This window comes from Rosa rugosa, chromosome 7 (genome assembly GCF_958449725.1).
Source record: "Rosa rugosa chromosome 7, drRosRugo1.1, whole genome shotgun sequence".
Classification (NCBI taxonomy): Eukaryota; Viridiplantae; Streptophyta; class Magnoliopsida; order Rosales; family Rosaceae; genus Rosa; species Rosa rugosa.
In genome coordinates this window covers 35,124,073-35,185,020 of record NC_084826.1, presented here as the reverse complement: position 1 = coordinate 35,185,020, position 60,948 = coordinate 35,124,073, and the positions used below count along the sequence as shown (strand labels likewise).

General features: G+C 37.2%; 3 protein-coding genes, 2 long non-coding RNA genes and 1 pseudogene across 9 annotated transcripts; 1 reads left to right on the top strand and 5 right to left on the bottom strand.

Moving 5' to 3' along the window:
- Positions 1 to 2,499: 2,499 nt before the first annotated feature.
- On the bottom strand, positions 2,500 to 11,263 carry LOC133721410 (uncharacterized). Of its 3 annotated transcripts, none has more exons than XM_062148014.1 (14): positions 11,101 to 11,262; positions 10,964 to 10,998; positions 10,809 to 10,890; positions 10,634 to 10,718; positions 9,620 to 9,703; positions 9,373 to 9,530; positions 8,410 to 8,466; positions 7,645 to 7,804; positions 6,163 to 6,382; positions 4,620 to 4,733; positions 3,929 to 4,054; positions 3,795 to 3,846; positions 2,898 to 3,090; positions 2,500 to 2,787 (listed from the first exon to the last, which is right to left on the bottom strand). In XM_062148014.1, exons 1-13 carry the CDS (start codon positions 11,197 to 11,199, stop codon positions 2,941 to 2,943), a joined length of 1,422 nt encoding a protein of 473 aa, XP_062003998.1. In that variant the 5' UTR covers positions 11,200 to 11,262; the 3' UTR covers positions 2,500 to 2,787; positions 2,898 to 2,940. The 3 variants fall into 3 exon arrangements, with proteins under 3 accessions (XP_062003998.1, XP_062003997.1, XP_062003999.1); XM_062148013.1 differs by having other exon boundaries at positions 2,500 to 2,797; positions 11,101 to 11,261; XM_062148015.1 differs by lacking the exon at positions 2,500 to 2,787 and having other exon boundaries at positions 2,994 to 3,090; positions 3,929 to 4,044; positions 11,101 to 11,263.
- Positions 11,264 to 13,812: 2,549 nt separating this feature from the next.
- Positions 13,813 to 14,627, bottom strand: LOC133720057 (uncharacterized). Its single transcript, XR_009851652.1, has 2 exons — positions 14,037 to 14,627; positions 13,813 to 13,948 (listed from the first exon to the last, which is right to left on the bottom strand). It is a non-coding gene; the product is annotated as an uncharacterized LOC133720057 (long non-coding RNA).
- Positions 14,628 to 16,931: 2,304 nt separating this feature from the next.
- LOC133720347 (protein STABILIZED1-like) lies at positions 16,932 to 19,876 on the bottom strand (annotated as a pseudogene).
- Positions 19,877 to 22,448: 2,572 nt separating this feature from the next.
- Positions 22,449 to 23,477, top strand: LOC133723219 (uncharacterized). Its single transcript, XM_062150037.1, has one exon. The coding sequence runs from the start codon at positions 22,449 to 22,451 to the stop codon at positions 23,475 to 23,477; it is 1,029 nt and encodes a 342-aa protein (XP_062006021.1).
- Positions 23,478 to 26,898: 3,421 nt separating this feature from the next.
- On the bottom strand, positions 26,899 to 38,591 carry LOC133721319 (DNA mismatch repair protein MLH1-like). 3 transcript variants are annotated; one of them, XM_062147896.1, is made up of 17 exons: positions 38,452 to 38,591; positions 37,725 to 38,044; positions 37,455 to 37,627; positions 37,244 to 37,316; positions 36,915 to 37,049; positions 36,575 to 36,788; positions 35,088 to 35,236; positions 34,317 to 34,415; positions 33,764 to 33,833; positions 33,487 to 33,622; positions 32,301 to 32,395; positions 32,063 to 32,171; positions 30,736 to 30,901; positions 30,104 to 30,265; positions 29,162 to 29,330; positions 27,784 to 27,950; positions 26,899 to 27,302 (listed from the first exon to the last, which is right to left on the bottom strand). In XM_062147896.1, the coding sequence occupies exons 2-17, from the start codon at positions 37,956 to 37,958 to the stop codon at positions 27,258 to 27,260; spliced, it is 2,196 nt and encodes a 731-aa protein (XP_062003880.1). In that variant the 5' UTR covers positions 37,959 to 38,044; positions 38,452 to 38,591; the 3' UTR covers positions 26,899 to 27,257. The 3 variants fall into 3 exon arrangements, with proteins under 3 accessions (XP_062003880.1, XP_062003882.1, XP_062003881.1); XM_062147898.1 differs by having other exon boundaries at positions 37,455 to 37,600; XM_062147897.1 differs by lacking the exon at positions 38,452 to 38,591 and having other exon boundaries at positions 37,725 to 38,379.
- A 15,056-nt stretch (positions 38,592 to 53,647) lies between these two features.
- Positions 53,648 to 55,594, bottom strand: LOC133723740 (uncharacterized). Its single transcript, XR_009853233.1, has 2 exons — positions 55,192 to 55,594; positions 53,648 to 54,378 (listed from the first exon to the last, which is right to left on the bottom strand). It is a non-coding gene; the product is annotated as an uncharacterized LOC133723740 (long non-coding RNA).
- Positions 55,595 to 60,948: the final 5,354 nt, after the last annotated feature.

Here is a 60,948-nt window from a genome sequence, read left to right as displayed (position 1 = left end):
TGATTTAATTACATAAGGAATGCAATTAATGTCATGTCATAAATGCATTCCAAGTGAGGAGAATGTCAACACTATAAATACATCTTCTCAAATAGGAAAAATTACCCAAAGTTCAGAAGTCGTCAAACTTATGAAGAATCATCAAGCTGCCAAATAGCCTATTTCTTCACATGGGAAACTTTAGGAACATTGCATGATTCAAAATCAAGTATTCATCACCCTTGAGTAAAGCACCTATTCGGAATCCAGGCAAACTCTCTACAAGGTCAAACACCTAAATATCCAAGTTCTTCATCAAATTAGTGGAGAATCAACAAGCACCGACTATTCATCAACCACCAAAGTTGTAGAATGCCATATGACACCACTCGTGGTTTAAGTCTAATTAAGATCAAGCCTCTACGGCCCTTGATCAACCGTCAACTTCAAATCGTCAACAAAGTAAGAAGTTCAAACTATAATCGTCTGATTCAAAATCAAGTGCTCATCACCCTCCAACCTCAAAGATCAAATCAAAGGAACGTCTTGTAAAAAAACCTTAAATTTCTTTAATACAAATATATTATTTTGTAAACGTGTTTCTGCTTACACTAGTACTTGGAGAAGGATTGTCTTTGTTGCTAAGCTCTTCCATTAGGGTGTTAAATAAAGGATTGTGATGGGACTCAAGTTGATTTCTAAAAGGATATATAAAATGGTTGGATGATGGCATGGTTCTCTTATGTCTAATTTCGTTAACACTTTTGGTATTGATCTCAGCCTTATGTTTAGTGATTTTCTGAATGAGGATGGCTGGAATTTGGGAATAGTGAAAACTCGTTTGATAAAAGCATTGTTGCTAAAATCACTAATGTCCCTACTAGTTTGGTTGGGGGTGATAGTGATAGGATGATTTGTTGTGCCTCTTCAAATGGCAGATTTTTAGTGAAATCCGCTTACTTAGTCATTCTTAATGTACATGACAACCTTATTACAATGTGGAATTTTATTTGGAAGCTGCATATTCCCCCAAATCTTAAATCTTTGTTTGACTTCTATATATTGGTAAAAAAAATTACTAATATTGAGAGAGTTTGAAGGAGGATCCCTTATGATGCCAATTGTTCGATTTTCAGACAATACCAAGATTTCATTCTTCATCAATTAAGAGACTCCACAAGACTCTTCATATTTGAAAAATGGTTATATCCGGAGGGACTTGGCTCCTCTAAAGTTATGAGACTATGAAATTAGCGTATTTCGTAAACTCTCCATCCTTCATGTAATCTAATATAAGGAGCCACATCAATTAATTCTAATTTTTAGTGTTTTCCTTCTTAAACACCACAAACAGCTGTTATGTTTTACAATTATTAAAAAAAAAAAAAAATTACCTTCACCTTTCAAGGGGCTTTATAAACTTGTGAGTTTTTTCCTAAACAAATTAATAACAAAGAATTGGTATTCGTGATGCAAAGAACAAAAATAAACGAATGCTAAACTCTCTCTTTCTTTTTTCTTTTTCTTTTTTTTTTTTTTTTTTCTCTCTCTTAGAAACAAATTGAGGTTGTTTTCATATCTGAATCTTGAAGGCCATGAGAATTATACTTTGTTCTCCATAAAACTGATTCAGGTTATACCAACATGATCTGCTTGAATATTTTCCTTTTGTTTTAGAAAAATAGTTAGTCTTTCCATGATGTTGAATTAATGGAGAGTAGATTCATACACAATCGAGTTGGCCCATCTTTTCCACATTGAATTTAATGGGGAGTAGGCCCATTTTATAATCAATTGATAGTTATAATCGAGTTTTCCCATAGCAAGAGGGATTCGACTCCTCTAAAGATAGGAGACTGTGAAGTTAGCAAATTTCGTATAATCTCCATCCGTCGTATAATCTAACCGCTAATAGAGAGCCACATCCATTAATTCTAATTTTTTGTGTTTTTGTTCTTAAACACCACAAGCAGCCGTTATGATAAGCAATTAATTCAAAAATGTCTTCCCCTTTTAAATTACTTTATGTACTTGTGAGTTCTTTCATGAACAAAGAAACAGAGAAATGGTATTTGTGATGAAAAGAACAAAAATGAATGAATACTAAACTCTCATTCTTTTTATTTTTTCTCTCAGAAACAAATTGAGGTTATTTTCATATTTGAATCTTGAAGGCCATGTGAATTATATTCTGATCTCCATAAAATTGACTCTTACTGACCTGGTCTGCCTAAATATTTTCTTTTTGTTTTAGATAGATAAGCTGTCTTTTCCATGTTGACTTATTGGAGTAGATATATATGAAAGTAAAATCCAGTTGGCTCATTTTAAATCAATTGATAGCTATAATTGAGTTGGCCCTTTTTCATCAGGTTGTAATTACCTGAATCTTTTTTTTTTTTTTTTTGGTCAAAGTAATTGCCTGAACTACTTTAGCCTTCTTCGGAATTCTACACCCAAATGGCCAAATCCTATTTCATTTTGGAAGGCAAACGAGTCAGTGATAAGAAAAAAGACCAGTAAAAGAATTGTAGGTAATGAGGTAAATAATGGGATCAAAATTTTCCATCCGTATAAAGGTCATCATTATTTCATACAAACTACGATCACAAGTACTCCTGTATTAAATGTATAGAGGTAATGGTCTGGAACCCTGCTACATACTTCTAGAAAAAGGGAAAACTGTATCGGTTGCAATTAAGCTGCTTGCTTACCCCCACAATGCAATTTGCTTGTCTTGACACCAAAGATGGAATTTGTTTACCACTCATAGATCATAATTTGACCAACATGACATAATACTGGTACCTGCCAAGTGCTACATGAACAATTCGCCATCAATTGATTCAATCGGTACTGTTCATAGAAGTATATCATTAAGAAGATTAGCAAGCAAAATGAATACATGATATACGCACCCCTCTTCTTTGATAAGCATAAATACTAAAACTGATTAGCGTCTCAGTCAGCATCACCAAGTCCATCACTCCCGTCCCCTCTTTTGGATATAGGCGCTAAATGTGAGCTTGACTTGGTTTGTGAAGCAATTTCAGCATTCTTTCTCAAGACAGCACCTGGTGATGGGTATGGACGCTGTTGGAAGAGAGGACCCTGGAAATTTCATAATCACAAACATGAGAACGTCTCAAACACAATGAATTTTAAATCGTGAAAACAAGATATAACATTTGCTTTTGTATCACAATCGATGCAGCAACAGTCATTTTTTATGGGTGTGGATAACTGGAAATTATTCCAGCAAATGGAAAAGCATCCATAAATATTGTAATCCACGAATATTGTACTAGTGGCAAAATACCAAAATCAATAGGTATTTGTACCAGAGTTTTGGACAGGGTATACATGACTTTATCATGTGACCACCGAGTATATGATCACTTTGCCAGTTATACTGACTAGCAGGTATGAGGCTACTGAGTGGTTCCTGTGCATTTCAATTTCATTACCTACTTAGCTAGCCACCTAAAAATACATGAAGTTTTGTAGAAATTCTCTAACAAAATACATTTAACTTGAGAACGTCTACACCACCTCCCAGATTGTCCATTAAGCCTAGTAGTTTAAACATTGTTTTACTAAGATGCTTTCCAAATGGAAAAAGATAAAGAATATATATCCAGTAGATTGGACTAGACCCAAACATATATAAGAGTAACACCAAGTTGCTCCTTCCGAATTTTCTTCATTTTCCCTTTTCTCCCTTGAAAGACCATAAACCTAAGTTCAATTCACTAATGGTATATCAGCAGAAAATAGATGAGAAAAATTCGTTGAGGCAAAAGTAAATGGTTTACTGTAGCAGTGGTATCAGCTGCTCGTGGTTGCACTCCTTTGAGGCCTACCACCCTGCAACAAAATCAGCACAAGATGAATTTACAATTGACAAATGGAGAGATAAAATAATGCTTAATGAAGTTTTGGAACATACCAGCCACCACGGGGAGCATCTGAATAAGAGCTGGGGTCCATAGGATCCAATTCATCATCCTCAGAGTGTGCACGTTTCCTACTCTCTCTTCTATTCCCTTTTCCCATTGGAGGTTTCTGATTAGACCTAAAATTCAATTATCAGTATCAAAATTACCTCTCTCTAAGCTTTGTAGAAATCCTTTCTATATCTGTCTGATTAAACAAAGTAAATCACGTAAAATGTTCCAACGTCCAGCCCCAGGTTCATTGTGGCAGTGAAACATCAAGCATGACAATACAACAAGTCCATCAGAGACTCCATCCTAATTGGGCATTTGCTTAGTGGGTGGTCACGCCTTATTAAAAATTAAAAGCCTTAAAAAATCATGACAAACCTGAACAAATATTAACACTACAGAAATCTTTATTTCATTATTGTTTAAAAGTGAGAATAAGCCTCTAAAGACAGCTATAAAGCTGTGTTGTATGAACTTGTACCTTTCTACAGGTTTTGTTTTAATCAACAACCTTTCAGTCCTTAAACTATAAAAAAAATGTTTATTTCAAGAAAGTTTAAGGCTAGTATTATGGTTAGTGATGGAGAAACATAATGGCAGTTAATGACGGGTTGTCCGCATTTCAGGTTACAACTCCTCAGTTTAAGGCAAGGCAAGTATTGACGAAAATCTAGCTCAACGGAAGTTGCATACCTCTGCATGGTGGCCTTTTTGTCCAAATCACCTTTGGTATCTGCAGGACTTGTGGTCTGGTGATTAAAATTCAAGCTAGTTGTCATGTACTGGCTTTGTGGAAGACCAAGAATTCTGCACGTGATAAAATATTTCAGTATCACCATGATTCAAGGAAGATGAATCATACATGGGCACTGAAGGAGCTTTAAAAATTTGTACACATCAGAGGGGGGGGGGGAGAACAATGTATCTAGTAATTTATTACAAATCATGGAAACATATTGTGAAAAATGAAACACTAAGCACGAAACATGATATAATGCAATAGACAGCTGGACAAGAGTTAGTTTTGAACAGAGCAGGTTTTACTTCTTGTATGTTTCCCTTTACCAAGTTCAAGGGACCAAAGAGCGTAGATTATTTTGTGATTTAATCATTTCAGGAGAAACTTGCAGTCTTAACCTTTGGCCCTTTACGTGGGATAACATTAGTTAATAGTGAGGGATGCCAAATGGAGCTTTTTAATCCGGTTAGAATAAGCCCAAAGTTGAGGAGGTGCTGGTGAAATTAACTCTCTTTAATTATCATCTGTTATAGGTGGTATAACAATTGTTAAACATGAGGTATGCCGAATGGAACTGTTAGAATCCCATCGGAATAAGCCCAAACTAGAGGAGGTTCTGGTGAACTTAACTTTAGTTATTCCGTTTTCACATCTGACCTTCAGCGAGGTGTTTTCTTAAGATCGTCCATCCAATCCTATGTTTACCTCTTCATGTATGTGACAATGTGGCAATTGATAATATCTATATGACATGACAAACGAAGCTATGTTTGGAAAGCACCAGCTCCTTTTGGCCTGGATTGCAGCATGTGCAAAGCTTAATTTGCTCCAGAAAAAGAAACCAGATGTGTGTTAACCCAACCTGGTTCACTGTGTGTTGACAGGAGAGTGAGAGCATACACCATGCTCTAACTCATTGTGCTGTTGCTTAAAAGCTTTGCCATATCTGTTAAGGGAAGCAGAGAAGACTTGGGAAAATCCAAAGGGATGTTTTTCCTTGTTAGGTGGCTTAAAGGTTTTGCAGAACGTTAAGGACTAACCCCGTATGGAATTGCAGCGTCTTGGGAGTTATGTGGTTCAACGGAAAGGATCAAATATAGTTTTGGGGATCATCAAAGGATGGGGATGAAATATTGGGTCCTCTTTCTGGGGTACCAGATGCTTTTAGGGGTGTAATCATCTTGTGGGATTGGCATGTATCTGCTAGCTGGCTGTCTGTATGTCATAAATTGGTTATTCAATACTCCTAGTCTACTGTTTGTATTACTGAGTTGTGTCAAACAGTCTTTATTAAATAAAAGATAAAAAGGGAATGGGTTGTACTAATTTAATCCGCAAAAAGAAATTCGTACTATTAAAAGATCCCACCAAAGTCTATTTGCGCACCTGATTGAGCACTTATCCACACAAGTATTGATAAAGTATACAATTATGAAAAACATACAATAACCAACAGACCAGTCAATAGATAGCTAGTGAGCAAGGGAGTCATCCTACCTCGTGCAATGATTGCAGTAATCCCACGTCTGAACAAGGCCTACTCCCCATCCACCACAACCCATGCATCTTTTTTGTTTGGATAATTGATCCTTTTCTACTTGTAGCTCAGATGATTGTTCATCCCAATGAACAAAATGTCGAGATGCAGCTTGCTGTGATGAGTCAGGGTGTTTCCATTGTGAGACATGTGTCTTCATATTGTAGTAATACTTGTGACCTGTGTATGCACCGGGAGTTTTTACCTTAAAAACAAAACAAAACAAAAACAAAAACAAAAACAAAAACTTGAAGCAAAATATTATTTTCAAGCTTAATCTGGTTAAGTTAGAGTTCCACATGTTCATGAAGAAATCCCAAGCAGTGCCTAGCTCTCCCTTGAAATGATGCAGAATATAAACAAATAAGAAAAGTACTCTATTTAGAGATATTAGACTTTTAAATTAGCTTATTGTTATTAGGAATTACCTATCCTAGTTCCTCTTGTTTCTCCCTTCTCTAATTGTTCTGGCAGTCTCCCTAGTCTATCTATTTGTCACCCCTATTCGTCTATTTATCCTTCTGTAAACCCTAATCCTCCCCTTCTATCATCTACTGTCTAAAGATCTTATCTATTTTCCGATTGCTCCTACATCATGAAACTTTCTTAATGAAACATTACCATTGTTATGCCTAATAAGAGAAACCTGATATGTCCTCTGACATCAAATTCAATTACCATTCTTTTTTAAATGAAACACAAATTTTACCAATAAAGTGAATAATACAAGTGAGGTGAATGAGATATCCACTCTACCATATATGTAATAAACACTAATAGTCTCCCCACTCAACAGAGCCTAACACCAAAAGGATTCATCAAAATGTTTACATAAAGATGCCAAAAGAGAATGTAAACTTGACTATCGCAGAGCAACTCCACCTCCTTACCTTCCAAGGTCTTACTGATTTCCAGACACAAGATCAAAGACCACATACCCCACCAACACAATAACCGCCTTCCTGTTATACCCATGAAAGATGACTAATCCGAGGACAAATTTGAATTACGTCAAAAAACCGCTAAGAACAAAGGCCATATCTGTCCTTTGAATGCACAATGGTAAACATCAATTTCCTCTCCTCATCTATCATTCCCTCTCAATTCATTTTAGTCTATATCAATTTCTATTGCTCATTGACCTCTTACTAAGCTGGGGAGAAACATGAATTATCAGGAAGCTGAGGAGCTGGCTCAGTTATTGGTGTCTTAGAAAATATTGTGTTTGTCCTACCTAAGCAGGCTAGAAGAACTGAAAGTTGAAGCCATCAAGAGTCTTCTCTTTCAAATCTTTATCAAGAAAATTAAAGGATAGTCTTTCTCTCTCCTTTTGGTGCCCATCAAGTCTCGAGCAATATGAAGGCTAAAGTACCGTCAAAGGTATGGATGCTGGTTTACTTACTCTAAGAATAACATATGCTTATGTAACATTTTAGGCATACCTGTTGTTTCATCCAAAGCCTCCACCCAATCTTCCGGAAGGGATAAAGGTGATGGAAGTGGTGTATTAGAAGATGTTTCAGCAGGCTTTTCCCATTGACTCCTCCCTGTGGTCTCATTAAAATAATACAAAGCACCACTTGCAGGGTCTTTTGCCGCCACCTATGTAGTGATTCAAAAAGTTACAGGATAATGCCAGCCGAAACAAAAGCGCATGAAAAAATTAAAAAGAATACAATCTCTACTACTTGCATAAACATAAATTATACCCTCATTCTATTCACCCTTACAGCATTGGATTTGCAACATACTTTTACCGAACAAAGAAAACAAAAATGAGCTTGTATATGCTACTTGTTTATATGCTTTAGTCGAATGTGATGGCATGGGATGTCAAACACTGCAAACCCCACCTAATAAAACTCATAAGCTATATAATTGTCACTATGAAATTTAAACAGTTACATCTTATATCAACTTCTGACCAAAATAAGATTAACTTTCCATATTTGTTTAAGATTATCATTAAAGTTGCAATGTTCCCACTCTTTCTTATTTTACTAGTCGCAATGTTACTAGACACTAGTGCAAGGCTGTGGGTGTATCCAATTCTGAACATGTGATTCATGATCCACAAATCATTTCTCAATCAAAAGTTAAAAAGATAATGCAGTTACACACGTATCTCTACAGCAGCTTGCACTCCGAGAAAAATATACCTAATAAAAAATGCAAATCTTAAATTATATCTTACAACTTATACGCACCCATCCAGGAGGCAATTTCCCATATTCCATCTGTTGAGCTGAAGCACTTTTTATTTTCTGAAATATAAAATTACAGGTTAATCCAGGGATAAGAGAAATTAAATGTCAAAGTTCAGCAGCGCAAAAGAAAAAAATAATAACTATTATAAAATTTAAAAAAAAAACTAAAAGAATAAAATCAGAGCTATAACTTGCAAAATACATCTAAATTATAATAGGTTAAGAATTTTCAGAAGTCAAAAAAAACATTTGTTTTCAATATAGTAAATACTAATGGAGAAAAACGTAAGGGAGTGCAGTTTTGACTATAAAAACAAAAAATAAAAGATAAAGAGAGAAGTAATAAATTATGTAAAAGAAACTGAGGCGTCAATTCTAAGCATCCATGAATTACAAAGTGGAGCTGGAAGACATAAATTACAAGAGGATCATGATCTAGGGAATGAACTTGCCATATTGGTAAAATACTCAAAAGAATGAGTCGTCAATGAGGCACCCCTGTAATTGAGTTTATAGCCTACATTGACCTAATAAACAACCCGAGAGACTTGACCCAAATTTGCAGAATGCTAATAGAACTAGGATACCACAACTTGCCCATTAATAACCCATACATTATCCTCATCAGAGCTAAACTTCTAGTGGAGTACCACAATACCCACATATCATGGAAACACATTTATGATATGACAAACTATCCAACAATTGTTGTTACTACCTGTACTTCTTTTTACAACTTAGATCAACCTAGTAGACATGATATCTAGCCTGAACACATGCTTCACAACCTACAAATAAACAGAACAGGCATATCACATCAACCACCAAGATAAAAAAAAAAAAAAAAAAAAAAAAATTCAGAAACTCCATTTTAAACTTGCACAACAAGATTGAATTGTTTAGCTTCAGATCTAGATTTTTGTTTCTTAAAACAATGTAAATCAAGCTTGAAAAAAAACTTACAAGGTCGTCTTTGTTTGAGTCATCTTTAAGAATACCCCTATCTCGCAACTTTTTCTTAAGATACTCGGACAATTCTTTAGATGGAGGTTTCTGTTCAAAGTCCTTATCACGCTCAAAGTTCATCTGTCCCATTTCATTGATTCCAACTCCCAAATTCCCTAGGCATCATATGTACAAACAATGCTTTTTACACCAGATTTAAGAGATAAAATATTAGACATAGTCTGAGTGCTATAATCAGTCTTACTAGGCGGAGTACTATTGGACCTCGTCCCACCCTGATAAGCACCTCCGCCTGGTACACCATAGCCGTTTCCAATTTCTAAGTTACCTGTTATGACAGCAATACATGGAAGCATTATTCAGATGAATCCAGAATGAAGATTAACTACTTTGTTAAGTTATTTACATATTGAATCTGGTGAGCGACTTCAAAATATGATGCATAGACACTGCAGATGAGGCCTAAAAATTCTACTGAACTCAATTAAGCCAATTTTCACTTGGCAGTGCTTTTTCAGTCTTTCCAGTAAGAATTTAAATACATGTGGATTTGGAATCCAAGCCTTTGTCGATCACTGTGAGCTTACGAGACTGAAATGGCCTGAAATTTTTGTACACACATCAAATTCAATGCCAACCTATTAATTAACTTGAAGGCTTCCTAAATCATATGAAGCTTTCCAATGACGTATAACAATTTGTTTGTATGATATCTTTCAAAAAAATTGGATAACATGAATATCTTTTGGAAACATAAATTGGATTTCAAGAAACCTACGGAGATATTAATCGAGAGTAGATGAACTTCATTTCATGCCAAACCAAAAACTTTAATGTTTCTATGACTGAGTAATCCTTAAGCGTGCCTTGTTGCTATTTTATGAATTGACCATTCAGAATAGCAATACCAAAGGAATGTTTCTTTTCACAAAACTACACACCATTTCATGATAGCGGTACTAGGTCAATTACACCACAAAAGCTGAAGAATTTCTAAACACCTACAACCAAGTTACCACAAAAAAAGAACAAGACTATTCATCAAAATTGCCAACTCAGTCCAACCAACCTCCATTTGATTAGTCTAATGCAATCAATCAAAAAGAAAATGGTCTACACTTGTAACCTCACCCCAACACATATAATACACAAATAGAGGAAAAGGAAAGCACCAACCACCGCAACTGTATCCATGCTCTCTCTCTCTCTCTCGTAGAAGAAAATATGTAGTAGATGTTGATGGTAAAAAAATAGGAACCTTGTTGATCAAGGACAGTAGATGATTTGCCACGTTTTACAGCCATAAGAGCTCGATGTTCCGAGGTCATCCTCAATAGATGCTCCTGTAGCAGCAGCAGCAGCAGTAATAAGCAGAATAGGCGAGAAAAAACAAGAAAAGGAGGAGGATTGGTTGAGGCTAAGAGTAGAGAGACCTTGAGAGCGCTGGGATCAAGGCGTTCAGAGAAGATGTCCGAATCATCCTTAGGAGGAGAGCCACCCACAGCTCTTGCTTCTCTAAAAACCATGACATATCATATCATAAAGTTATAAACAGAATCGGAGATTCTAATAGTAAATGGATACAAACCTTTGAGTTCGTATGATATTCTGCGTAGAAATCTCCTATTATATATAAGAGCAAGTAATCACATGAGTTCTTCAGATGAATGATACAGCAAGAAAGAAAAATCAAAAATCAAGAAGAAAAGGAGCAAACTAGTGTACTTGTTCGTGCAACACCACATTTTGCGCAGCAATTTCAATTTGAGGCAGTGAGGAACGTGGAACGCCGGGAGGGGGTGGCTCTGCCTCATACTCCTCCATTCTCTCTATTCAATTATACAGTGGGCGCATAACAAACCCTAAACTCTAGAGTACGAGACACCTAAACCCAATCGCAAGCCCACTCACATAATCTCACACATGTAAGAAATTTTAACACCCAAGTTAATTCCAGAAAAAATTTTAACTTTTTTTTTAGAATTTACCCGTAATCGATAATGCTCATTGTTACACCCCAGTTTCTTACTGGTTTACGACAAGTTTTACTTTCTTCGGTTTCTGTTTTATCGTTTAAGGGATCTCAAGTAATTCTCTTTATGCATGCTTATTGTAATTTGGAGTTAAGGCACTATGTCCCCCCATGCCTGCTTAATCTTGTTTATGGGCTGAATGCGGACGGAGACCAATTAGTTGATTTTTTTTCTTCCTTATTTTAGCCATTATGCCGTTTGGTCAGCATTTCAGATGCGTCTTACAACCTTGGAACTTTATTATTACTTCTCTGATTTTTGCTTCGTATTTATGATTTATGGCAATGCGATGTATCACGGAAAACAATTGGTACATACATCACCAGTTCTGTTATCTAATTCTGTTTTATGGTTCTAATCAGCTGGTTTGGAAATACAAAACAAATTTCATGTAGTGAGTGAGTTATCTAATTCTGTCAACAATCTATGGATGTTTGCAGCTTCTCAGGCTTTGAAACAAATTCCCATAAGCATCCCATGATTTTCTCTCTCAATCAACTACATTTGATTTTTTTTTTATAAATCAGTTCTTTTCTTTAGCAGAACTTTTGCTAAATTTGTGTCGAGTCTTTTTTATATAATCACTACTCAGTTCTTGTTAAAAATCAAGAACATTGTTGCTGACGGCCAAGTTTTGAGCGTTTGTTTCAATGAGACATCTGGCTTACTTGTGGCTACTTCTGAATGGCTTAGAAGAACTCAAACTTGGTAAAATTGCTTTTAAATGAGAAATCACTTTTTATGCGAACTTGGTAATATTGAAAGTGTCATTGGGCATCAGTGTTACTCTATGACTTCTTGTCAAATGATAAATTTTTATTTTTGATTGTGGATTTTGTGTATTTGATTGAGGGGTTTTGTATTTCAGGGCCAAAAACTCAGAATATTGTATTTGACTGCAGTCTCTGGCGCTGTAGGCATTGTATGACAGGTCATTACTGCCATACAAAGCTTCAGATCTGCATTATGTCTATTACGTTGCAGTCTGCCTCAAAGAATTCACAAGCAATTTTCAGTCGTTGAATTAATTACAAGTTTTGTGATAGTAATCTTCCCCTACAATCTCTCTTTCTTCAGTAGTTGATGAAGTTTTCAACCAAAAAAATATGGTGTCCTCGAGTCCTTGGTAACAAAATAATACACACTGATTGATATAGACAAAAGCATGAGCCAAGCTGCTGCTGCAATTCAATCCCAGACGTGTTTCTTCATTAGAAAATGCCATGAAATAATAAGAAAAGAGAGTGCAGTCTCCCAACAGAGTTGGAATCTGATACTAAAACCATTAAGAATAATCATCAACAAAATCCTCGGCTGCTTCCTCTAGTGGTATACTTATTTACCATCAACATGTAAAGGACCAGATCCTCTACTTGGATTCTTTCCAATATGCAGCCCTTGAGGAATCAAAATAGTAGTCTTTCAATAAATTTGATGCCCAAGACTGGTTCCATTCCGTCGTAGAGAAATGTACCAAGATTCAGTTTTCAGAGGAATACGCCGCACCTCCTGATCTACTTCCACCCACAACTCCATAAATTCGCATCCTCTTAACCTACCAGTCAACCAAGCTTTAGGATAGACATCTTTTAACCCGAAGCCGAAAGAAAAAAAGTAACTTAGAAAAACTCCAAATTGTACATGAACTATTGCGATTTTTTTTTTTTTTTTTTGTAACTATAATTTTTTTTTTACCTTAAGTGATATCTCCACTATTACACCGTCACCAAATATAGTGCATCCATTAGGGCTGTCAATGAGTCGTGTCAGGTTGGGTTCGTGTCGGGTCAATGTATATGTCATGTCACAAGAGACAAACTCAAACCCAACCCATTTATTAATCGTGTTAAAAATTTAAACTCAAACACAACCTGTTTATTAAACGGGTTACCCGTTTCCAACCCGCTTAACCCATTTAATAAATAGGTCATGTAGTATTGGACTAAATGACCATATTTGGATCGGGTAAAAACTCTAAATGATACATGAACTATTGTGAAATATATTGTTTAATACCTTTTTTTTTTTTTACTCCAAATAGTACATCAAGTATTGTGCCGTTACTAAATATAGTACTTCCATTATAAATAGAAAAAGTAAAATAAAATTGGACTTTTTTATTATAAAAAAAATATATATTTATGGATTATAATGATAAAATGTTTATGAATTTTAGTACATCTTTGCTCATTTACATATCAGTATTAATTAAGCCAATAAGACTTAATGTTAAATTTTTAAAATCACAACCCTACCCCCAAAAAAGGACCTCTACAACTGCACTTTTCGATACATCTTAATTCTCCTTGGCATGAACTAAACCCTTTTTTTCTCCTTCTTTACCTAACTCTGCCATATGTGAGACTAAATCTTGAGGGACTGAACTTGGGTCAAAACATGCAAATGCAAAGCCTAAATACAGATTCTTAACTGACATTCAAACTTACTCGTCCATAGCAACTACAACCAGCTTCCATGACATGACGACATATTACCTCTTTCTGTACAGTTGCAGCGTTATAGCAAGATACACATTTCCCCTGCAGCACCACAGAACTATGTAAGTGAGCATTCCTCCTACATAAACCATAAACCTAATGACTCTTTTCCGGTCTGATAATACATAACCTGAAACTTTACTTAATCCCAAGCCCATATAGCTACCATTAACAACTCCGCCGTTCGCCTCTCTTAGCTAAACTTCAATCATCAAAGGAGAAAAGATATCCTATATATGTCTTGTATTATAAGTCTCTTGGGTCTAGAATTGAGAACACAATCGCTGCTTAAGAAGAAAGGATTTGCAACCAATACACGAACTAAAATTGATTCAAATGTAAAAGCAGACGAATTGAATTTGGAACACTATTTATCGAATCGAAGTGGTAAAGTAAAAAATTAGGGAAGAAAAACGAGAAATTGAAAGAGATTTGAGATTGAAAGAGAGAGGGAAAGTTTGGTAGACGGAGCAGAACCAGTGAGAGCAATTGGCTTGACAAGGAGTGTTGAAGACGCCATGCCCATGGCAGACGGAGCAGAGAGATACATTTTCCAACAGTACTTTGAATTGAATTCAAAATTAATGAAACTATAATATCAGAGAACCAGTGAGAAGAGCACCAAAGCAATGCATCTTAGAGGTCACATGGCCATCATGCCCAGAGAAGCAAAGAACTTCAATAAGAAGCTCATACCTTCCAAATAGCCGGCCATAATGAAGAATAATTGGTGATTGGTTAAAAGTTTAATGAGCTAGATGGTTCTAGGCCAGGGGAGGGAGAGAAAAGAATTAATAAGCATCATGCATGAATGTTTTCTTTTTCTATTCATACCAGTATCACATTACGACCTAATATACTTGATGTTCCACCAAAACTCATGTAAATGTAAACAAAACTCCTTCATATTGGCATAAATATCACATAGCTTATTTACAATGAATCACTAAACCCATCCAAAAGCCAAAATGGCCGTCGTCCTATATATTCAGTCAATTGTTCAATAGAACTAACTATATGTATATACCAAAATGTTCACTTGGTCAGTTATTAACCAAGAAAATAATGCTCAACCACCATTGGAATGGCAGAGAGAATTATTATTAAGTTGAGGTGTTTTGTTTTGTTTTCCACTCTTGGATGTAAATCTAAGGGTTATTGAACATAAATTCTTTTGTCAGCAATTGACCAGGTGAGCACCACTATATGTATATAAAAGGAGGTTGAGGTTGGAATCTAGCAGTAGAAGAAAATGCACGGATCCGTAAGTAGTTTTTGTTTTTATTTCTATTTACACCATTCTCAGTAAGTAGTTTACTTAGACATAACAAAAACATGATATAACATAATAGTTACTAGCATCGGAACACTGAAATCAATCAGTGCAAAATCAAAACTTAATTATTTATAGATTCAAAATTAAAGTTCAAACCCGAAGTTCTAGAGAATTGGAGTAATATTGACAAAAACCCGCAATATTTCACAGAACTTGAGTAAATTCTGTATACTGAAATTCTGTATACTGTTGTTCCCTATAAGGTAAAAACAGTAATGCATGTGGTGGAGAAACGGGGATTCACAAGTATGGAGGGAGGGAAAAAGAGAAGCATTAATGCAAGATTTAAAGAGATCTCATCAATCGTATTCTATACCACTTAGACCTCAAAAAAGTGCAAGATTAGTTTGTTACGCCTAAAGCTTTGTACTTCACTTGTGATGCATACTCTAGGTAGGCCTGTGGCTTTGTCTAAATTTTGCAAAACTAACCATTACTAAGACAATTAAATCCTAAGTTCTTGTCATGATATTGGCGGTACTTACTAATATAATTCAAATGTGCAAACTTTAAGGGTCCTATTTTAGTTGTTCACCTAGGGCCTTCCTCTGAGGACCTGACTGTGTTCCCTAAAATTGAAAGCAGAAGAAAAATCAATTAAAACAACAAACTCAAGGGACAGAGCAAAACCAATCAATTAGAACTGGAGCTGGTTTGGGCAATTTGTGGGTGATTATGTACCTAGGTAGATTGATCCAACTTCCCAAGGCAACAGCATATATAACGTCAAACATATGCTGGATATAATGTCAAACATCCAGTATTTTGGGAATTCTGCCAAGAAAAAAAGGTAAGGATAATTTTTTAAGCATACATATTTCTATGATACTGTTTCAAGCACAATAAAAACAACCCACTAAAAAACCACTGCAAGTGGTCTAGTGGTTCTTGTCTAGTTGGGTGTGCTCCCCAACCTAGGTTCGAACCCCGAAGCTGTCAAAGTGGCCAGGCACTGTGCTGCAATGCATAGTTGGAGCATTTCACATGCGCCGAAGGGTTTATCTTGGGCCTAGGAAGCCTTTGAGTTCCCCTTGACAAAGTCAAAAAAAAAACAACCCACTAAAATGAAGATGAAGATTTAAAAATAGAATACCTTGGCCACAAAACCAACTACACTAGATAAATTGTGGAATATGTTGGTAGATTTTAGAGTACATAGATAACAAACCTGTAGTTTGTCCATCAATCACTTCACAATAACAAAGCTCAGAATATCTCTATCTCTACAAAATGAATTATTTCAAATAATCAATCAATTAAACCATGCTATCATTCTGATTTTTGGAAGCCTTTGGGTTCCCCTTGACAAAGTCAAAAAAAAAAACAATCCACTAAAATGAAGATGAAGATTTAAAAATAGAATACCTTGGCCACAAAACCAACTACACTAGATAAAATGTGGAATATGTTGGTAGATTTTAGAGTACATAGATAACAAACTTGTAGTTTGTCCATCAATCACTTCACAATAACAAAGCTCAGAATATCTCTATCTCTACAAAATGAATTATTTCAAATAATCAATCAATTAAACCATGCTATCATTCTGATTTAAAATAAAAAAATAAAAACAAAAACAAAAAAGAAATAGGAAAAAAGAAAGCTCAACAAATGATAAGAAGTGAACAAAGATTTTCTGTATTGCGACCATCTTGTACGATATTACCTGAAAATGCAACCCAGCAGGAACTACTGTTGATTTTGAGCTGTGGCTGCATCTTCCTTCACAGCTTTCTTCAAGATAGTTTCAGTTGGTTGGTGCCAGTTCTCCACGGCCTTTGAAATAGTTTGCCATTTTTCACCATGCTTTGGTTGTGCAGCAACACACCATTCCAGTACGTCCTTCCGGGTCTCCTCAGTTCCATTCTGAAGTTCAAACTTGTAGTATAAAGTCCAGAAATCTCCAATATCTGGGGCATGTGTAACTGCCAGGTTGAGCTTAGTCCTAGCTCTATCTATCTTTCTTTCATGCCAAAATAACTTGGCCACAGCAGCATTAACATGGGGATCTTCCTTACCACAATATTTGTAGGCATCTAGACTTTTGGTCTTCCTTTGAGGACCAAGTACCATCCCAATAGATGCTGCCCACAAGATACCACTATTGGGACACTCCTGCTCCTGCAAAGCCTTTGCCATCAAAGTATCAGCTTCCCTCTTATTACCATGCCTTAGTTTAGCTCGAACAGCAGCAAGCCACAGTTCAGGATTACGAGAGTTCTTCTTCCTGGCTGTTGTGAGAACTGCACGAGCTTTACTCAGACCATTCCTCTTCTCTTCAAGATTTGCTAGAGAAAGCCAGAGCGATATACAATTGGAGTAGTGCTTGAGACCCGATTCATACGCAGCCTTGGCTTTTTGAAAATGATTGAGGCGTTCCTCTAGCTGTCCAAGCATCAACCACAATTTAAAGAATGAGGGGAAGCGCTTCAACCTTTCCTCAAGAAACTTCCTCTCCTCATCAGAGTTCCCTAATTCTCTCTGAAGAATTGTTGATTTCATCCATACTCTTCCACTAGACCCTTGCTCGAGTTTTGTCAAGAATCATTCTAGCTCTCTCTTGCTCATGATTTTCAAACTCTAACTTAAATGCAGCAAGCATAATTTCTTCAGAATTGGGAAGGGATTTAGAAGCTTCTTCAAGGATCATACGGGCAGCATTCACGTCCCCAGCAAGCCAGTTCTCCTTAGCAGCCATAAGCCAAAAGAATTCAACCTGTGGTAAGTACTTCACTGCTCTACAAAGCAAAGCATCAAGAGATTCCTTGGTCCCATGGCTCTTTTCAAGCATCGCTGCCTTGCGCCATACGCTCTTCTTGGTTAAGAAAACAGTGCATGTGCATAAATTGCTCTGGCTGTTTCAATGGAACCACTCTTCATGTACTCCTCTGCATCCGCAAGCCAAGTCATCTTCCTATCCTCTTCTTCAATGCCAACCCCAACACTGTTTTGAATGATTGCTTGGCAAACTGCCACATGCCCAGCACGCTCAACCTTTTCAGCTTCCTTCATCCATGTTTCTCTGAAATTCACCAACCCTTGTTCCTGCAAAAGCTTTATACCCCTTTCAATAATCTTCCCAACCTTAGACACATTCCCCCTTACTTCTTCCAACTTGGCTGCTTCAACCCAAATGGCGCGCTCTTTTGGAAGATGCACTCTAGCATTATTAAGAATCATCTTGGCAGCCTCATAACTTTCTGACCTCGCAAGAGCAATCCAAAATTGAACCTCCAACGGACAAACCTCCACGGCCCTATGAAGCAAAACTCTCATATCCTTGTCATCTTCATGACAGAGATCGATCACTGCCTTCCACAGCCTAACGCAACGAAGATTTTCATTACTTTAATCCAACGCTTTCCACAACACCTTCTTCTTATTCGACTTATCATGCTCCAAATCCATAGCCCTCATCCACAAGTCCACCGAATTCGGTATCTGCTTCACTCCCATAGCAACAACCACCTTCGCTTCGCTGGGGCTGACAAGCCTGCATGCCTCTAGCCACACATCCTCATTCTTCGGACACATATGACAGGCTTTCTTAATGATCTCCCTGGCTTCCTTCAACTTCCCCACCATCTCCTCCAACCTCGCAGCCGCAATCCAACCACACGGGTCCTTAGGCTTCGACTCTCTTACACTCCTATACAACTGTCTAGTCTTCTTTATATCCGAAACATCAAAACTAGTACTAACATTCATACTCAAAAGACCACTAAGATACCCCTTTGGATCCATACTGGTGAGCCCCGAAACCGAATCCGAAAGCCTTTTTAATTTCAGCTTCATCACTGTGCCCTTTCCCTCGCCCAATGCAGTCAAATCTGTACTCATTGGGTCTATAGACGCAACATGCTGCCTCTCCAGCCTGGCCTTCTCGAAAAGGGTATCCGGCACCGAAACAAAGCTTTCGAACTTCCTCCTCTTCCTGTTCTTCCACGAATAATCCCTCATTTCTGGTAAGCTCTCCCATTCCTTGACGGACACGTAACTCAGCTTCCTCTTCAACTCCTCCAGGATCTTCTTCGAATTCTCAGCATTCGACTTTTCCTCCATCTCTTTGTTCTTAGCTTCTCTCCTATCCTTCCTCCTCGAGTCCTCTCATCAACCGCCGCGTAAACGGCATCAGCCGCGTCGTCTTCCTCGTCGTACTCCGCGTCGGCGAAAAGTCCCATGTCGTTTCCTTCGAACTCGTCGAACTTTTGGTTCTCGTCGTAACCCTTGTCCTCGTCGTCCGGATTTTTCTGAACAGCTCCAATTGGAGGGGGAGTGGGGCGGGCGGGGCCGATGTCGGAGCGGGTGGTGAAGCCGGTGGCGCCGCGGCCGAGGCCGGCGAAGTAGTTGGGCGGGGGCTTGGCTGTGAGGAAGGCGTAGCGGTGGGGCTGAGTGCCTCCGAGGAAGGGGGTGTGGAGGGTTAGGGTGGAGAGGGGTCCGATGCCGAGGTCGGAGAGGAGTGCGGCGTCGTTTTGGGTGGATAAGTGGAGGCTTTGGGAGAGGAATAGGCGCTGGTGAGAGATGGGCATGAGGGAGGTTTGTTGGATTTGGTGCTTTAGGGTGAGGAGGGTGGTGGTCTTGGGGTTTAGATTTAGGGTTAGGGTTTTGTGGTTTGGGGTTGCAATGAAAACCATTGTGTTTTCTGGTGGGTGATTCGAGTCTAAGTAACAGAGAAAAAATATTGAATTGATAGAGACAAGTACTTGTATATAGCCATATAGGCATCGGGTGGCGCTGCTATAGAGCTTTCCCAGTCCAATGTGGAATAGGTTTCCCGTTTCCTTCATAATAAGTAAGCAATCCTTTTTCAGCGAGGAATCCTAATCCTTGAAAAATACATGTCCTCTGTTTCTTTGCTTAAGCCCAGCATGCTAAGTTAGTAAGTTCACGTTTTTTCGATGAAACATGCTAAGTTCATGTTAATTGTTAAAGCATACTGGGAAGCCGTCAAGTTTTCATTCTTTTATCTTTGCTTGTTTTGGATCTGTAAGCACATTATCAAGCATTTAGAAAATATCGTATTGTAAGCACGGAATTTGAACGCACAGACGCTGGTTGTTTGTTTGCGTAGTGAAGAACCTATTTGGTTGGTGAAGCTTTTTGATAGAAGTGAGGAGCTCTTTTCACTTCTTCCATTACAGTTATTTGTACATACCGTGTCAAATGTTTAAAAAAAAACGCATATTTTAATTAAAATCACACTTGTGTTTCCTACAATTCAAAAATTGGGTAATGGATAAACAAAAAAAGTCTGTTACCATCGTGGTCTTGCTGGAACGCGCCTCACGCGCCTTCCCCAAAACCGATCTGCTACTCATCTTCGACTCCGATTGGTCCATTCCCTCTCAATCTCTCCGCCTCTCTCCGGCTACCTGATCTCCCTGGTGGCTACCCCGGCTTTCGTCTTCTCCGCCCTTCCTCCTGGAAGTGGCGGAGGCCTTGATTCCACGACGATGCAAAGGAAACGTGTGAAGAATGGTGGTGACATCAGCTCCGACTTGGAGGCTCTCCGGATGGAGGATCTTGATTCTTCGATTCATCCTTCACCTACTCTGCAACCTCAGATGACCTATGTCGGGACTCTCAAAAACCCGGTCGATCGTTACCGGCAGACTATGACTGAAGACTTCGAATTTACCGACGAAGACTGCTCCTACTCCCTGGGTAAGCATGGACAGAATGTTACTTTCTCTGATAAGGTTCATAATAAGCTTGACTATGATTGGCGTTGTGCTGTGATCGTTAAACTCATGTGGAAACCTAACTCCACGAACACTTTTGATTTTATGCTAAGAGGATTAAGAAGGAAATGGCAAGTGAAAGGGAGGTGGCAACTCATCGATTTACCTAATGATTTCTTCATTGTCAAGTTTAATCTGGAGGAAGATATGAATTATGCTCTCTGTGGAGGTCCTTGGATCCTTGCTGGGCAGACTCTGATTGTTAGAAAATGGAGACCTGATTTTGATCCCATGAATGAAGTGCTTGGAAAGATGGCTGTGTGGGTCAGAATTTTTGGTTTGCCTGTCAAATTTTTCAAGGACTATACTGTGGCTAAAATTGGGAAAATCCTGGGTGATATAGTCAAAGTGGACAAACTCACAATTGGTCAGGCTAGAGGGCAGTTTGCTCGTATTTGCATTGAGGTTGATCTATCTAAGCCTCTACATCCTTTTGTTGAAGTGGAGTCCATTGCTTATAATGTGGTTTATGAAGGCATCTCTCTCATATGCTTTGAGTGTGGCTGCTTTGGCCACTCAAAAGACAAGTGTCCCTCAATTAAGAATGATACTGGTGAAGCTGACAAAAATCTGAACACTTTTAATGCTACCGCTCTATCTCATTCCTCTAGTGATGAGACATCTTCTCCACCTGAGATGAATGTTTCTACAATGCTGCAAGATGTGAATGCTCAGAGACAAGGTGACATTATTAAAGAAGACATGGGACCTTGGACGTTGATGAGTTATAGGAATAAAAAGAAGAATGGAGAGTCTGGTGGAGCTAGGAAAAATAGTAATGGCAGTGGTTCCAGATTTGCTGTTTTGCAGGAGGAAAGTGGCAAGGACTCTGAGTTGCCTGAGCAGACCATTGAGAATAACTCTTCTGATAGTAGCCCTCCCATTGTGAAACTTTGGAAAAGCCTTCAAGTGAAGAAGAAGAAGACAGTTCCTATGAACAATGAGCCTACCAAAACCAAGATTGCTGCTACTACCCATACCTCTGCCAGGAAATTTGGCCCCTCTGGTAACCATTCTTCCTCTGTGAAAGTTAATGTTCACAATGATAAGACTATATCTCTGAAGACTAAAGGTAGCTCTAGAATCCCTATGAAAGATGTGTCTAATGTTGAAAATTCTAGTGGCTCTAGAACTGATCTTCAGTACCAAAGAAAATCCAAAAGTGTGGCTGTTTCTGGTCCTAAGCATAATTCTCACATTTTCAAAAAGCTCTCCTTTGAAAATATGGGAACCAATGCTTTAGGAGATGGAATTGCGGCCATCTTTGGGCATTGTCCTCCTGAGGAGGCCATTGGGGACAAGGCTAGCACCTCATCTCTTGATATGGACTCTGAAACATTTGTGGAAAAGACCTTTACTGCTAATAGCATGATGACCAATGATGATAACCTACCTTCCCAACATGGGGAGGGTATGGTTGATGCCTGATCTTGAGATGCTTAACCTCTCCTTCTTTGCATTCTCAATGTTTAAAACTTTATTTTGGAATGCTCGAGGTGCTGGAAGTGAGAACTTTAGATCTGCAATTGCAGACCTTGTTAAAATTCACTCTGTTGATGTGTTAGCTATTTGTGAACCCCGTGTTCAATTTTCTAAAGCTTGTGCTAGTCTTAGACTGCTTGGTTTCTCTGATTCAAGGGTAGTTGAAGCTGATGGTTTCTCTGGTGGCCTTTGGTTACTTTGGAATAGTAGCAGGATTAAAATTGACTTCATTGATGAAAATTTTCAATCCATTTTTGTTAAAGTTACTCTCCCTGGCAAGCCTTCCTGGATGCTTACTGTTGTTTATGCCAGCCCGACTCGCACTACTAGAGCTTCACTATGGCCTTACTTAGATCACCTTTCTGCCAGTTTCAATCTTCCTTGGATGCTTATTGGTGATTTTAATGAGTTAGTCTCCTGTGCTGATAAAAATTGTGGTCCTTTCACTGGGCGTTTTGGTGGCCTTAGGGAATGGATAAATAGAAATGCTATGATTGATATGGGATTCCATGGTTCTTGCTTTACTTGGAGCAATAATAGAATCAAAGAAAGGTTGGATAGAGGTTTCTGTAATGTTTCTTGGAGAGCTACTTTTGATGAAGCCTTCATCCAACACTTGCCTAAAACCAGGTTTGATCACTGTCCTATTATCATGCAATTATTCTCTAACAATTTTGTGAACAGGGAGGCTGCCCCTTTTCGCTTTCAAGCAATGTGGTTTTCGCATGATAACTATGTTGATTTTGTATCCAACACTTGGAGTTCTTTGACTGGTGACTTCTCTTCCAAAGTCAAGGCTCTGGCTACAGCTCTTTCTAAGTGGAACAGAGATGTGTTTGGCCATCTGATGCATAAGAAAAAGAGACTCCTAGCCAGAATTGGGGGAATTCAAAAGGCAAGAGACAGGTTTGAAAACCCATTCCTGGTTAATCTTGAGGCTGATCTCATCCAAGAATATGAAACGCTCAGGGACCAAGAAAACATGTTCCTGGAGACAAAAATCAAGAGATAATTGGCTTCAGGATGGTGACAGAAACACTAGGTTTTTCCATCTTACTACTCTGGTTAGAAGGAGAAGAAACAAAATTGAGGGCCTTTTTGACAGCAATGGTAACTGGTTTACTGACTCGGATTCCATGAAAAAGATTGATGTTGACTTCTTCACTGATCTTTTCTCTCACCATTGCTCTGATGATGTTAGATTCTTAATCCCATATTTATTCCCTCCTATTGATCAGTCAAGCTTAGATAGCATCTGCAGGCCTATTACTCTTCTGGAAGTCAAGGACTCACTCTTTTCAATTGGTGGACTGAAGGCTCCTGGTTACGATGGCTTTCCTGCCATCTTTTATCAGCACCATTGGCAAATATACTCCTGTGAGCTTTTCAAAGATGTTAGTGAAGCTTTCATGTCTAGCACAATTCCTCCTGGACTCAATCACACAATTATTTCTCTCATACCCAAGATTGATGGACCACAGCATATGGCTAATTTCAGACCTATTAGTTTGTGCACTACAATCTACAAGGTGATCTCTAAAATTATTGTGGCTAGAATCAGGCCTTTGATGCAGCATTTAATCAGCCCTAATCAGGTTAGTTACATTCCTGGAAGACATATTTCTGATAATGTCATGATTGCCCAAGAAATGCTTTTCAAGTTTAAAAAGTCTTGTGGAAAACTAGGTTTCTTTGCTTGGAAAGTTGATTTATCTAAAGCATATGACAGACTTAGTTGGAATTTTATTGAGATGGTGCTTTATGAGGCTCAATTTCCTCATTCTTTGGTTAAATTGATCATGCAATGCATTACCTCTACTAGCTTTCAGATTTGTTTTAATGGTGAATTTACTAATTCTTTCCAAGCTCATCGAGGCATTAGACAGGGTGATCCTTTGTCACCCTACATCTTTGTTTTATGCATGGAAAAGTTATCCCATCTTATTCAATCTACTGTTGATATTGGTCATTGGAAAGCTGTTAGAGCTTCTCAAGATGGGCCTAAAATATCTCACCTATTTTTTGCTGATGATTTGATGCTCTTTGCTGAGGCCTGCCCCCATCAAGCTTCTGTGTTAAAAAAGTGCCTTGATATCTTCTGCTCCTTATCTGGTCAAACAGTTAGTTATGAAAAATCTCTCATTTACTGCTCTCCCAATACTTGTAAGATGACTGCTTCTAGAGTCAGCAATAATTGTGGTTCTCCTCTGACTAATGATCTTGGCAAGTACTTAGGCATGCCTCTCATTCACTCTCGGGTGAATAAACATACATATGATGGGATTTTTAACAAAGTTCAAGGTAGTCTTTCTAGTTGGAAGAGTAAGGTTCTAAGTTTGGCAAGAAGACTAACACTTGTCCAATCTGTCACTTCCTCCATCCCTGTGTATGCCATGCAAACTGCCAAGTTGCCTTTAAGTCTTTGTGACAGGATTGATAAGTTAAACAGGGATTTCATTTGGGGAGATACTGAGGACAAGAAAAAAGTGCATTTGGTGAGCTGGGACACTATTTGCCAACCTAAACAACTTGGTGGGTTGGGAATCAAGAAAACCTCTGACATGAACCAGGCCATGCTTGCCAAGGTTAGCTGGAGATTATTCCAACATGATGCTGGTTTATGGGCTAATATGCTTTCCAAAAAGTATCTTCACAATTGTAGTCTGTTTAATGAGACTTATAAGCCCCCTCCTAACTGCTCGAGTACTTGGAGGAGTATTGCTTTTGGGGCTTCTATGCTCAGAAAGAATTTAAAATGGAGAGTTGGGGATGGCAAGACAATCAAATTCTGGTATGATCACTGGCTTTTTCCTTCTGCCCTCATCAACTTTGCTCTCTCCTCTGCAAATATTAACGCTAATGCTCATGTTTGTGATTTTTGGAATGATTCTGGTTGGGATTTGCACCTCCTATCTATAGTAATTCCTAGTGATATCATTAAGCATGTAATCAGCGTTCCTACTGGTTTTGATGGTTGTGGTATGGATACTCTAATCTGGGGACCTACTTCTAATGGATGCTTTACTGTCAAATCTGCATACAACTCCATCTTTGATTATTCTAGGCCTCAGAACCCTCTTTGGAAATTGATTTGGAAGCTTGATACTCCCCCCCCAAGTTAAAAACCTTTCTTTGGACTATTCTACATAAGAAAATTCTCACCAATGTTCAGCGTGCTACTCGTGGTTTCACTACTGTTTCTACATGTCCTTTGTGCAATATCGTTGATGAAACCCTACTCCATCTATTCAGAGACTGCCCCAGATCCATGGCCATCTGGAAATGCTTCATTAAACCTGGTACTATCCTCAACTCATTCACTTTGGATTGGAACAGTTGGATTCTTGCTCAACTGCATTGTCATACTATCATAAAAAATAATATCAAATGGTGCAATATTTTTGTTTTTATTTGTTGGTTCATCTGGAAGTGGAGAAATAAGCAAGTCTTTGATGTGTCATTTACTATGCCTACATGCCTTGATAAACTTATATGGGATTACGCTGTGGAGTGGAAAAATGCCATTTATAAGACAAGCAGTTCCAATGTGTATAGTCTCATCAGACTTTGTTGGAAGAGACCTCCAGAAAATTTTTACAAACTAAATGTAGATGGCACTCGAAGTTCTGCTTCTGGTAAAATTGGGGCTGGTGGAGTCATCAGGGACCACAGTGGGAGTTGGGTGATTGGCTTCCAAATCAACTTAGGGGTTGGTGAGATTCTGGAGGCTGAAGCCTGGGGTCTTTTCTATGGGTTAAAGTTAGCCTCAAGCCTGCACATCCCCAAGCTGGAAATTGAATCTGACTCTGCTGTTCTTGTCCAGCTAGTGCAGCAGCAAAACCTTTCTACCCACCCTCTTGGATCTCTGCTTGCTGGATGCAACAACTTTATGGCCACTATGCAGAATGTCCAGCTTATGCACATCTTCCGTGAGTGTAATATGACAGCGGATGCTTTGGCTAGATGCAGCATTGATCATGAGCCTGGTCTCATCACTTTTATGGATCCTCCTATCCATGCTACTGAAGCCTTTCTTGATGATCTTGCTATTGTAACTAAAACTAGGAGAACTGTCTCCTGTTAGCCTTTTCTTTGTGTTTGTTTGGGCCTTTTAGGTCTCGCTTGTAACCAAAAAAAATTTATAATTCAGTAATGGATGAACCTGATATTTGTTTCTAAATATTCAATTGCTTAATACTATGCAACTTTTTTTTCTCAAAAAAAAATTTGGGAACAACTAAATTATAAACACTCAAAAGAATAATAAATTTCAAAAATATGAATTTTGGCGCCGAACTCCCTCGGGTTCCCACATTTTTTTTTTTTTTTTTTTTAAAGAAAGAGCAGTTTTTGTCATGTTAAGAAGTTCAGGCGGTCAGTTGAAGGCTTGGAGCACTAAAACTTACTGAGGATAATGTTAAGGTTGTACCACATTTTGATACCACACTATTAGATGATATTACGTCTAAAAGAAGATTTAATAGTTTCAAATGTGAAGACTCTGAAGTGTCTGCTAGGTCAACCTAAAAGTGCAAAAAAGGATGAAACTATATATACACGAGGCCTCAAGCTGCACTAATGGAGATCACAAACAGGAACATTAAAAAAAAAAAAAAAAAAAAAGCGAAAAACAATTTTTGGTGTTCGTCTTAATCAACCACTTCAAATGGCTGGCATATTGAAATGCCATGCCACCTTTTGCCTTTTACAAACCAGTCACAGAGACCATAAGAACAATGTGATGACTTGAATGTAAACTGAACGCCTCCAGAAATTAAATGGTCGAATGACATCAGCATCTTTCAAAAATCCTGTACAGCTTTTCTAGTGAAGCAACCTACAAAAAGCAAGGATATCCTCGTATCATTCTCAGAAGTCAAAACTAAGATTACTTCAATAAACCCAGATCATTTTCATAGTTAAATGCGCAAATGTAGTAATATAAGCACCACAAATCCCACCAAACTTGGAAAATAAAAAAAGATAAAGAGAGGAAACCGGAAGGTCATGTTCCTATATGAGGCAGCCAGCCAGTAGCATGTGGCTACATGGTGACATTGATGTATTAACAAAACAGTCCTTGATAATTAAACAGTAAGAAACATCTGATTTTCTGACTTGTTTCCAAAACCTCAGTAGCAGCTTGAAACATGAAAGACCAAGTTGGAGTAATACTGTAATCTGCCCCAAAACTTTATGGACTTCTAGTTAAGTGTGCATGTCAATCACCAAGCTAGCTCATCACACATGAGTTTATTGACTTCTTGGGTTAACTCAAGAATCAAGTAAATTAAGGTATCCCAAGAAAAGTAACTTACTCGAACAAATGTTCCATTTGTAGCCATAGAATTTGGTGGCTTAAAAAAGAGCCTCATTGATGGAAACAATACATGCTGGATTGACCATTCGCGCTGTGCCCATGCAGTCTCTGCTTCTGCAACTAGTTCGTGCTCAATTTCGTCCTCCGTCATCATATCATCCGCACCTGCAAATAGCAAAAACCACTTCAATGTACTTGAGGAATACTATTTTTTTTTTTTTTTTTGAATAAAGGGCTGGTGCGGCTGCCCTCAAGCCTTGATTAATGAAACTGTCGAATACAAGGGGGGGACATGGAGCCTAAACCCCTGATTACAATAAGCATCTAGAGTATTTGAGGAATACTATTGATGTCTACAAGTGGGAAGATGCAGAAGAAATGACATCCTTGTTGACCTAATGTCAACTTAAACAAGGCGGCACACTGGTTCATAAAATGATGCTTTGAGATGTATGCCAAAGCAAACTGATTTAGTTAGTTTAGAAACAAGTGATTCCCATGAATGTAAAGGAAAAGACATCCTTTCCTTGCTGTCATAAAACAGTAAGGTTATAACTTATCGTTCCTCTCCACTTTGTTCATTGGATTTTCTTATCTTGTGCTTTCGACAAAATTTTCAAAAACCAATAACCAAAAATGAAAGAAGAAACCCAAATTCAATCACATAATCAACATGAGGTGCCTGGAAGACTGCACGACTTGCTTGAACCCAGGTTTTTCGAAATGACAATGGGCAATGATTGTGCCTCCATTGTTAGTATATCTCTTTCAGAAACTTGGTTGGAAGTCTTTTGAAGAATCTTTCATATTAATTGACAAGGGCTAGCATCAAAAATAGATTTTAACCAAAGACACAAATCCAAGTCAACATTTAGGAGATAACTCTTCAATCTATTCCTCTATTTTATCACTTTGATTCGATCTTGAACTACATGGCAATCTCTCTACCTACTATTCTATCTGGACTCTTGAGTTCACATTCAGATGTTGTAAACTGGCTATAAATTCAGATTTTATGTACCTAAATATAAATATCTAATGGGTAGTTATGCTTGGCCCTTGTTTCTGATGTTTGTATGTGTTATAGACTGCAATTAGGACTTTTTTCTTCTCATAAACCTATCAGATTTAAACAACACCACCATGATTTCTACAAGAATTTCCAAGAAATCATATCTTCTACCAAGACATTTACCGAGAAAGCACAAGCCTCTGAAAACTGTCAGAAACAGATGAACATTTCCTTAAAGGAGAGAGAAGATTAATGTGTGTGTTAATATTTAAAACTTACCTTACTCATAAGAAAACTAACATATCAGTATAACACTACTCTTTAAACAGAAATGCTGAAAAAGGATCAGCCTAAACAGGCATACCAGTATTGCAAGAGAGACTTCCTTCATTATTCCTGAACAACTTCCTTTTTTGGTAAAATTGCAAACCATCACCAGATGGGTTGGGTAACATAGGAGGATGCATGGCGTAAAAGTTCCCAAGTGCAGCTGAAATTACTTGGAAGCATTTTTTCTCTTCTTCCCAATCAACCTATAATATAAACACATCAAGGTTTGCTCAATAAAAGATACATTTCAACAGAGAGAGAAATACGGGAACTATTATCAAGACACCTCTAAAGTTCCACACACTTTAGTTGTTCTCTCGGAAAAGAACACTCTTATAAACCCTCAATTTTTGATACGCTTTAGTCACATAAAGGCATAGAATTTTTATTGCATACAAAGTCATATTATGATGTCCAGAGTCCAAATCAGTCACATGAAACAATGATCAACATTTTGATAAACCAATACAAACCTGGACTCTGGATCAAATTATTTGAGATATCATTGTATTATTAACTTTCTGATCACTAGCATACCATTCAAATTGATATAACAAAAAAGAAAAGAAAACCTCTTAAGTTCAGGGAAGCAATGCATGTGCATAGATATCTATCCCAATACACAAAATTGTGAGCCTCTAACCAATGCCAACTTCATTGGTACCAAAAGACGAACATGCCCGGCCCAATTCGACCACATGTGCTCCATGTCAACCAATGTAAGTTTGTTTTGATTCAATTTTACAATATGAGGAGGTATGTTTGGACCATAGAATCCTACACCAAGTATATTGACCTTTGTATGTCAATATACAAAACCTAAGGGCCTCTTGATCTATAGCACATCCGTTTTAGATTGCCCAAGATTAATAGATATTTTCCATCAAGATGTAGGAGCAATAGGACTAAGGAGCCACACTCGAGCGAATGAAAATATGTCATTGAGAACATGATAAGATGATGCAAAGGAACTTACATCGTTGCCCAAACAAAGCACAAATTCTGGGACATGATCCATGTCAGGTGTGTATTGGTCAAGTATGACAGGAAGCCTGGACAAATTTCCATCTTTATCTATGTGAATGGAAAAGTACTCCTCTAGTAGATCAGCCTTTTGCTTAAGTAGTTCTGAATTCATCTGCAAAAACATTTCTTTTAGTGAAATCTAAGCAAAGGTAGTTAAAAAAAAAAAGAAACAAGAATTGGATCTAAAAATACTTCACGCTAGATATAACAAATATTTATCCACATTACATAAGCAAATTTTGAATACAAATATATTTTAACTAACCAACACTACAAACAAGGACCAATTTAATCAAGAACATTCTAAAGTTCTCTCCGTTATCTATGAAAAAGGAATCAAGGATTAGCAGAATGGCATACTCTAGCATTATAAATTTTTAAAAATATTTTCAAAATCTTAACACACCTATATACCTCTATAATGAAAGGCTTCAAAATACAAGGACAAGAACACCACAAACAGGAAAAACAAAATCCATTGAGAAAAGAGATCTAAAAAACAAATCATAATCATATTCAGAAAACATAAATATGATAAACAGAAAGCTGGGGGAATCAAACTCAAGAAAGTGAGTACATTACTTCTGCAATCTTTTCATTTAGTTCATCATTCTCAGTGGATTCTGGATCTGTGTCCCCCTCTTTCAGTGCCAACACAATCAACTCCTTCAGCGGGGCTGGGTTACTTAATTGTATAGCATTAAAATGAGCAAATCGACGTAGAACTTGCTGATACATGAGCTCTTTGCTGTAATTTCATTCGAAATTCATATATAAGGAGACAAGTCAGAGAAAAGCAGTTTCTGATAGAAGAGAAAAATTTTAGAAATAGGGAAGCAAAGTAGAAAGTACAATAGGAAATGAATAAGTCCATAAAATCAAACCTAAACACACTTAGACCGAATAAAACACAAGAAAACAAGTGATTGGTCAGGGAAAATCCTTTTTCATAGGAAAGGAAAAATCTATAGCACAAGAAAAGTAGAAAGTACAACAGGGGATGAGTAAAAAGTCCATTAAAACAAACATTGCACACTTAGAAAAAATAAAAAATCAATACAAGGAAGCCAGACTTAGTACAAAACTTGAGATCAGTTAAGATGCACAACATAGTCAAGTGTTTAAGCAAGTTATAGTATCCGACCCAAAACCAATTGATTAATGGGCGGAGAGGACCACATAATATTTTATTATACAAAGCATAGGATTCCTGATGTGGGATTCTATACTCACCAACTATCTCTCTCAAACACCCTACTTTGTCCATAAGTAATAACTTCTACTCCAACTACATTAGATATGCATAGCATTGCAAATATATTGTTATGCAAGGCTGAGATTTGCCAATGTGGGATATTATACTCTTAACGAAATCTAATTCTGACCCAGCGTGTATTCCCTAATTTTACAGACTCCTCAGCACACCATCCATATAGAGGCCAGAACTACATTACACTAAAAGTAGCAACTTTTGTTATCCCCACACCCAAAATGAACTCAATTAGCACAAAGCACAAATTCATGGGGACAACCCACTCCAGGCCAAAGAACCTAGAACAAACTCAACAAAGCAAGCACAACCTAGAACCCAAACAAACACCAACCAATCACACCAAAAAAAGTCAAAAAGCTTACAATCCAAAAGAATCATGCTTAGAGAAAACATCCTTATAAAATTTAGACGTGGAAGCGCAAAGGAATTCTGAGCCCAAAGTTAATCCAGCCCTTCTTTGTTCTAAACGTACTTTTATTTCTCTCAGAAACAGGGCAAGCAGTACTGTTGAGATGCAGACACTATTGCATTACTAAGAAAGGGGATACGATAAAAAATTCAGGTACTTGATGCTATGAAGTATGGGAACTAATAAACTTGTTCCTCTTATTACAACATATTTAAAGCAGCATGTACCTCAAGCTCACTATATTTGCAAGGTAGAGGTGTGTGTCATGCTGAAGCAATGCAAAGACGTCATCTGCCATTCCAATGTATGTGCAGTGTCTCACAATGTCTAGCATACCTACAAAACCAAAACCCTAAGTAACAAACATCCACTAGCTACAGAATGAAAGCTTTCACCATATAACAGACCAATAAATACTGTAAAAGGAAAGGAAAAAAACTAAAAAATTAAATAAAATAAGAGTACCAGAATGACAATTGCTATCAATATCAGCAATAAGCTCCTGAATGCTACTCAGATCAGCAGTTTCCTTTGGGTTCCTTCTTTGTCTAACAGACGATCTAAGGAAGTATACAAAGGTAAGTAATTATACAGATGTTATATAAAGTTACTTAATAAATAGAATAGCTTCTCTGGATAGGAAATGACAAACTTGTGAGAAAAAAAAATTAAGAATATAAAAACAGGATGGACAAAAGTCAATCAAGAAAATAAGAAACCTTAACAACCCCCCGATCAGAACAAATCACATTAAGCATAGCAGATCAAAATCACTAAAGGAACTAAAATAATAAAAAATTGAAGTGACAAGATAGAACAAACCGAGATTAACCTTCCATCAAGATTCATTGACGTATCACAACAACAGAAACACACACTTTAAAAATGATCAACTTACAATCCCCTTTTATTTCGGAAGTAAAACCAGTTTGACAAACACAACAAAGAATATTTACAATTACATACTACAATGGTGCCTGAAAAAGAACAAAGATAAGGATAATGAGTATTCATTTGACCATAAGCCCTCTATAAACCAGATGCTTCTTTCATGAAGGATAATTGCAATTGACAGCAATGTTTCAGATGCTAGTGCACCATGGTAACATGGCTTAACCCAACATTTTCAGTGGTATTTGCACGTGTATTCTCTCAACATCCACAGTTGAACACACCAAGGTTTTTGTCAAGCCATGCTCACAACCATACAAAGCAGCATGGTTAGATAGTAGTCCCATTCCAATAACTCGGTGTTTTCTTCCTTTTCTCTTGCAGTGTTTACCACGATTCAGTTTTGACTGATGTAATTCCTAATGAGGTAACATATATCCTTCTTGGTCAACCTTGGCCTAGAGAAAAAAGTCTTGATCTTTGTTTAAAAGAGAAAACACATTACTTGCATGTTCAACAACAAAAAAACATGCTGAAGCCATTGAGTGATTTAAAATGGAAAATATAAACTAATCAAATTCAAACCTGAGAGTAAAGTTGTCCATGAAAATATTAGCCAAATATTAGTGGATTGGCAATTTCATATACTAAACTTAAGTCTTGTAATGTAATTGTCAATTGAAAGAAGACTGATAAATGGCTCTTAAAAGAGGTCCAGTACAAGATATTAAACTGACTGTTCAAGTATTAAGAATCATACCTAACAGCAGTCAAGCTAGTATTCTTTTCAAGATGGCCACGAGACTCTGCGTGCAAGTAAATATGCAACCTTCCAGCAGGATCCGATGAATCTGTTCTGACCATTTTATTCACTGGAACCTTTTGTGATTTTGACCCTGCTTAAAATGCATTTAAAATTCAACATGGGTAACACTACCAGAAAAAGAGTATAATGTACATACGGTGCAATGAATATGCCAAGATTGAGAGAAACAAACAGAAGAAAAAAGAATATAAATGAATAAAATTTGATTTACCAGATGGCGTAGGATTACGATTTGAATCCTTGCTAGAAATCATTTGGCTGGATGAAGGTGGTTCAACTGTCTGCAACAAGTATAAGACAGAAGGTACCACAAAAGTGCACAATTTAGATGGCAATATCCATTTGAAGACAGAATTGCAGAAATGGAGCTTAACTAAAAGCATTACATGCTTAGTTTAAAGCAGTAAAAGAATAGTTAAAAATATAAATCTACATCTGGACTACCAAAAAAAAAAAAAAAGAAAGAAGCTATTTTCCTGTAAATCTAGTAAGGCAACCAATTTTTTTTTTTTTTTATAATGAGAAAACACATTTAGCTACCAAAGAAAAGAACAATACAATAAAAGGGGGAACAAGGAGCCCACCATAAAGAACAGTAAACATCAGGCATATACAAAATGGTAGAAAAGAGATACATCATTTGACTCATTAACTTTACTCTAAACCTAGCCGCCGCCACCCTCTCTCTCCCCCAAAATGGTAGAAAAGAGATACATCATTTGACTCATTAACTTTACAATCATTTTGAGTATCTGCTACTATACCTGCTCCTGAAATATCTGTGTCTCATTGGAGCTTCTCAATCTTGATTCAACCACTGACTGTATCTTCTCAATGATGACTTCCTGATTCAGAAGACTCACCTGTGTATCAACAGACAATTTTGTAAGTACTTAGATACATTTGGTGGTTCAAGAATATAGGAAAAACTTTAAACACCAATTGTTGCAATACAAAATTGAAGAAAGAAAAAATCAATAACAACCAAGAAAAGCTGAGGATCTTTTGGTATCTTAGTATTTGTTGAATAAGACTAAGGTGTTCAGCAGAAAGAAAATTCCTTAAAGTCATTGTGGATAGCCAGCAGCTGACTAATTAGCTTAGTCCTTACGTGATGCCTGTTTCATACATTGACGGACAATACTACTTGTATACAGAAAATGAGTTTGTAGTTATAGGACAGCTTAAAAAAACTGGTCCATGACTGCATTCCATCTCCAATTCATCATTTTTTTCTAAACAAATCGTAATTACAAAAAAATATAGTAATTAGATATTTATTTATATGAGGTCAATGATACGATGTGAGATTGAATGTTTCATTTCAATTTCCTAATTTTTATAACAAAAAATGCCAGGTCAAGGTAAACCATAGTGTCATCTCATTGAACCATATTGCATTTCATAAGCCTCTCCAACATTTAAAGTTGCTAGTGTTATAGCCGGAAGAAAAACTTAGTACATCACTACTTTCCAGGCTACTTATAGGCATTCAGACAAGGGAAGAAACAAACATAAGAACTAACAACAGATACCTCTCTCTTTGTTGGGTGAACATTCACATCAACATGTTCAGGTGGTAATACAATTGACATGTATATGAAGGGTTTTGCTGCTTTCGGCAATGTAGCGGCATAAACAATTTCTAGAGCTCTCTTCAATGCAGTGCAATCCACCAATCTATCTGTTTTTCAGAGAAGATGTCAAACAAAAAAGAACGAGAAAGAAAACGTAATCAATTAGTGACAATCACTATATAATATATCTTCAGCCAAAAGATCCAATCCAAACCCTAAACATTCAATCCCATCACTCGAATAAAAGATGAGTTAACTTCTTTTTCAATTAACTCTTCTTCTAGAATAGTCCCCTCCCCTGCTTCCAATCTCTCAATGAAGTTGCTCCTTCTTCTGTCATTCACCACCTCATGACTTCAAGATAATAGATGAGAAGCTTAATGCAACCACAGCACAATGATGAGGAGTGACAGAGAACAGTTTGACAAGAGATACAGTCTGTCATAACAGAATGTTCTCAAAGATCTTATTGCGACACAGCACTTTGATGAGGAGCAACGGAGAACAGTTTGATAAGGTAAACAAAATGAGTCTCTTTGGAGTACTTGGAAGGGAGGACGATAAAGAGCACAAAAAGTCTACCAATTAAAAACCTAATGAAAGAAGTACAAAGCAATCTTGTAGCCCTGGCATTCCCCCATAAAATGAGGACTTAATTTGCTGCCCACCCATAGTTAGGTGGGCGTATTACTACCACATTACACGTGTCCACGGTTATAATATTTCTATTTCCTCATTATTATAGTTGGTTACACTAATTATTAACTTATTTAACCATGTTAATTATACATACATATATACTTATAGATATTTCTATGTATGTATGACTGGTGGAAATCCATCAAACGGGTGGTAATATGCCTACATAAACTACGGTGGGTAGGAAATTCAAATCCATAAAATGAAAGTAAACACCGTATCAAGGATACCTAGCTTTTTTGTTTGAATCCACAAAAGTATTTAATCATTATGTCATATAAACACCATGTTCTTTGACTTGATTACAAGAAAAGAAATTAGCAATTTTATGTCCATCCTTTTTGGGAAAAAAGAGAGCGCTTCAAACTTTTAACAATCAAGGAAACTTAAAAGAAACTGTACGGAGTCAATGACATAGAAAAGCTCTGCGGCATGAAAATAGAAAAGTGCCACCTACACTTTACCATGATACCAAACTTCAACTTATCGATTCTACAATAAGTAATAAATAAGGAATTGGGTCAAGGATGACCCAGAAACAGATGATTGATAGTAGAATACTAGAGATGGAAGTTTAGATTAGTTCCAGTTGGCCACATTTAAATGGGAATTGCCAGCTTACCCAATCTGACCCACTTAATAAGTTAATGGTAGACGGTAGTTTATTAAAACTTACTTTTGGTTTGTAGTTTTAGTAACTTTGTAATTGAAAGTCTTCTGTTGATATGGCATAAAATAGTTCATACCGTTTATAAAAAGCACCATAGTTATCTTCTTCGCAACATATTCAGAATTGGAGATAAAGCCATCCATCTGGAAAACTGAGCTTGACGGATCATTGTCCAAAGCTTCTTCTACTTTCATCAGACTGCGGGCAACTGACACCCCGTAAACTGAACGAATCGCATCAATTCTTGATATTGTGGCAACAGAACTAACATCTGCTCTACCGGCTCCATGCTGATAAATGTGAAATGATTTAGCATATCAAAAGGCTGTAATAATGATTTTTCAAACATGTTTCTTGCCATGCCAAAGTTTTAATGAAAAGGCGTAAGACATACAAGTATAATAATGTCAACCTACCTTTCTGCAGGAGAAGCTAACACTTGTGTGATGAATGGCAAACCGGCTTAACAAATCTACAATCTTTGAATAATCATCAGCAGAGTTTTGCAGATTCTTTCTCCGGGCAGACATGTTATAGAATAAGTTCTCAATCTGAAAGCACATAACAACTTAATAAAAAACTTAAGCCAATTTCATCACATTGCACAAGTGAACAAACAAAAATAACAAGGTATGTAATCCACATTCACCCTGCTTTAGTCGTTTCAAACTGTTTATAAATTGTTCGAACAGCTCCGATTGCTTATATCTAGACCAAACCAACCAAACCAAACTGAGTTTCATACCATTATCTGAGTTCCTTTTACGGCAGCACACGCCTTGGGCTCATTCTCCATCACTCCATCTTTATAAGAAACCCTGAACTCATACGAATTACAATTTCAAGACTACAGTGTAACACAAACAAAACCAGTACAAAATTCAAAAGCATTATCTTACTTCCAATTGTCCATTGCTTTCTAAAAAGTAAAAACAAAACAAAATTGCCACACACACCTGTAACCATGCAACTGCCCTTTGGTGATCGTCGTCACCGTCACATGAGCCACATACGTCATGCTCGCAAGAGCTTCTCCTCGAAACCCCATCGACTTTATGGACTGCAGGTCTTCAAACGACGACAATTTCGACGTCGTATGCCGCTGGCACAGTATCGGCAAGTCCTCATACTAGATCAGTAGAGTGCGAATAATTTCACAATCAATCGTGATATTTAACATTCCGGCAAAAAATTAAAATTAAATGCGAGGGAAAGTAATGACTGACTCGGATTCCGTGGCCGTCGTCGGAGACTTGGATGAGTTTGAGGCCGCCGTCCTTGACGACGACGTTAATGGAGGAGGAGTGGGCGTCGAGGCTGTTCTCGACGAGCTCCTTGACGGCCGAGACGGGGCGTTGGATGACCTCACCGGCGGCGATTCGGTTCACTACGGACTCGTCTAGGCGGTGAATTTTGGGAGGCTCCGTCGCCACTTGCTCTTCTTCTTCTTCTTCTTCCATTTCCCTTTCCCTTTTTCGTTTCAGGCTGGGCGCCTTTCTCTTTAAATTTAATTTTGGGACTTGCGACGACGCCGCGCTTTGCTTTGCTGCCAGTTATCAATGAATTAGCTGTAATAGAACTAAACTTAAAATTGTTTTCAATTGTCTTGAGACCATTGCTACATTATAAATCAAGGATCTCAGACAAAATAGTACAATATCATCACTGCAGGAGCAGATCATCTAAAACAAAATCATGCCCTAACTTTGAGATCTTATCAAAGTTTCTACTGGCAACATTTTCCATTATAGTACAAAACAAATCAGGCTGTTAATTATGAAAAATCCCTCATCTTTTGCTCCCCTAACACTTGCAAGAGGATTGCTGTTGTGGATCTCCCTTAACCAATGATCTTGGGAAATATTTAGGTCTCATTCATTCCAGAGTTAACAAGAATACTTATGCTAGCATCTTTGATAAGATTCAATGCAGACTATCTAGCTGGAACCTTACTCGTATGGCAGGTAGATTAACCTTGGTGCAATCTGTTACTTCTGCCATTCCCAATTCCTGTGAGTTTGTGTGAAAAATGTGACAAATTAAACAGACATTTCATTTGGGGTGACACTATTGAGAAAAAGAAGGTCCATTTAGTCAATTGGAATACTGTTTGCCAACCAAAGCTGTTGGGTGGCCTTGGGATTAAGAAAACTGCTGATATGAATCAGGCTATGCTTGCCAAAGCCAGTTGGAGGATCTTTCAAAAGGACAGTGGTCTTTGGGCTTCAATGTATGCTTGCACAGCTCCAATATTACTGAGACAAGTTATCAACCTCCTACTGACTGCTCAAGCACTTGGAGAAGCATTTCTCATGGTGCTGAGCTGCTAAGGAAATGCCTAAAATGGCGTGTGGGTGATGGGAGCTCCATTAATTTTTGGCTTGATCATTGGCTCCTTCCCTCATCCCTCATCTGCTTGGCTCTTCCTACTGCTGACATTAACATCAATGCAACCATCAATAGCTTTTGGACTGATGAGGGCTGGAACCTGGATCTTCTCTCTTCCATGGTCCCAAGTGATATCGTCAATCAAATTATCAATATCCCTACTGGTTTTGATAATTGTGGTTGTGATTCTTTGATTTGGGGAGCCACATCTAATGGTACCTTCACAGTCAAGTCTGCCTATAATTATAGTTTTGATTTTTCCAACCCCCAAAATTCTCAATGGGCTGCTGTTTGAAAAAGTAATGTTCCTCCTAAGCTGAAAACCTTCCTGTGGGCTGCTCTCCATAAGAAGTTGCTAACTAATGTTCAAAGGGCTAGAAGAGGTTTTACCTCCTCCTCCTTATGCCCTATCTGCAAGGCTGATGATGAAACCCCTCATCCACTTGTTCAGGGACTGTCCTAGATCTCTTGCTATTTGGAATGCTTTTCTTAAACCTGGGGCTATCTTTAACTCCTTCTCCCTGGACTGGAATGGTTGGATTGCTGCTCAACTGCACTGTCAGACACTGATTCAGAAGAATATTAAATGGTGCAATCTTTTCATATTTATTTGTTGGTTTATTTGGAAATGGAGAAATAAGGTTGTTTTTGATCCAAGGTTTATCATGCCTACTTGTCCTGATAAAGTGATCTGGAACTATGCTGCAGAATGGACTAATGCCAATGTCAAATTGAATGTTGATACTGTCTACAGGTACATCCCTCTTGCTTGGAAGAAGCCTATGGATAATTTTTACAAACTAAACATTGATGGGACTAGATCCTCTTTAACCTGCAAAATTGGTGCTGGGGGTGTCATCAGGGACCATATGGGTAACTGGATCACTGGTTTCCAAGTCAATTTGGGAACTGGAGAAATTCTTGATGCTGAAGCTTGGGGTTTATTCTACGGTCTTAAACTTGCTGTGAGCCTTCACATCTCTCATTTGGAGGTGGAGTCTGATTCTGCCATCTTGGTGCAGCTTATGCAGAAAGTTGAATTCTCCCTTCATCCACTTGGTTCTCTTCTCAAGGGCTGCTCAAATATGATGGATGTTATGGAGAATGTCCACCTGTCCCACATCTTCAGAGAATGCAATATGACTGCTGACTCTTTAGCTAAGGAAAGCATTAATCATGAACTTGGTGTCATCATCTTTGAGAATCCGCCTGTTCATGCTGCTCAGGCTTATCTTGATGACATTTCTACAGTTTCTAGAGCTAGGAGGAGCTCCTGCTCTAACATTTAGTTCTTTTTGTCGTTTTGTTTGGGCCTTTTAGGCCCCGCTTGTAACCAAAAAAAAAAAAAACATTTTCCATTATAGTAGTTTTCAAAAAATAGGTGCTGCTGGAACATTTTCCAAAAAATAGTTGTTCCAGGGGTATATATACAAAAGGTGTTAGCCTATCAAAAGTTGGTCATGGAGTCTCTCCAAAAACATCGCTTGCTGCAGTTCTATCTATCCATACAAAAAGTGGTGCAGCAACAAATAGTAATTCAGCAGGGAATAAAATTTAGAAACGGAGACTGAAACAGTGAGCACTGACCAGGATCACACTGCTTACAAAATTTCTTCAAAATCTGCAAACAAAAATCGAGAGCAAGGAAAATTCATACTCCAGAAATTTACTAAGAGGAGGAAACCAATTGGAAACTGGAAATTGATTACCTAAATAGTGAAGTGATACATAATAAAGGATACAGTTAAGTGATATCAAATCCTTTATTATGCATCACTTCACTGTTTAGGTAATACAAACCAAACAGAACAGCATTCACTGACTATAAATATCCCATAGATTCATTTGAAAGTTAAACACTAAGTATGAATCTATAACTCATATCAATATCAACAAAAGAATAATGCAATAGAAGGGAACAACAGTGAACTACTGAAGTTAATGTATAGAATTAAGCTTTGAAATTAAGAATATTGCGGAAGATTAACAAAAAGGCATCAATGACACTACTAAGGGACATGTATGTTAACTGTATACAAAAGTGCACATGATGAGGCATCAACCAAATGTTAATACAAAGAAAAGAACCAAGCTGAAAAGGTAACTTAATTGCAGCAGTTACAGAATTCTACAAAACATAGAACTTATCAGAGGATTCCAATAATAAAGTTAGGACTACTTGCAGCAACTGCCCCTAAAAAGTCATCGATCCTCAGAAATAAGCCAAGAAGGTCAAAATCTCTACTTCTTCAATAATTCCCAAAAAGAACACAAATCAAAAAAAAAAATTCATAGAAACAAAACGACTTAGTTTAATTTCAACGATCAATATCAAGGAGCGATGATTAAGGAAAAGAAGAGCGAAGAGAGAGCCGGGAAAAAGAAAAAGAAAAAAAAAAAAAAAAGGATGCCGTGGCTCATCAACAGCAATCACAAAATGATTCAAAACCTCATTCCTTATCATCAACTATTCCAATCCTTCACCCATCAAATACAGCACCCAGAAAGAATTTCAAATCACATTCTCACAAAGTCACAAATAACTTCCACTTGTCCTATTTTAAAGCGAGAAATATACTTAAATGAGAAAAGGCACAGAATACTCAATCAACCAAACACAGGACCAGCTACTTGATCATATTTGAAAGCGAGAAATATACTTAAATGAGAAAAGGCACAGAATAAAAGATTGAAGTCTCACCTATGAAATTCGAGAGAAACTGATTTCCCTTCTTCCCTTTTCTGTTTGAATGCCTCAGACTTTACAAAGACTGCAAATTATGGAAAATCAAAAGTTATTTAGAGATAAAAAAAAATTAGTTCTAACATCAGAAATTCCCAACATTGTCTTTAGCCACAAATTCCCATAAAACAGAAATTGTTCTCTCTGTTGTTTTAAATAAAGCTGACAGCCAATTTTCACTTATACTATTTAAGATTACTCTTAATGCTTTAGATGTTTGAAGATCACATCTTATTGATCCCCACTTACTCAGAATCCACTATTAAATATGGTTCAGAGCACGATAATTATGAAACCAAATCCAAAACCTCTCTAAGAAAACCAAATTCCAACAGCTCACTTTCAAAAAAAGAGGAAATAAAAAAAAAACTCACCACCGAAAGACACTAATCAAACTTGTTAAGAACACTAAACAAAGAAAACAGCAAAGAAAAGTTACCTCGAGCAATAACTTCAAAATCAACAGACCAACAAAAAAAAAATCAAACAAAAACAGATAGCAGCAGCACACATTCCAATTTCACACCAGCACTTCAAGTATAATCATATCATATCAAGGAAGACATACAAAAATTCATCCAATCAAGGAAGTCACTATCTAATGTCTGAGAAATAAAATAAAATAAAATAAAAAATAGAAAAAAATATAATCCAATAAAAATACCCATTGCAATTGAACAGCCTTAATTTAACAAAATTCCAAAACGATACAGAACAAAACAACTCAACTCAACAACCTAATGTCTCTTTTCAACCAACACATAGTGATAGGAGCATTTTAATGCGACGTTTTAACTGCGATTTCCCTACATTTCCTGCGTTATTTCCTTAAAGAAACCCTGTTCAGGAAAGTTTCAATTCTTCGAGTGGGAAAGTTCCTAATTGTAGAAAGTTTCCGTTTTGTAGTTTCTATTTTCCATTTCTAGCAAGTTTCCATTTTTGTTTAGGAAGTTTTCATTTCTTGTTTTCAGAAAGTTTCTACTTGTATTAATAGTTCCTATCTTCAGGTTCTTGAAAATAAATGAGCTGAAATAAGCTCATAAATGGAAGGAGGAGCGGGTGAACGTTGGAGATTTAAATGTGTTTTGCCATCCAAAGCAAAGAGAGAAAGAAGGAGTTGGCGTGAAAAATTAAAGAGGAAATCAAGGGAGAGAATCAAGGAAGAGTTTTAAAAGGAAAATATATTTTCCTTGGGGATTAAATTTGCCGTGAATTATGAAGAGGGAAACAAGGTGACAACGTGGAAATTAAAGATGATTGATTGAGGATTTCAAGTGGAGATTTTCTTGAGAGATTTTTAAGGAAGGAAAATATTCTTGGAGAGTTTTTTTTTTTTTTTAAGGGAAAGACGACAAGCTATATTAATTGAAATTGAGAAGTACATGGAGCGATGCAAACACATCGAAAGAAAAACAATAAAGCATAACAAGATGCACAAACGCATCTATAAAATAGGAAAAACAATAAAGGATAGCAAGATGCACAGACACATCTAAAATGAAAGGTAACCATGTGACTTGATGTCGGACGACATCGCTGCACTACATATGTCACGAGAGCAGTGTAAATAGAAGAGTAACCGTAACCGTAACCGGTGATATGATCACCTAGGAGAGGTGATTCGCTCACCGGGAGCTCGAAAGTAACCGAGGGTGTCAAAAACTCGAAAATTATCAAACGAACTCCCAAGAACCAGAACAAATACCAGATCAACATGAGCAGCTGTCTCGGATCCAAGATCTGAATTTGAATACGACCCGGATCCCAAATACGGATCCAAATTCGGCCCGAATCCAAAGTCAAAACTGGCGGGTCAAACATAACAAAAGCCCAAGCCCACCTCAAACTGATCTGGACACCCAAACCTTTGGGCACCCTGGCTTTAGCTCGACGTCGGCTGCCATCTCCTGAAGCACAACGCTGCACCACCTTCGTCTGACGGAGGAGAGCAAACCGGAGGGAGAAACCCAGCGGCCTCCACTGGTGCCAGTCAATCCTTTCTGCAGTGCCACCGACTTCATCTCTTTTGCCTCTCTCCGTCACCGTCGCACCATGATCTTGCCACAAGACCCAAATGGCCAGCCGAGCATCCAGACGCCGAACAGCCAGAAGCTCTCCATGTTGAGATTGCTGTTGACCTGACACGGAAATTCGCCAAGTCGCCAACTGCGCCCACCAAGGTCCTCCCAAATCTGTCAGCCCCGCTGCCATCATCATACCATGACGTTTGAGTCGCGCTCGTCGAGGCCTAGCCGAGCCATCGCAACACGGCACCTCCAATGGGATTGCACGGGCCTGCATAACAAGAGACAAATGATCCGATAAATCACCAGCATCCACGCCAGCCAGCCATGAGGGCCTGGAAAACTTCTGCCACCGAGAGACCACAGCGACAGTCGGAACGGATTTGGGCAACCCCAAAGGGGATACCGAAGGTGTACTCCACGCAGGATGGAGAAAGGTACAGAGAGGCCAAGCTCGAAGGCGGCGCTCTCCCAACCCTAGCAGAGCTCTGCTAGGTCGAAACATTCTATTTTAATGGGTTCTTGGAGAGTTAATTTTGTGTGATTAACGTAAAAAGGGAGAGAGGATATGTGATGCCAAACGTAAAAATCAGAAAATAATGAAGGAGATGACGCCAAGAGAATCAAGGGAGAGTTTTAAGGAAGGATAAAGGTTCAAAACAAGGCTAGGTTCATTCCCTACTTTCTCTAAATTCATTTTGGCCGAAATTGGTGAAGCAAATCAGCATTTATTCATGATATTTCGGCAACTTCTCTCTCCTAAGATATTCCTGGCCGAAATTAATGAAAAAAATCAGAAAATCCCTATTTAATTTCGGCAAGGATATATATTAAAGGAATTTAGGGAATTAATGGAGGGTTTTGATTGGTGGGATGACACACTAAAGCTTACTTGGCGAGCTATCATTGGTCGAAGCTATGTGGAAAATTCTGATTGATTGGAGAGCCTTGGCCGTTCCCTATATATACCTCCTATTCTTGACGTTAAAGGGGTTCCACACTCCATAATTTTCAGAAATACTCTCTCCATAAACGTCCTCTCCTCCATTCTCTAGTTCGGGTTCTACAATTTCAAGCAAGGGAGGAAGAAGGAAGAAGAAGCCGTGAGCATCCCCTCCATAATCCACCTTGAAGCCGTGAGCTTTGAAGATTGCTTCCAAGATTCAGAGTTCATCAATTCGAGTTCATCATCACCATCTCCATTCACGGTGTAATTCGACCTTCAACCTTGTAACCTCTTTCGGTTTTCCTTGTTTGAATTTGTATGATTCTGTTCTAGTTAACATAACATTTGAAACAAGATTTTAATTTCGAATTCCATGATTGAATAAATTTCAGATTCTTATTATTGTGATTCTTAAGTTGCTTATGTGAGAATGTTTAATTGAATTTGCTTAATTGATATCTCTTGTATGTTTATTCTAATTGGTGGCCAACTTTTAGGGTTTATGTATGAGTGGTGCTAGATATTAAGAACATGATTCAACTTTTTGTTTTGTGAACTTAAAATCAAGAGTAGTAAAGGTTTTGGACAAAAATCGAGTTTAATTAAAAAGGATTGCAATTAGGTGGACTTTTTCATACTAAGTTGCGCACTTGAGATGATAGCCTTTCTATGTGTTTCATGCGTCTAACATGTTATGATTATCTAGCTTTCTAGAGCTTGAATGCATGTTTGATAGGATTAGTCTTTGTGCTTTCACTTAGGCTAATTAGCATTGAAAAGTAAAATATGGGAAATTATTTGCTTTGAATATTTCACATGATCAACTCCTTCTCATGACTTAAGATGAACAATAATAGGGTTGAGTCGAATTTGATTATGAATTTGGTTTTGATCTTTGTTTCATATGTTCCATTCTTGTATAAGTGTTTGTATAGTTTTATTTGTTTTAATTATTTTAATTTTCGAAAACCAAATCTTAAAAATCCCCCTTAATTTCGTAAATTTGTAGATACTTGTAAATATCTTTGTAAATATTATACTTTGTTTTAATTTTAATTCTTTATTTGTTTGACAATGACAGGTGTACCCTCAATCCCCGGAATAGAACGATCCCTACTTGCTTATACTACTAATGATATTTTTAGGGTTAAATTATATGCTTGCTCAAAGCGTATCACATAGAAATCCAAAAAGAAAAGGGGTGTAAAACGATGAATTGCAAGCAAGAGCCACTACTCTACCAAGCACCCACGGATCAAACAAACCAAACACAAAACCCAATTTCACAATCGAGGATGAAACAAACCAAACAGAAAACCCAATTTCACCAAAAAAAAAAACAAAACAATGGAAAAAGAAAAACCAAGAAATCCGAAACCCCCAATTACCATCCAAAGACCACAACTTTAAACAAAACCTACAATAACCGAGCCCAGAAAAATCGAATCGAGACAATAATTCAGAATTCGGATGCAATCAGACCTGAGAATTAGGTGAGAGAATTACCGGATTAAAGGTTCAAACTTTGGAACCTTTAATAGCTTGAAATTATCGGATTCAATTGGATTGACTGGGCGACGACTCTATGCTTTAGGGATTTGCCTCCGATCTCCTTCTCTATCTCCGATTTCTTTATCTCTCTCTCTCTCTATCTGTCGATCTTTCTTGATAATTGAAAAAGATGACTCAGGACCGTAGAAGAAAAGGAAATCAACGGGAAGACGCGATATATCCATGGCAGTGGCAGAGTTGTAAAAAAATTTCAAGCGCCAAAACCGCCAATTCAAAATAAACAGTGTCGATAACAGTGCTAGGAACAGTGTTTCGGCTTTAGATGTATGTATAATTTTAGAGCTAAATTCAAATTTATAATCAAATCTTGTAACCAAAAAAAAAAAAATTTATAATCAAATCTAATCTACGCCATCAATTGCTTCATGAAATGACGTGCGAGTCCGTTTATTTCTTGCGTTTTTTATAGTGGTTCGAGTCAACAATATCATTCGAATTTGATGAGGATCGTGCAATGATATCAACCCGCATAATACTAATGAAACTTGCTTAAAAAATACAGATATTTCCATTCCGATAAAACTACATTTGCATGGCTGTTAGAAAAGGACCAAATGAAAAAGATAGGATCAGTTGTTTAAAGTTTCTACTTTCAATGCAACAAATGAAACTTGCTTACAACAAAAAAAAATTTCATTTTGATACAATCATGTATGGCATTCCTACTTTCTTGCATATTCAGATCCTTCAGGGTGCATGCATTTGGAGAAATTTTTAGGTGCTCCCGTAGAACCAACTTGGATTGCCAAGTGGTTTGATGGCCCAATAATAATTAGAGACGTGTATTGTAGCAAAACACAACTTGTCAATTGTCTTGTGAAAATGACTTTTTTGTTCTTCGTATCAATTTGGTTCATCTCCTTCCCCTTGGAGGCACTGCAGATCTCCTCATCTTCTCTAACATAATTCTTTATCCAATTGTTCCTTCATTTGCAACTTCGATGTAAGCAAATAGAATTGGAACACACCTATGTTGTTTACTTGTTTTGTTCCTTTAAACAATGTACTGTATTATCAAATTGGATTCGTGGACCTCAAGATCTATTTGTAAATAAATGAAACTGGTTTTAGAGAAGCCTAGAGACAATTTTTTTTAGGTTGGGAAATTTGGCATCAAAGGAACAAGCTTGTATATCACCAGGTTGCCTCATCTCTAACTCAAATAATTGTAGGAGTTTTCATTGCAAATTTCTTTCTGTCATCAAACAAATAAAAAATAAAATAAAAATAAGATAAACATAGACTACAATTGGGAGAAGTGATCAAAAGTGAGATACCAGCTCGTTGTTGCTTTTTGAGAACGCGCCTCACGCGCCTTTCCCAAAAGCCTAGCCGCTACCTAACTTTCGCACCGATTGGCCACTGTTGATTTCCATCTTTCCCGGCTCCGATTCTCTACCTAAACTCACTGGTGGCGTCGCCGGCCTTTGTGTTCTCCGCCCTTCCACCGGGAAGTGGCGGGGAGTCGGATTTAATGTCGATTCAACGTAAACGTGTGAAGAATGGAGGGGATATCAACTCTGATCTGGAGGCTCTCCGGATGGAAGATCTGGACACTACTGTGCAGAACACTGTTTCTTCGCAACCCCAAATGACTTACGCGAGCACTTTGAAGAACCCAGTCGATCGCTACAGGAAAACCATGACAGAAGAGTTTGAATTCAATGATGAAGACTGTACCTACTCTCAAGGTATGCATGGTTTGAACGTTTCATTCTCTGAAAAAGTCCACAATAAGCTTGATTTTGATTGGAGATGTGCTGTTGTTGTCAAATTGATGGGGAAACCCAACTCAACGAACACTTTTGATTTCATGCTTAGAGGTCTCAGAAGGAAATGGCAGGTGAAAGGAGGTTGGCAACTTATTGACCTTCCTAATGATTTCTATATTGTGAAATTCAACCTGGAAGAAGATATGAACTATGCTCTTTGTGGAGGTCCATGGATCTTAGCTGGCCAAACCCTTATTGTTAGAAAATGGAGACCTGACTTTGACCCCATGAAGGAATTCATTGGTAAAATAGCTCTCTCGGTGAGAATTTTTGGCCTACCTGTTAAATTCTTCAAGGATTTCACTGTGGCAAAAATTGGTAAGATCCTTGGAGATGTGGTCAAAGTGGACAAACTCACTGTTGGCCAAGCTAGGGGACAATTTGCCAGAGTGTGCATTGAGGTTGATCTTAGTAAGCCCCTGCGTCCATTTGTCGAAGTGGAATCCATTGCTTATCAAGTTGTCTATGAAGGCATTTCATTGATCTGTTTTGAGTGTGGCTGCTTTGGTCATGCTAAAGACAAATGCCCAACTCTCAAGGTCAATGATAATACTCATTCCAAGCAACCAACTATGAATTATGATGATGTGATCAATCATACCAATAATGTTGAGAATGAAGTGGCTGACGTAAGTATGCAGCAAAGTGTCCCTCAAAATGATGTGATTAAAGAGGACATGGGCCCATGGATGTTGATGAGCTACAGAAATAAAAAGAAAAATGGTGATACTAGCAGTAATAAGAAATCTTCTGCTGCTGGCTCTAGATTTGCTGTGCTTCAAGATGAGACTGTGGCTGATTCTGAATTGCCTGGAAAGACTATTGATGACAATAATAATGAACAGTCCCCTACTATTGTGAAATTGTGGCAGAGTTTCCAAGAGAAAAAAAAGAAGATCCCAAGCCCTACCAAAGATAAGCATGCTGATACCCCTGTTGGTGTCTCCTCTAGCAAGTAGCCTACTGATACGCTCAAAGCAAGCGCATAATTTAACCCTGAAAAGATCGTTAGTAGTATAAGCAAATAGGGATCGTTCTATTCCGGGGATTGAGGGTACACCTGTCATTGTCAAACAATTAAACAATTAAAATTAAAACAAAGTATAATATTCACAAATGTATTCACAAAATATAAACATTTTACACGAAAAGGGGGGATTTTGTTTTTGGTTTTTTCGAAAATGAAACTAAGTTAACAAAAACAATTAAAATGCAAAAACATAAAAATACGAATGGAATGAAGGAACAAAGATCAAAACCGAAACTTATGATTAAAATTGATTCAAACCCTAATATTGTTCATCTAAGTCATGAGAAAGGAGTTGATCATGTGAAACATTCGAAAGCAAATGAATTCCCATTTTTTACTTTTCAATGCTAATTAACCTAAGCGAAAGCACCTAGATTAATCCTATCAAACATGCAATCAAACCCTAGAAAGCTAGTCAATCATGTCATGTTTAACGCATTACACATAGAGAAAGGCTATCAACTCAAGTGTACAACTTAGTATGGAAAAGTCCACCTAATTGCAATTCTCTTTAATTAAATTCGATCTTTGTACAAAACCTTTACTACTTTGATTCAAGTTTACACAAAACGAAAAGTCGATTTCATGTTCTTAAACCTAGCACCATTCATATCGAAACCCTAAGTGTTTGCAACCACATAAGATTAAAATACAAAAGTTATCTATAACGCAAATTTAATTAAACAAACCCACATAAGCAACTCTCGAATCACAATATATGAATCTGAAAATTCTCAATTAATCATAAAAATTCCAGAAATAATACTTTGTTCAAACATATATGTCAACTAGTTCATAACCAACGAAATTCAAAGCAAAGGTTACAAAGGAGAATAGGATTACACCGTGGATGAAGATGAGATGGATGATTCACGTTGTGGATTCTTGAAACTCGAAAGCAAGCTTCAAGGATGGCTATGGATGGAAGTGCTCACGGCTTCTCTTCTTCTTCTTTGGCCTTGCTTGAACTCGTGGAGATGACTAAACGTGAAACTAGAGGATGGAAAGGAAAATGGAAAGGAAATGGAGAGACAAAGAAAATGGAATGGATGAAGGAATGTACTTTCTTCTTTGTTGTAGCCTCTATTTATAGGCTACCAAGCAAAACTATTTGGATTTAAACAAATGATGATATGTTAGGTTTGAGCATTTAAACATTAATGGAATTTATTAGGTTTGAATATTTAAACACTAATGGAATTTGTTAGGTTTGAATATTTAAACACTAATGGAATTTGTTAGGTTTGAGTCACTTTCTACTCATTTTTCCTTCAATTAATTCTCCACCAAGACTTCAGATTTTGCCCGTGACTTCTTCATATGAAATGATCCATCATGAGTGTAGATCATTCTGTAAAATTTTCAGAATTTATCTCCATGTGTTTGGGCCGGAATTTCTGCTGGACTCCTTACAGGTCCAGTTTTCCAGTTTTGCTTCTGCAGAAAATTGGGCTGACTGTTTGAAGGCCTTCCACTTCTTTTTGGCTCTTGCACTCTTCATAAGAAATGTTTCTTAGGATGTCTAGAATGGATCTGGAAGGTTTCAGCTCATTTGAAGTTCATTTGGTCAGGTGGTCGCTCCTTCTTCCTTGCTTGGCTTGGTTTCTCCTAGCCGGAGTAGGAAAATGTGTAAAGTTGACCTTTTTAGTGCATTTCCATTTTTCTCCATCATTTTATGGACCTAACACTTATTTCATCATCATCTACTCCAATGTACCTAAAAATAAAAATTGAATTAAAAATCGATTCGTTAAGGAATTAACTAAGCAAAATGTGAGGAATTAACTATTAAAATACCACATTAAAATGCTCCTATCAAATTCCCCCACACTTAGCTTTTGCTAGTCCCTTAGCAAAATCAAAAACTAACAAACCAAAAAGACTATGACACAAAACAAAGAAACCAACGAAAAAATTGACTAAGTATGGAAACAAAAACACAAAGACTCAAAGAAACCAAAAACGTAAAACACAAAGCAAAACACAAAGAAAAAAAAAAAAAAAAAAAAAAAAAAAAACGTCACACATAAAAGAGTAAATTCAAAGACAAAGACCATGATGTTGACATCACAAAGACCTCTATTGCCCTTTAACATATTGTCTCAGAAATCTCATACTTTCAAGACACCAAGATTAGCACTTAACCAAGAATCACATCATCAAGATATTCAAGAGGTAATTACAAAATATAATCCACATATAAGCATGTAAGACTTGGGAGTAAACAATGGTGGTGAGTGGAGCTCAACATATTTCAAACAAGTCATGATTCAAACCTCACATGGATATATCACTCTTTCTTCTCTAAGATTCAAGGCTCATGCTTAAAAGCTTATAATCACTCAATTATATGTGAGAGAAAATATTTTGAGGCAATCAAATAGCTCACATATATAAGAAACAAAAAGCACTTTGTGAATATAATTTTTTTTTTTTTTTTTTAAAAAGATCTCATGAAAGATATCAACTACTTGCACGAATGGACCCAAGCCATATGTTCAACTCTTGTAACTCATCTCCACATCAAAGGCTGTCCCATCTTAAGGATCAAGAAGGTCTTCTCAAAGGTTGTAATGGGGCTAAGGCTCAAGGTTTTAAGAAATGAAAGGGTAAGGAATTTTAACAAAGTATCCTAAAAACCTAGCAGAGCTCATGTTGATGTAGAGAGACTTCTAGAAATCCACCAAGGCATAACGTCATACTCATGAGGCTTTATAAAAGGGCTTAATGTCTTCATCTTCATTCTAAACTCCCTTTGATTCTAGTGAATTGGACAAAGACCAAATTTTTCGATAGTGGGCCTTCAATTCAAAACAATCTCCAAACTCACCAAGTATGGGGGACTAAAATCCATAAACATTCTTTTTTTTTTTATATTTTTTTATTTTTATTTTTTTTAATTTTTTTATGGACAAGTCTACCCCCACACTTGAATTTTCACCTCTTCTTAATCCTTGTCACCATCATGTAGTAAGTCTCAAAAGATAGCTCCACTAAGTTTTTAGAACAAAGGGTAGGATTATAACTATACTAAGGTTCAGGGGTTAAGGATTTTTAGGGTGATGAAAGAAAAGGCTTAATGTAGGCTCAAAGGGGTTTATCTAAGGGGGTCCCACGACGGGCACAAATAGGGACACAGGCTTATTTGGCAATGGTGGTAGTTCCTAGGTGCCTCTATCCTTTCCAGAATCAGGGCCATGTATTGACAAAACGTCTTAACAAGCACAAGAGCGAATTCTAGCATTCTCTAGTCCATTAAACTTAATCTATGGCATGTAATCAATCAAGATGAAAGAATAATGAGATCAACAGAATCATCGCCAAGAAAATAAGAGTATAATTCATTTTTTTTTCCATTAATCACTCAACAAAGAAAGGGCACATGGCTCAAATTCTCACAAGGGTTATTATGAATCATAACTTATCATCCACATGTTCATATTCTGTACCAAAGTTACGCATGCACCATATCTACTACACATTCATATGCTTTTCATAAATCATAATTAACCAAAGAATATCATCAAATATTATCCCAATCTTGTGATCCTCTTTTAGCCTTAATTTCAGAGATATAAGCTCATCCTAGACAGTTAAAAGGGCATCCTATGACTCAAAAATAAAAACAAAGGACTAAGACTCAATAAATAAAATCAACGAAATTTTTTTAATTTTTGACATTTTTCGATTTTTTTGTATTTTCCAATATATCTGACTCAAAATAAAAGACTCAAATATAAATCCCTTCCCCCACACTTAAATATTGCATTGTCCTCAATGTAATCAATCATAAGCATGCAATGAAACAAATAAGCATAGATAGAAGACATTTATGAAAATAAATCCTAAAATAAAAACAAAAGAGAAAAAAATAAAAAATAAAAAGAGATAGGGAAAGAGAAAGCAAATCTGTGTAGGTAGACTCCTGCACAGCTACTTCTGAATTGGGTTGCCTCCCAAGCAGCGCTTGAGTTTAACGTCTTTCAGCCAGACAGAATAGAAATTAGAAAGTTAGTAACTATAATTAACTAAGAAATACAAAATATACAATTTGGGAGATATTTTTTTTTTTTATTTTTTTTATTATTATTTTTTTATTTATTTATTTTTGTTTTTTTTTTTTTTGTAAAAAGCTGAATTTAATAAGACTGAATGAATGCATTTTATTTTATTTTTATTTTTATTTTTTTTAATTTTTTTTTTATTATTATTAAAAAATATAGGACTCAAAAATATTTATAGGACACAAAATGAAAGACAAAAATATTTATAGGATTCAAAATGAAAGACAAAAATATAAATCCCTTCCCCCACACTTAAATATTGCATTATCCTCAATGTAATCAATTAAAAGCATGCAATGAAATAAGTAAGCATATAGGGATGGAATTTACGAAAATAACTACTAAAACAAAAAGAAAATGGAGGAGTAAAAGGGGAAGAGAAAGCAAATCTGATTATATTCTGAATTGGGTTGCCTCCCAAGCAGCGCTTGTATTTTACGTCTTGCAGCCAGACGGTACCTACATTAAATAAAGTTAGTAACTTAATATTAACAAAGAAATACAAAAAAAAAAAAAATAATAATAATAAACAAGTAACTATGAATTACAAACTACAAGTATAATTAACAAGTATTTTGTACATAAGACACAAGTTAAGTACACAAGTGAGTATAAAACGTAAAAAGTATTTTTACAAGTATAAAGTGTGAAACAACAAAATAATTTACACGTAAAGAGTATGCACAAGTATTTCTTTTGTTATAAACATTATTGATATCAAATCTAATTCCAAGCGGTAAATCAAGTGGACGTGCGGCCCAAGTATAGTCGTCTAGACACAAAGTCCCTCCTACATCCGTTGGGCAACCTTACTGAAATGGCCAGGTAGGGGAGGGTGAACACGAGAGGAAAAATCCATTTTGGCATGAGCTAGGCCCATTTGTAAGCACTTCTGGATTCAAAAACCCGTCATGAACGTTGTCCCCTTCCTAGACACCATCTCACATAGGATATTCTTACTAGGATGTAAAAGGTCCTAAGTGTGTTAGACAGTTCAATGAATGTTAATAAAGGCCGCCCTCAACCTTAAGGGACCTGAACTAGGTACCAATAAGGGGTTTAGGCCAATATTAATAAACACGACTTCACCTATTCCTTCTTTAATTTACAACCTACAATTAAATTCGTATTCAACAATAAAAAAAAACAACCTAGTTAATTTAAACTAAGTATCAAACAGTTTATATACAACAATTATAAACAAAAACAAGTGATTTTTCAATCCCCGGCAACGGCGCCAAAAATTGATACGCTCAAAGCAAGCGCATAATTTAACCCTGAAAAGATCGTTAGTAGTATAAGCAAATAGGGATCGTTCTATTCCGGGGATTGAGGGTACACCTGTCATTGTCAAACAATTAAACAATTAAAATTAAAACAAAGTATAATATTCACAAATGTATTCACAAAATATAAACATTTTACACGAAAAGGGGGGATTTTGTTTTTGGTTTTTTCGAAAATGAAACTAAGTTAACAAAAACAATTAAAATGCAAAAACATAAAAATACGAATGGAATGAAGGAACAAAGATCAAAACCGAAACTTATGATTAAAATTGATTCAAACCCTAATATTGTTCATCTAAGTCATGAGAAAGGAGTTGATCATGTGAAACATTCGAAAGCAAATGAATTCCCATTTTTTACTTTTCAATGCTAATTAACCTAAGCGAAAGCACCTAGATTAATCCTATCAAACATGCAATCAAACCCTAGAAAGCTAGTCAATCATGTCATGTTTAACGCATTACACATAGAGAAAGGCTATCAACTCAAGTGTACAACTTAGTATGGAAAAGTCCACCTAATTGCAATTCTCTTTAATTAAATTCGATCTTTGTACAAAACCTTTACTACTTTGATTCAAGTTTACACAAAACGAAAAGTCGATTTCATGTTCTTAAACCTAGCACCATTCATATCGAAACCCTAAGTGTTTGCAACCACATAAGATTAAAATACAAAAGTTATCTATAACGCAAATTTAATTAAACAAACCCACATAAGCAACTCTCGAATCACAATATATGAATCTGAAAATTCTCAATTAATCATAAAAATTCCAGAAATAATACTTTGTTCAAACATATATGTCAACTAGTTCATAACCAACGAAATTCAAAGCAAAGGTTACAAAGGAGAATAGGATTACACCGTGGATGAAGATGAGATGGATGATTCACGTTGTGGATTCTTGAAACTCGAAAGCAAGCTTCAAGGATGGCTATGGATGGAAGTGCTCACGGCTTCTCTTCTTCTTCTTTGGCCTTGCTTGAACTCGTGGAGATGACTAAACGTGAAACTAGAGGATGGAAAGGAAAATGGAAAGGAAATGGAGAGACAAAGAAAATGGAATGGATGAAGGAATGTACTTTCTTCTTTGTTGTAGCCTCTATTTATAGGCTACCAAGCAAAACTATTTGGATTTAAACAAATGATGATATGTTAGGTTTGAGCATTTAAACATTAATGGAATTTATTAGGTTTGAATATTTAAACACTAATGGAATTTGTTAGGTTTGAATATTTAAACACTAATGGAATTTGTTAGGTTTGAGTCACTTTCTACTCATTTTTCCTTCAATTAATTCTCCACCAAGACTTCAGATTTTGCCCGTGACTTCTTCATATGAAATGATCCATCATGAGTGTAGATCATTCTGTAAAATTTTCAGAATTTATCTCCATGTGTTTGGGCCGGAATTTCTGCTGGACTCCTTACAGGTCCAGTTTTCCAGTTTTGCTTCTGCAGAAAATTGGGCTGACTGTTTGAAGGCCTTCCACTTCTTTTTGGCTCTTGCACTCTTCATAAGAAATGTTTCTTAGGATGTCTAGAATGGATCTGGAAGGTTTCAGCTCATTTGAAGTTCATTTGGTCAGGTGGTCGCTCCTTCTTCCTTGCTTGGCTTGGTTTCTCCTAGCCGGAGTAGAAAAATGTGTAAAGTTGACCTTTTTAGTGCATTTCCATTTTTCTCCATCATTTTATGGACCTAACACTTATTTCATCATCATCTACTCCAATGTACCTAAAAATAAAAATTGAATTAAAAATCGATTCGTTAAGGAATTAACTAAGCAAAATGTGAGGAATTAACTATTAAAATACCACATTAAAATGCTCCTATCACCTACTGCTGAGAAAGCCTCTCATCCCATGGATAAAACCACTGGCCCCAAATCCAAGAACCTTCTAAGAGCCCCAATGAAAGATGTGTCCAATATTGGAAGCTGCAGTGGATCTAAGTCTGACCTGCACTATCAGAGAAAGACCAAAGGGCTGCACAATTCTGTGATCAAACATCAAACTCATGTTTTCAAAAAACTTTCTTTTGAAAAGGTGAGCTCTAATGTTCTGGGGGATGGAATTTCAGCCATCTTTGGGCATACTCCCCCTGATGAGCATTCTATTAAACCTGATATTCAAAGTTCCCTTATTCATGATGCTGACAAATTTGTGGAAAATATTTTTGCTGACAATAGCATGTTGACCTCTGATGATAACCTACCCTCCCAAAATGGTGAGGGTATGGTTGATGCCTAATTGGGAACTCCACCCTCCCCTTCTCTGCAGTTCCAATGTTTAAAGTCTTATTTTGGAATGCTAGGGGTGCAGGTAGTGATAATTTCAGATCTGCTATTGCAGACCTTGTTAAACTTCACTCTATTGATATTTTGGCTATTTGTGAACCTAAAGTTCAATTTTCAAGAGCATGTAATGCTCTTAAAAATCTTGGCTTCACTGATTCAAGAATTGTTGAGGCTGAAGGTTTCTCTGGTGGTCTTTGGCTTCTGTGGAATAAGAATAAGACTCAGGTTGACTTTATTGATGATAACTTTCAATCTATTTCTGTTAAAATCACTCTCCCAGGCAAGCCTGCTTGGATGCTTACTGTTGTTTATGCTAGTCCAACTCACACCACAAGGTCTTCACTGTGGCCCTATTTTGATAACCTTGCTGCCATCACTAATCTCCCTTGGATGCTTATTGGAGATTTTAACGAGTTGGTTTCCACTGCTGATAAGAGTTGTGGCCCTTTTACTGGTAGATTTGGTGGTTTAAGGGATTGGATCAACAAGAATGCTTTGATTGATATGGGGTACAAAGGATCTTGCTACACTTGGAGCAACAACAGGATTAAAGAAAGACTGGATAGGGCCTTCTGTAATTGCTCTTGGAGGTCTACTTTTTCTGATGCCTTTATTCAACATCTTCCCAAAACAAGGTCTGATCATTGCCCTATTATCATGCAGCTGTATTCCAACAATTACATTAACAGAAATGCTGGCCCTTTTAGATTTCAAGGTATGTGGTTTTCTCAAGCAACTTATTCTGATTTTGTGTCTGACACTTGGAATGAGATGCATGGGGATTTTCATTCTAAAATAATGGGACTCTCTTCTGCTCTCTCCAAATGGAATAGAGAGATTTTTGGGCATCTGTTTCAGAAAAAAAAGAGAATTTTGGCCAGGATAGGTGGCATCCAAAAGGCTTGTGACAAATATGAGAACCCTTTTTTAATTAAGCTTGAAGCTGAGCTCATCCATGAATATGAGAGTATCTTAAATCAGGAAAATCTTTTTTGGAAACAGAAATCTAGAGATAAGTGGCTTCAAGGTGGAGACAGAAATACCAAATTCTTTCACTTGACTACTTTGGTCAGAAGGAGGAAAAACAAGATTGAGGGTTTGTTTGACAGCAATGGGAATTGGTTTACTGATTCTGTTTCCATGAAAAATATTGCTGTTGATTTCTTCACTAACATGTTCTCCTCCCAGATTGTTGAAGACACTAGATTTATAATTCCTTGGCTCTTTCCTGAGATTGATCAAGATGCTCTTAACAATATCTGTAAACCTGTGTCTCTCCTTGAAGTGAAGGACTCTCTCTTTGCCATTGGTGGTCTCAAAGCTCCTGGATTTGATGGTTTTCCTGCTATTTTTTTCCAACATCACTGGCAACTTTACTCTTGTGAAATTTTTAATGTGGTGAATGATGCTTTCAGGTCTGGTATTATTCCTCCTGGCCTAAATCACACAATCATCTCTCTCATTCCTAAGGTCGATGGCCCTCAACACATGACTAAGTTCAGGCCAATCAGCCTATGCACTACTATCTGCGAAGTTATCTCCAAGGTCATTGTGGCTCGGATTAGGCCTTTGATGCAACATCTCATAAGTCCCAATCAGGTTAGTTATGTCCCTGGTAGACACATTTCTGATAATGTTATGATTGCTCAAGAAATGCTTTTCAAGTTCAAAAAATCATGTGGTGCCTTGGGTTTTTTTGCTTGGAAAGTGGATCTATCTAAAGCCTATGATAGACTTAGCTGGAACTTTATTGAAATGGTTCTCTATGAAGCTCAGTTTCCCCATTGTTTGGTTAAACTTATTATGAGCTGTATTACTTCTACTAGCTTCCAGATTTGCTTGAATGGTGAATTAACTAGCTCTTTCAAAGCTCAAAGGGGTATTAGGCAGGGGGACCCCCTCTCACCTTATATTTTTGTTCTATGTATGGAAAAACTTTCACATCTAATCAAGTCTTCTGTTGATATTGGCAATTGGAAGCCTGTTAGGGCATCCCAATCCGGGCCAAAAGTTTCCCATCTTTTCTTTGCTGATGATCTCATGCTATTTGCTGAAGCTTCTCCTTACCAGGCCTACACCCTAAAGAGTTGTTTGGATGCTTTCTGTTCTCTTTCTGGTCAAACAGTTAGCTATGAAAAATCTCTAATCTTCTGCTCCCCAAACACTTGTAAAAGATTGGCTTCTGAAATTAGCAGAACTTGTGGCTCTCCTCTGACAAATGATCTTGGAAAATATTTGGGAATGCCTCTCATTCACTCAAGAGTGAACAAGCATACCTATGATAGCCTATTTGACAAAGTTCAAAGTAGACTCTCTAGCTGGAAATGCAAGGTGCTCAGCATGGCAGGCAGGCTCACTTTGATTCAGTCTGTTACTTCTTCAATCCCCATTTATGCAATGCAAACTGCTAAGCTTCCTGTGAGCCTCTGTGATAGAATTGATAAGCTGAACAGAGATTTCTTATGGGGAGACTCAAATGAAAATAAAAAAGTTCATCTTGTTGGATGGGAGACTGTTTGTCAACCAAAGAAACTTGGTGGCTTAGGAATAAAAAAAACTGCTGACATGAATCATGCCATGCTATCTAAGGCTAGTTGGAGACTTTTTCAGCAGGATTCTGGCTTATGGGCTTCCATTTACTCTGAAAAGTATCTCAAAAATTGCAGTATAACTGATGATAACTACCTGCCCCCGCCTGATTGTTCTAATACCTGGAGAAGCATTTCCTATGGTGCTGTTATGCTGAGGAAAAATCTCAAGTGGAGAGTTGGGGATGGCAAGAAAATCAAGTTCTGGTATGATTACTGGGTCCTACCTATTGCTCTGATCAACTTTGCTTTACCTTCTGCCATTATTAATGATAATGCCACCATTTGTGAATTTTGGGATGAAACTGGTTAGGATGCTTTGCTTTTAGCTTCTGTGGTCCCCAGTGATTTAGTGAGCTTAATTATTAATGTCCCAACTGGATTTGATGGCTGTGGTAATGACGTGCTTATATGGAATGCAACCTCTAATGGGTGCTTTTCTGTCAAATCTGCTTACAACTCCATGTTTGATATTAATGGTCCCTGCAATCCTCACTGGAATGCTATCTGGAACTTGAGTTGTCCTCCTAAGCTGAAGACGTTTATCTGGAGTGTTTTCCATAAAAAGATTCTCACTAATGTGCAAAGAGCCAGAAGAGGCCTCACTGACAACCCTACATACCCCATTTGCAATTCTGCTGATGAAAGTCTTATTCATTTATTTAGAGATTGCCACAGGTCTATGGCCATTTGGAAACCTTTCCTAAAACCTGGTACCATTTTTAACTCCTTCTCTCTGGAGTGGAATAGTTGGGTGGTTGCTCAACTTCATTGCCATACAAGGATCAAGAATAATATTAAGTGGTGTAGTTTATTTGTCTTTGTCTTATGGTTCATTTGGAAATGGAGGAATAAGGTGATTTTTGATCCTAAGTTTGTCATGCCTGCCTGCCCTGAGAGGATAATCTGGGATTATGCAAAAGAATGGATATGTGCCCAATCAAAGGCCAATTCTGACACCATGTACAGCTACACTATGCTTTCTTGGAGCAAACCTCCTATGAACTATTTCAAATTGAACATTGATGGGACTAGAGTTTCGTCTTCTGGGAAAATTGGTGCAGGAGGAGTTATCAGAGACCATAATAGCAACTGGGTGGATGGGTTTCAAATTAATCTTGGTGTTGGGGAAATTCTTGATGCTGAGGCTTGGGGTCTTTTCTTTGGTTTAAAGTTAGCCTCAAAGCATAACATTACTAATTTGGAGATTGAATCGGATTCTGCTGTGCTGGTTCAACTTATGCACAACTCTGCCAATTCTCTACATCCCCTTGGTTCTATGCATGCTGGTTGTGATCTAATGATGGCAAAGTTTCATAATGTCAAGCTGACACACATATTTAGAGAATGTAACATGACTGCTGACGCCCTTGCCAAGAATAGCATTTTTCATGAACCTGGATTGGTCACTTTTGACAATCCCCCTGCTCATGCTGCCCAAACATTCTTGGATGATTTGTCTGATGTAACTAGAGCTAGGAGGACTGGTTTTTGTTCCAGTTCTTAGTTTCTTTTTTGCTTCTGTTTGGGCCTTTTAGGGCCCGCTTGTAACCAAAAAAAAAAATAGACTACAATTGGACCCCTTTGGCCTGAAGTACAGAATTCGTAACCCAGCTTGGATTTTGATCTAATTTTATTGTTTGGGTTGAATTGGACTTCTGATCAGGAGAAAACAAGACTGGACGACACTACCGTGCTATTTCAACCCTGAAATGTAATATAAAAAATACCCA

Bases quoted from the DNA above. Each gene is read 5' to 3' on its own strand.
- LOC133721410 (XM_062148014.1), bottom strand. From the start codon at position 11,199: ATGGAGGAGTATGAGGCAGAGCCACCCCCTCCCGGCGTTCCACGTTCC. The intron at 6,383-7,644 runs GTATGCCTAAAA...GTGCATACACAG, and splicing joins GGCTTTGGATGAAACAACAG to GTCACAAGTATTACTACAAT. The intron at 4,055-4,619 runs GTATGCAACTTC...ATTGAATTTTAG, and splicing joins AAAAAGGCCACCATGCAGAG to GTCTAATCAGAAACCTCCAA.
- LOC133723219 (XM_062150037.1), top strand. From the start codon at position 22,449: ATGTTTAAAACTTTATTTTGGAATGCTCGAGGTGCTGGAAGTGAGAAC.
- LOC133721319 (XM_062147896.1), bottom strand. From the start codon at position 37,958: ATGGAAGAAGAAGAAGAAGAAGAGCAAGTGGCGACGGAGCCTCCCAAA. The intron at 37,050-37,243 runs GTATGAAACTCA...ATGTGCTTTCAG, and splicing joins TAAAAGGAACTCAGATAATG to ATTGAGAACTTATTCTATAA. The intron at 33,623-33,763 runs GTAAATCAAATT...CATTTTAAGCAG, and splicing joins TCGTAATCCTACGCCATCTG to GGTCAAAATCACAAAAGGTT.